Here is a 72,089-nt window from a genome sequence, read left to right as displayed (position 1 = left end):
AGGGTTCAAACGGGTGACTGGTTCGGTCTTTGCTGGACTCTTTCGGTTCGGATCGGATGAAAACATTGCACCCATCGGTGACCGAATCCGACCGAGTCTAATAATTACTTCATTATTATAATATTATTCATTAACAATATAAGGATTTGAAGAGACAACCCTAATTTTTCATCTTCATTTTTCTTCTGCGCCGCCCCCCTCTCCTCTCATCTCTTCATCTTCAACCTTTTCTCATGGAAAACTGAACTTTTGTTGCTTCCATCACCACCAACTTCATCTCTCCCGCTCAACCTCTCTCCTACTTTCACCTTACTCACAAATCAGATTTGAAACCCAAACCCTAACCCTTAAATAAAATAAAAAAACAAAAGATCGAAACTTGTTAGTATCGATTGGAAAAACACCCTTGCATGTCTTCCTGTTTGTTTATGGTCATGGATCTGGTTTGGATCAAGAGTAGATGATGGTTGTTGGAGATGCTTTCTTACAAAAGAGACTTCATGAGGAAAATATATGGATAATTTGTTTATTGATTTTACTTAAAAGATGTCTTTCAATATCCAAAACTTTCAGATCTGAAACTGAAAATGGAAACATATGAGGAATATTTGTCATAGAAAGGAGGATGAAGTTACTCTTTCTTCTAGAATATTCAATCTCTTTACTTTATTTATTATAATCAGAAAAATTGTCACAGCTTGAAATGGTCCAACAATATCAATAACAAAAAAAAAACCGATATTAAAAACCGAACCGTTTGAATCCGAATCCAAATAAACCAAAGGCCAAATTGGTCGAAAATAGGGTACATGTTTCTCACCCGAGGATTGGTTCGGTTTCTGGTTTTGGGCCCGAACCCGGACCGAACCGAACCGATGTCCCCCCTAAAAGAGAGTATTTTGTATCGGTCAAATAACTGATATCCCACTCATGATGACAATTTTATTTGTTATTCATACCACGTGTTCTAAGGAGCAGTTGTTAATTGTGACAAATGAAATGACAATGAATAACTAACTAACCAGCAATATTAAGCGCGTATATACCCGTCAATAATTAGAGCGTGAGATAATAGTGTTATTGTAGATTCCAGAACTCCTCGAATTTTCACGAATCTGTGTTATTACGTTGTTAATGGCGCATTCACAAGTCCCACTCTTGGTCCCATTGAGCACTGTCTTTTTCTTCTTCTCCTCGTAAACAAACATTGCACATATGCACTTGGCCACTCATGTCATTGCCACGCGCGAATATACCAAAAACAACATCTCAATCCTTCACCTCTTCACATCTTACACTTCATTTTCAATATCAATATAGACTAATTTACCCTTACTATACATGTACAATTTTTATTAATAATTTTTCCCTAAACTTCAATTATATTCATTCCGTAGTTGTTAAGATTAGTCCGACATCCTGCGGCATAATTTTTAAATTTTAAATATTAAAAAAAATATGTGTTACATCAAAACAAAAATCAACATCCATAGAAAATTGTATTAAATAATTCAACATGAGTGTGACTCCAAGAGAAAGAAAGAAAAAATAGTCATAACACAGAAACAAAAACCATGTCGACTACATAATTATGAATTTCAATATGATAATGGTATTGAAAAGAATAAAAACAAGTTAAAGCATGTGAGATTGATTGATGAGTGAAAAGTGTGAGGTGAGAGACGGGAGGAGCGAGAAATAATTGTAATTTTGTTTTATACTTTTTCAATTTTATTTAAAAGAATTTATACATTAATTTGTAAAATAGTAAATTTTATGTAATTTAATTTAATGCACATATAAAATTTTAGTTTTCGAAATGAATTTTTAATATTATAATAAATATAAAGTTTAAATAGTTTTGTCTTTTTCTTTTGAAATAAAGGAGATCTTTCGTCCAAAGGAAACAAACTACACCACTACTATTCTCAGAAAAGATATACCATTAATATTCTCTATAAACTCTTTTTGAATCCTTAAAAGTGTATTTGGATGAAATAATTTAACGAGGTAATGTAATGTTTTGAGAGAATTTAAAATGATTTGCACAAAATTTGTTATTTTGATATAAAAATGAAGAATTGTTAAAATGATATAAATTTATGGAGTATTTTATCTAAGTTAAATTTAATCATTTTGAAATTCCTCTCATACTCCATAGAATGTATTTGTTACTAGGAAATTTCTTTATCCACCCCCATGTCTTCTAGGTCACCTCTAGTGAAAAACCCAAAATACTCCTTACTTCTGAAATGCATTTCCGAAATGCAAAAAAATGCTGTTTTCGGAGATGCATCTCCAAAAACGCCTTTTTTTCTTCAAAATTTGTCTTATTTCGGAAATGCATTTCCGAAAACAGCATTTCGAAAGTGCATTTCCGAAATACTGCGCATTTTGCAAATTAAGCAAAACAGCCCCCCCATTCATTTTACCCTAAATCATCTTCAAACTCCTCTCTTCAAAATTTTTGCAAAAGCAAGTGTGAAGTCTACAGTTAAGAATTTCAAAAGCTACTCAATCTCAACCTAAAGCTACTCAATCTCTTCAATTGATAAGTTTTTCAATCTTTAGATCTATGATTCAAATCTGTTTTAGGGTGTTTAGAAATTGCAAAAATTATATTGGGGTAGGTTGGTAGTGGTATTTAGGTTGTTTATAATCATTAAAAGTAGTTTTGATGTTGGATTTTGGGGTCTCCCATGGAAGTTGCAGAAATTGCTTCGCATGGGTGTTTCGGAAGTTCATTTCCGAAAACACCTCCATTCCCAGTTTCGGAAATGAACTTCCGAAGTGGTCCATAATTGAATTTTTTTTGTTTTTTCAATTGTTTCGCATTCTTATTGATTTCAATTGTTTTCAGGAACATGGTAGGCAATCCAGCACGCATCAGATAGGGGAGAGAGACCCATACAGCGTCGGCTAGACACGAGCGGGCGGCGCAGCTGGCATCGACCTAGGGACGGGGTCGTCGTGTGTGAGTACCCTGCAGATGGACGAGGGTACATCCTCATCTGGATCCAGGAGTCGTCTGGCTCGGGTCTCTTCTTCTCGCCAGCAGGAGGTACAAGAGGAGGAGGAGGAGGCAGTTACATACCACGAGGCGGAGGAGGTACCGGAAGTCGACCCTTCACACGGGGAGGAGGAGGAGCAGGAGGAGGGCTACCCGGGAGGGCCCAGTGACACGACCTTGCTGATTACCTACCACGAGCACGTCGCTCGACGTATCTGGGGGGAGAGGTATTTTTTATAATTTGTCAGACTTTATTATTTAACCGTTTTTAATTTAGCTGTTTATTCAACATTTTCTTAACGGTCTAATTAACACAGTTTTTTGTTTTTGTTGTAACAGGAGAGACAAACTTTGAAACAGGTGAACCACGCCCGGAAGATTTTCAGTCTCTTTAAACCAGAGGCGCAGTGGTTTAACGACGCGGTGACAACTTCAGGGCTATGTGGGATGTGCATGACGGGGTATACCACCATCAGCCACGGCATGCAGGGGGCCTTTGTGGAGAGGTGGCATAGGGAGACGTCTTCTTTCCACTTACCGGTTGGGGAGATGACGATCACCTTGCACAATGTGCAGTGTCTTCTCCACTTGCCAATTAAGGGGATGTTGTTGGACCATTCCCGAATCCAGAGGATCGAAGCCAGTGAGTGGATGGCGCTTTATTTGGGTATAGAGGCAGATATGGCTGACAATGAGTGCAAGACGACAACCTCATATCCGGTTCACCACACTGAGTGCTTATTTCGAGAACCACCTGGTTGCGGCGGCCGAATCCAGGGAGGCGGATAACGCCCTATTTGGGGAGTATCACCGTGCCTGCGCTCTCCGGTGCTGGTTCATGTTTGTGGTAGGCGATGCACTCTTTGTGGACAAGAGTGCAAGATATGTCGACGTGACCTACCTCCGCTACTTCATGGACTTGACTACCGTTCACCAGTGGAACTGGGGGTCAGCTATTCTGGTATACCTATACCAGAAGCTGAATGAAGCCTCCAACTAGAGGATCAGGCAGTTGACCGGATCCTGCACACTACTGACGGTACGTTTCATTTTAATTGTTTCAAATTTATTTATGTTTCGTATTTATTTTTAATACATTATCGTGTTTGTGTTTCAGAGCTGGATCATCTCCTACTTCCCCCGCATCCACGGCTTCTGCGTTGATCCTGAGTACGAGGACGCCATGCCCAGGGCCGCCCGATACGTTCTCCAGAGGGGGAATAATGCAGTGGGACCATACCGTGGGTACCTCGCCCGCACGATGCACGATGACATCAGTTGGAGGCCATTCAGCGACTACACTGATGTTGTCGCCTTTGACAGCATCTCGTTATATTCTGGCTGGTTGGCATGCGGGACCAACACCATGGTGATGTATCTCTCTGAGCGGTGCATGCGGCAGTTTGGATTTGTGCAGATGATACCCAGGTCACCTTTTGAGGTTGCTCCCGACACAGTGACCCGAGTGCAGCTGTTAGCTGAAGATTTCGTTGAACAAATATATGTGCTTCGAAGGAGTGCATAATCGAAGGCAAGGTGGTTACTGATGACCATCTCTGAGAAGTATAAAATGGCTACTGATGGCCATGTTTCGATAGCAGGAAATGTCTAAGTTTTTTATGAAGGTGATGGCTACTGAAAGCTATTGGAAGGATATATCCTCGAAGACTTAGACAAAATTTATAAATTTACTTAAGTATTATTATTTAGCGTGTTTGTTAGTAAGTGTTTATTAGCATACTGCCACGCGTCGAAGATGGACTCAGGCGGGAAGATTTGAAATTCGAAGATAGTCACGTAACTGCTTATTCACAGATGTCATCGCTGGAAGTTCTTATGAGAAACGTGGCAGCAGATTAGCGTAGGGCCGTTATGGTCGAAACTAGTATAAATAGGAGTTTTCATGATAGAATTCCGGGTGTTCATTTTGTACAAATCACTCACATATTTACTCAAGTATCAAGCGTTAACGAGAACGAGTTCGCTGAGAAAATGTACGTATGACACCACCATCTTAATACATGAGTATTATCTTTTATTGCTTTTCGTCTTCGAATATCTTTAAATTCTCGCATTCTATTTACTTCTTATCATTTACATTACTGTATCTTTAACTTTCATGTTATTTACTTTCATGTTATTTACTTTCATGTTATTTATCTTCATGTTACTTACTTTCAAGATCTTTAACAGTTTTATGTTTTAAGATTCTTTTTAACAGAATTGCATGTTATGTTATATGCGTTGTCTACATTTTAAAGTCATAATCACATATAATCAAGTCATCACTAAAAAGTGTATGTTTTTAATCGAATAACATTTGTCGAAGACAACGAATCATGAACATGGTTCTAAAGAATATTGATAACAATCTAATTGACTATGTGTCCTAGGATCAATCTAGTCGATCCTGCGAGTAACCAAATCATATTTATTATAGTTTGGAGGACTAGCGGTTGTTTACCGGAAATCACCGTAAACAAATTGGCACACCCGGTGGGACCGTGTCAAGCGGATTGTTTTAATCAATTGCTTTGTTTTGTCTAGACAATATCAAGACCTTGTATGAACCTTAGGAACGGTAAATTAACAAACAGTGCACAACCGGTTCCCAAACGAAGGTACAACAAGAAAATGGCTGTTACAGCCAGTGCAGGGGGTAATCAAGATCCCTCACAAGGCACAGGATCAGGAGCGGCAAATTCGAATTCCACTCAAGGAACAAGGGATACAACGGGTCCAAATGGATCGAGACCTGCAGATAATTCCCAGTCGGTGCCTGAGAATAATACAGGACTTTCAGGGACTTTGCCAGTTTCAGTGTCAACAGCTGCACCTTCGACCACGAGTGCAGATGAAGTATTACCGTTTCCCTCAACAAATGCTGCGAATAACTTGTCTAGTCAAGGCACGAATTCAACTTTCGAATGGAGGCCAAATTCTTCATTCGGGATGCCATTTCCTTTTGGATCAGGCGTACGAGGGGCCGGACCTACTTATGCCCCAACTAATAATGCGACATTTTCACCAAATGTGGGATCTGCAAGTCGAAGTACATACAACGGTGGTTTTTCTACCCAGGTGCCTCTTTATACCACAAACAGCCAAGCAGCATTTCGACAAGAAATGGATGCAAGCAATCATGATATGCTAGGGGCCTTAGCCAAAGAATTGACTTCAATCTTTACCCCATTGTTGACAAACATTACTTGCACAAATAGGGAAAATGTAGAAACTTTCCGAAAGATGTCATCTCAAATGAATCGGATGTCGGAGTTCATGGGTGTGACACAACCAAAAAGGAAAGATAAACAGCCCGCATACCAAGAGGAAATGCCCGTTTTAGAACGCATACAAGATGAGGGCCCATCCTCGAGACCACCCATCCGAGATATAAGCTCCTTGCGGAGGACGAATTGGACGGAAGAAACTCCAGTAATTAATTTAGAGACTTCAAGTCAAAGAACCGTCCCCGTTCGACAAGAAACGGAGGAAGAACAACCCAGAGTAAGAATTGTAGGTAGAAATGAACATCCAGATGGGGTTGTTCAAAGAGTCAGAAGGGAAAATCTGGCCACGGAGAATAACTTGACTGCTATGATAGAAAGGGTGATGGCCAATAATGGCCTAAGTACTGGACTCAGACGTCCAAATTATACATCCCCTATATCAGACTATATTATGCAGACAGAATTACCTAGGGGCACTAAGGTACCCAAATTTACAAAATTTTCAGGCGAAACTAACGAATCGACAGTGGAACACATTGCTAGGTATCTAACAGAAGCAGGGGACTTGGCAGGAAACGAGGACTTAAGGATCAAGTATTTCCCTAGTTCGCTGACAAAGAATGCCTTTATCTGGTTTACTACTTTGCCACCCAATTCGATAGATGCGTGGGCATACCTAGAAAGATTGTTCCATGAGCAATTTTACATGGGTCAAACTAAGATAAGTTTGAAGGAATTGGCCAGTGTTAAGAGGAAATTCACGGAGACTATTGATGATTATTTGAATAGGTTCCGTCTGTTGAAATCTAGGTGTTTTACGACAGTTCCTGAACACGAACTTGTCGAAATGGCAGCAGGTGGTCTAGACTACTCAATAAGAAAGAAATTAGATACCCAATACCTTAGGGACATGGCCCAGTTAGCGGATAGAGTTTGACAGGTCGAACGCTTGAAAGCAGAAAAGGCTAGGGCTAACAAAAGTCATAAGAAGGAAAGGATAGCGTACGTCGAAGTCGAAGACGCTGATGATGAGTCTTGCGATGACTCATATAGCCTGGAGGAAGTCGAAATAGACTTAGCAGAATTAAAAGAGGCACCACCTTATGCCTGCAAACTATTAAATCCTGCAAATGGAAAGAACCCTGTAGAAAATGATAAGAATGATAGGTTTCCTAAGAAAACTTATACGTTTGATATTACTAAGTGTGATGAAATATTTGATCTATTAGTAAAAGATGGCCAAATGATACTACCTCCTAATTCCAAAATTCCTCCGTTGGAACAACGGAAGAAAAGAGGTTTCTGTAAATATCATGGGTTTTTAGGCCATAAAACTTCACAATGTTTTCTTTTCAGGGATCTAATTCAAAATGCTATCAATGATGGAAGGTTGAAATTTGCTGACAAGACCAAGAGTCACATGAGGGTCGATACCAATCCCCTAAACATTGCTGATGCTAGCCTCTGTGAGGTAGAAGATATCAACATGGTGGAGGTATCGGAGATCGAAGTGGCGGAAACTAAGGCAATGCTCAACGGAAAGCAGGCTACTGAAAGCCTGAATGATGAAATAATCTTCAATACTGAGATTGAAGAAGCTTCCCAAATAGAGATGACTGAAGCACCAAAAGAAGAGAGCAATGAGGCCACTGAAGACCTCAGGATGAAACTCCAGAAAATCCAAATCTCTGAAGTTGCTCCAGCGGTGGTCAACATGGTTAGCGCCAGACACCCAACATCTGAGTTTGGCGAACTAGAGACACGGCTGACAAGGCAGAATGGGGGTATTAAAGTTCCTCTAAGAGCTGAAAGCCTCAAAGACTACCTATGGAATTGCCATGAGAGAAATGGCGGAAAACAATGGATGTGCCCAAGGTGTTCGATCATGCTGAATCGAAGAATCGAAACCAATTTCGAAAGGGCTCGACGTGAAAGATGGGAACACCCAGGGAGAGAACCAAATCCTTTACTACAAGTGTACCCAAGGATGGATGAAAGCTTATTAGGATTTTTGATCAGATGCCACAAGGGGAACTCTGAAGTTGCACTCTGCCCCAGATGTGGGGCAGCCTATGATGAGATGCTAGCACGATCATTTGAACGTGTGCACTGCTCCATGAATCAAGAAACTCAGGGGCTACGTCCTGACCTGTATGGTTTCGATGTATGGACCCCAACGAAGAGACCAGATAGTCCACATCCTAGAGTTCGAAGGGTAACGTTCAAAATCCCTGCAGATCCACCTAGGGATAGATGGGTACAAGCTGATGCAAGAACCAAAAAATGGCGTAGTTGGGACCAAGGAGGAAGAACCGCAATGGCATATAGGAGACAATTTCAAAGGCCAAATCGAGAGACATATCGATTGGAGAACTATAAGGGAAAAAACCCTATGTCTCGGTCCCAATGGAGGAGGCACCAGAGGATGAAAAAGGCCCAGAAGGAATATAGACCAAGAGAAACTGGAGAAACTAGCAGCAACCAAGTCCCATACCAGGGAGCAAAGTCAAACAAACCTCCGGTGGGACGTGCATTGTTCGAAGCTGAAAAGCTCTTGGATGAAGAAGATAAGATGCGGTCAAATTCCTGGAACGAAGAGGACAGAATGACAAATGATTTTGATTCTGATGGAGTCTCATCTATAAATTTAAATTGCAATGTTGTGTCCGTACTCCCTCACGAGTTTAACCAAGAAACTGAAGTAGAAGACTGTGAGGAGGCTGATATCGAAGAAATGGCAAAACACAGACCTGTGTGTTACTATGTGCTAAATAATGGTGCAGTCGAAGAGCAGAATGCTTTCTTCGAGAGGCCTGATGAGGGTATGAGAAATCATTTGAAACCACTCTACATTAGGGCTAAGATTGAGAATGTTGGCATCAATAAAGTCCTAGTTGATGGGGGAGCAGCAGTAAATTTGATGCCCCAGTATATGATAAAGAGAATTGGCATGTTCGATACGGACATAAGACCACATAACATGGTCCTGTCTAACTATGAAGGTAAGATAGGACAAACACTGGGAGTTGTTCAAGTTAATTTGACAGTAGGCTCAGTTACCAGACCCACTATGTTCATGGTTATACCAGCAAAAGCAAACTATAACCTGTTGCTCGGAAGGGAATGGATTCATGGGGTAGCAGCTGTACCCTCCACAATGCATCAAAGGGTGACAATCTGGAGAGAAGATGGCATAGTAGAGAACATCGAAGGTGATCAGAGTTACTATATGGCTGAAGTTAACCAGGTAAATAAATCCAACTTCGATAGGAATCTGGCAAATATAGGACCTTGTCATACTGCAGAAGAGATGTACACCCCAAATAAGAATGCATTGTATTATCTTACTTTGCACCCAAACGGATTCCAATGGGATAGAGAGATCATGGATGGTCCAACGGATACAGCACCTTTAGAAGATCATGCAGCAATACGGCCAACAGGCTGGGACGATGACATTAATCATGTCTGAGTCTTCATTCTTCGAAAGGATTTCGGCCTATGTGGCCGAGAACAAACAAAAGGCGGCTCTCGAGGCCGAATTAGCAGATGTAAAGGTAGATACCATCCAAATCAAAGAAGAGATAGCAGAATTGGAGGTGCATACAGATTTCAAACACTCCAAAGATACGATCCTAGACGAAGAGATTATGGACGAAGGATCAAACCAAAGATTAGATGCAATATACGACGAAGAACCTTTAGGGTTCGAAAAAGACCCAATGGCTTCTAATATAAAGATGTTAGCCCAAGATCCACTCGAAGAAGTAAACCTCGGAGACAAGGATCAAAAGAGGATAACATATATCAGCGCGAAATTAGAGCCAGAATTAAAAGCAACGGTCATCAAAATGCTGAAAGAAAATAGAGATTGCTTTGCTTGGGATTATGATGAGATGCCTGGTCTAGGAAGGGATCTAGTCGAATTGAAGCTTCCGATAAAAGAGGGGAAGAAACCTGTGAAGCAAACTCCTAGAAGATTCGCGCCAGAGATCCATTCGAAGATTAAAGCAGAGGTCGAAAGGCTTTTACGTTGCAAGTTTATCCAAACTACAAGCCACTCCTAAAGACGAATATCCCATGCCTGTAGCAGAAATGCTGGTAGACTCAGCCGCAGGTTTTGAGTATCTAAGTATGTTGGATGGATACTCAGGATATAATCAGATCTTTATTGCAGAAGATGATGTATCCAAGACAGCGTTTCGTTGCCCAGGGGCAATAGGCACTTACGAATGGGTTGTAATGCCTTTTGGTTTAAAAAATGCTGGGGCAACTTACCAAAGAGCAATGAACTCTATATTCCATGACTTTATAGAAACATTCATGCAAGTATATATAGACGACATTGTGGTGAAATCTACTTCGGGAATGAGTCATCTCGATCATTTAAACCAATCATTCGAAAGAATGAGGAAACACGGATTGAAGATGAACCCCCTTAAATGTGCTTTCTTTGTACAAGCAGGAGATTTCTTGGGTTTCGTAGTCCATAAAAAGGGAATAGAGATCAACCAGAACAAGACAAAAGCCATCATGGAAACCAAATCTCCATCCACGAAGAAAGAGTTACAATCATTATTGGGAAAGATAAATTTTTTAAGAAGATTTATCTCTAATTTGAGTGGACGCACGCAAGCCTTCTCGCCTTTACTACGGCTTAAGCAAGGAAAGTTCGAATGGCGTGCTGAACATCAAGAAGCTTTCGATCAGATAAAGCAATACTTGACTTGTCCACCAATCTTATCTTCCCCAAATGGGAAGAAACACATGCGCCTGTACATTTCAGCATCAGACAAAACAATAGGCAGCATGCTGGCACAAGAAGATGAAAATGGCATCGAAAGAGCCATTTACTACTTAAGTAGAGTACTCAATGATGCAGAGACTAGATATACTGCTATAGAAAAACTCTGCCTTTGTTTGTATTTCTCTTGTATTAAGCTTAAGTATTATATAAAGCCAGTTGATGTTTACGTTTCGTCTCATTGTGATGTTATTAAGCATATGTTATCCAAGCCAATATTACATAGTCGAATTGGCAAGTGGGCTTTAGCCCTAACGGAATATTCGCTAATATTCCAACCTCTCAAGGCAATGAAAGGCCAAATTGTGTCAGACTTCATTGTCGATCACGCAGTGGTCGAGAATCATCAGCATTACGTGGACCTAAAACCTTGGAAGTTGTACTTCGATGGGTCGACACATAGAGAAGGTTCTGGAGTTGGAGTGTTGATAATTTCTCCTGATGGAATTCCAACAAAGCTCAAGTACAAACTCGAAGGACCATTATGCTCCAACAATGAAGCTGAGTACGAAGCGTTAATCGCCGGACTTGAGGCTTTGTTAGAATTGGGGGCAACCAGAGTCGAAATTAAAGGAGACTCCGAATTGGTCATCAAACAATTAACAAAAGAATACAAGTGCATCAAAGAGAATCTAATCATGTACTTTGTCATTGCAAATAGGCTACTCAAGAAATTCGAATACGTAGAATTGAAACATGTATCAAGGGTGAATAACCAAGAAGCGAACGACTTGGCACAGTTGGCTTCAGGATACAAAGTATCGAAAGAAAAATTGGAAGAATTGATCGAAGTAAAAGGAAGAGCAATGTCTACTAAACTTTCTCCGAGCGATCTAGAGAATTCACAATTGGGTTATGCCAACAAAGAAGAGTTCGAAGTCCTAAATATTGACTCTTTGGCAGACACGGATTGGAGGAGCCCAATAATCAACTATTTGAAGAATCCTTCGACGGAGACAGATAGAAAAATCAAATATAGAGCCCTGTCATATTTTCTAATGGGGAACGAATTGTTCAAGAAAACTCCTGAAGGGGTATTGCTGAAATGCTTGGGCGAAGCAGAAGCATACTTGGCTCTATCAAACGTACACAGTGGGGCATGTGGTGCACATCAAGCAGGACATAAGATGAAATGGCTTTTGTTTCGTTATGGGATGTATTGGCCTTCAATGTTGAAAGATTGCATAGAATTTGCCAAGGGGTGCCAAGAATGCCAAGAACACGCAGGTATACAACATGCTCCAGCAAATGAACTCAGTACAATAGTGAAACCTTGGCCTTTCAGAGGATGGGCTTTAGATTTAATTGGAGAAATTCACCCTAAATCATCCAGAGGTCAAAGGTACATTTTGGTAGGAATAGATTATTTCACAAAATGGGTCGAAGCAATACCATTGGCAAATGTGGACCAAGAAGCGGTGATTGAGTTTATTCAAAAATATATTATATATAGGTTCGGAATCCCAGAAAGCATAACAACTGATCAGGGATCAGTCTTCACTGGACGAAAAATGCAGGACTTTGCCAAGGAAATAGGATTCAAGTTGCTAACATCCACACCTTATTATGCTCAAGCAAATGGACAAGTCGAAGCAGCAAATAAAATTATAATTGGTCTTATTAAGAAGCATGTGGGGAAGAAACCCAAGAATTGGCATAAGACTTTAGATCAAGCACTTTGGGCTTGTCGAACCTCTCCAAAAGAAGCTACAAATACAACTCCTTTCCAGTTGACGTTTGGACATGATGCGGTACTACCAATCGAAATATTTTTGCAGTCAGTAAGAATACAAAGACAAGCAGACATTTCTCCCAACGTTTACTGGGAGTTAATGATGAATGAGTTGGTAGATCTAGACGAAGACAGGCTTCGAGCATTGTAAATGATTAAAAGACAGAAAGAAAGAGTATCCAGAGCATACAATAAAAAGGTGAAAGGTAAAACTTTTGTTAATAATGATTTAGTCTGGAAAGTTATTTTACCTATAGACCGAAAAAATCAGGCGTTTGGTAAATGGTCCCCACATTGGGAAGGACCTTTTCGAATCTTAAACACATTTTCGAACAATGCTTATGAAATTGAAGAATTAGCAGAAGATCGTAGGATCTTAAGAGTAAATGGGAAGTATTTGAAGAAATATAAGCCAAGCATGTTCGAAGTTAAGATTGCAAAAACGTAGACACTTGAGGTGTCACGAAAAGCCAAAATGGTTAGCCATGTGTCAAAACACATGAGCCATATTGATCAAAATGGCTTTACATGCAGAATAACAGACTTAAAAAAGGAAAAGTCTAAAGAAATTTCAAAATATTTGTCATTCATAACTTGGGTTTTGCATGCATTACAAAAGATCCAAACAGGATCTGAAAGTACAACAAAAAGGAAAGAAAGCATAAAAAACCCTAAGACAAAGGAAAAAGGAAAGTTGTTAGTTAATCCTTTGGTTTAAACCCTCCAAGGACAACACGGGTGAAGGTTCGGCTTCGAACATGTCGATGGCTCCGCCCTCACGCATGCGTCTCACTACACCCTTTCTTTGAAAGATGAAAGAAAGAAGTCTTCCGTAAGGGAGGCAAGTCACGTTCCTCTGCCGTTCAGTACCAATAGAGACAGCTTTCACAAGACCTTTGAATATCATCAAAGGAATGTTGATCTTCTTCCCTCGAAGACCACAGAAGATGAACTCCAAATCTTCAACCAAGATGTTGTTTTCGTTGACCCTCCGAGGCTGGAAGTTGCCTACGAGCATCTGATGCCAGATCCTAACAACTCTGGCGCTGAAAGGATCATTTTCCATGACGGACCTCAGCATGAGATGCGTGGTCATGTTAAAGACATCATCATCAAAGCGTTCCCCAGAGTTACTACACTTGATTAAGTGAGCAATGGTGGCAGGAGTAATACTGAAACGTGCATGCCGAATCTCAGAATCTATGGTGGTTCTACCTTCAGGATCTATGCGTACAGTAGCATTCATCCAAAATTCAGCCAACATGTTTGGATAAACAGCACCTTCCAAGACTTCCTCAAAGTAGAAGTCCAACTCCTGATTGGCAAACAAAGTTTCAAAAGGACACGTGGCGAATGATGATTTAATCCAATGGCGGTCGAGAGATTCAGCTTTACTCCTAGTATATAGGAGTAATAATCAGGAAGTAAGGTCAAGGACGTGGGAATGTAAGTTATGAGAAGACATTTTGAGAATGACAAGACGTTTCGGAAACAGAGATTATCAATGATTATGACGTTTAGTCAGTAGTCTTGGAACTATCAAAACTTAATAAGAGACGAAATCTTATGATGGCAAAAAACGCCTATTTCTGTTGATCTTCGAAACAGGCATTTATTGGGGGCAATTTGTTAGCTGAAGATTTCGTTGAACAAATATATGTGCTTCGAAGGAGTGCATAATCGAAGGCAAGGTGGTTACTGATGACCATCTCTGAGAAGTATAAAATGGCTACTGATGGCCATGTTTCGATAGCAGGAAATGTCTAAGTTTTTTATGAAGGTGATGGCTACTGAAAGCTATTGGAAGGATATATCCTCGAAGACTTAGACAAAATTTATAAATTTACTTAAGTATTATTATTTAGCGTGTTTGTTAGTAAGTGTTTATTAGCATACTGCCACGCGTCGAAGATGGACTCAGGCGGGAAGATTTGAAATTCGAAGATAGTCACGTAACTGCTTATTCACAGATGTCATCGCTGGAAGTTCTTATGAGAAACGTGGCAGCAGATTAGCGTAGGGCCGTTATGGTCGAAACTAGTATAAATAGGAGTTTTCATGATAGAATTCCGGGTGTTCATTTTGTACAAATCACTCACATATTTACTCAAGTATCAAGCGTTAACGAGAACGAGTTCGCTGAGAAAATGTACGTATGACACCACCATCTTAATACATGAGTATTATCTTTTATTGCTTTTCGTCTTCGAATATCTTTAAATTCTCGCATTCTATTTACTTCTTATCATTTACATTACTGTATCTTTAACTTTCATGTTATTTACTTTCATGTTATTTACTTTCATGTTATTTATCTTCATGTTACTTACTTTCAAGATCTTTAACAGTTTTATGTTTTAAGATTCTTTTTAACAGAATTGCATGTTATGTTATATGCGTTGTCTACATTTTAAAGTCATAATCACATATAATCAAGTCATCACTAAAAAGTGTATGTTTTTAATCGAATAACATTTGTCGAAGACAACGAATCATGAACATGGTTCTAAAGAATATTGATAACAATCTAATTGACTATGTGTCCTAGGATCAATCTAGTCGATCCTGCGAGTAACCAAATCATATTTATTATAGTTTGGAGGACTAGCGGTTGTTTACCGGAAATCACCGTAAACAGCAGCTCACTAGCATATTTGAGGATTGGGAGCGTCATGTGGTTCCGGAGGAGTATCATCGCATGCAGGTCACCCAAGACTGGCACAGTGTGGAGGGGTATGTCACATGGTTCTATCGGGTGTCACATCCTCTGATGACATCCGACGCTCCCGGCGCTCCTATGCCAACATACGAGGAGATCCTGGAGAACCAGCAGGCTGAGGATGACCATGCCATTGATCTCCTGCCGATCTGCCAGCGGATAGAGATGCATGGGCGGGACGCGTTGGATCGAGGTATCATTGATCAGGGCGGTCCAGAGGCAGTCGCTGTGGTGGAGAGGATCGTCGGTGATGCGGGCCGTGCGGCGACATACAGGCGGCATAGGAGGTCCCAGGGAGAGAGGGTTAGGCATACCCAGTAGGGGTCGGGTTTATTTTTTTTATATTCGGATTATATATTTCGCACACTATGACTCCGTCTGTATATATTATTTGAATTTTATTTATTATATTAGTATTTTACGTTGATATGTCGTTTGTTTTGTTCGACTTTTTTCGTTTTTTATATATTATACGTTTTGTATATATTTCGTACGGGACTATTAGAAAAAGAATTAAAAAAAAAAGAGACTTCTGCATAATTCGGAAATGCACTTCCCGAAACACCCTAAAATCTGAAAAAAGGTGTTTTCGGAAGTGCAACTCCGAAAACACCCCCAATTTGGTGTTTTCGGAGATGCACTTCCGAAGTCTGGGAAAATTTAGAAAAAAATACTTCGGAAATGCATTTCCGAAGCAGGGGTAAAGTGGGGTTTTCGCTGGAGGTGACCCCCATAGGGAGGTGGATAAAGAAAAAACCTTGTTACTATTATTTCTTTAAATTTTACAAATTGGTCCTCATATTTTCCAAAATTACAAAATTGATCCTAAAAATTTTCAAATAATTACAAATTATCCCTTAATAAATTTAAAAATTTACAATTTGATCTTTCACATTTTAAAAAATTGCAAATTAGTCCATACTTTTCAATTTTGTAATTTGATCAAAAAAAATTTAATTTTATAAAAAATGACCCCAAAAATCTAATAAAGAATTATCTTAATACTCCATCCAAATAAAATAATTTAAAAATAAATGAATTTCAATTGATTCATTTAAATTACTTTAAATTTTAAATTTCTTTAAAATTTCTAATGACCTCGTCCAAACACTATCTAAGAGTGTTTTTGGATGAGGCATTTTAATTAGAAAAAGTAATTCTTTGAGGGAATTGAAAATGACTTGACCAAAGTTCATTTTTGGATGAAAAATACGGAGAATTGTTAAAATGATGTAAATTTATGATGTATTTTATTCAAGTTAAATTTAAGAAATTTCAAATTACACCAAAAAAGAAAGAATTTTAAATTACTCCTTCACTCTATATAATGTAAATGTTAAATTGTTTTTATTAATTTTTTAAAAATTGCAAAATGATTCTCATATTTAAAAAAAATTCAAATTCACCCATAAAAATTTCCAAAAATTGCAAATTATTCCTTAATAATTTTCAAATTTTAGAATTAGTTCTTTCAAATTTTCAAAAATTGTAAATTAGTCCTTATTTTTCATTTTTTAAATTTGGCCAAATAATTTTAAAATTTATGAAAATGATCCTATATCAATGAATCATTTTAATATTTCATCCCAACAAATGAATTTTAAAATGAATTTCAATTGAATCATTTGATTTACTTGGAATTTTAAATTCTTTAAAATTTCTCAATTACCTCATCCAAAGACACTATAAAGGATACTCATCAAAGACGTTATTGCATTGGTACTTAGAATCATTTGAATCATTTCAGTATATGTCTAGAATAATATGTAGTGATGCTATAAATGGTACAAGAAATATACATAAGCAGTAAAGAAAAGAAATAAAAATCATATACAGTTCAAACTTCCAACTAAAATGTATACAATCAGCTTGTCTATAACATTGCACAGCGAAAAGATAATGTCTGATGAGGTCTTCCTGCCAATAACTTGTCCACAGTCTTCAATATGGGTCATCTAGCAATTCTTCTACTTCTAACCTGCTCCTGAAAAATAAGAGGATTGGGGTGGGATTACTAAATCTCAGTGAGTTCCCCTATCTTACGGGTTCACTCGGTTCTACAAGGTACATGCAAACAAACGGATCCGCCGTGGATCCGGAGTTTCTCCTCACGGCCAGGTACAAACACACATGAGGAATAGCTACCTCTAATCTTAGCAAAGAAAATGATTTAGCTCCTCATCACCATGGTTGCAAGCTCACAAGAATGGTGAAATTCGTTTTTGCTTTCTTCCCTATTTTCTCTCTATTCTGTCTTTTCAATAATGCAATATCTAAAAAAAATCTAAGTTATGGAGATATATCCAAATTACACAAAGTTTCTCCTTCCAATAAGACAAAAAGAAATGATTGTTATTCCTCTTGCCTCCTTAAGTGACCAATAGAAACCAATAACTCCAAAAAGTGCTTTTTTGCTGTCTTTCACGCCACCTTGCGCACATGCCTCTCAAAAGTCAGAATTGGAACTAAAACACGCTGGCAGGATTTTCTTCAGTTCGCGGCGCCAACATGAGGACGCGGCGCGAACAGAATGGGTTTCCACTTCTTGGCTTGATTTCTTGGTTCTCTTGCTCGGCTCATTCTTTGTCATTCAAATCCCCAACTTCTTGAAGCAAAAATTCTACAAAACTAGCAAACAGAGTGAAATACCTACTCAACTAGAATTAGAACAAGAATAATTGCATAATTGCCTATTGTGTGATTAAAAACATATGATTTGAATAGAAATTGGTTAAAAGGGACCAATAAAAAGATGCGAATTTTACTACTATTTGGTCCCTAACAGATGCCGATGTTTTCCTACTGAAGGTAACCCCTTCAGCTACCGCAATGGTAATATCTGTCATGTGCGCTTTACCACCTAGTAGCCCAGGTCTACTTCGATTCAAGCATACATCAATCACATCATCCAACCACACAGGCAAACAACTTCTGAATGTTCAACCGGAACAACGGGAAACACAATATGATCATCACATAGCATATCAATATAATGCATTAAACACTTATTCACATACTTGGAATTAACACATTCATGATCATATACAACATAGCATGTTCAAATACAATTTAAACAAGTCTCACGCGACTAAGGAAGCATTCGGTTCCTTATAGAGAAAAGAACTGCTCTCGAGGGAAATAGTAATATAAAACTTCACCCGACAAGGCTCACTAAGTGGGGTTCCAATATTATCAAATCTAACATTCTGGTTTGGGGACCAATTTTATTAGATAGTTCATCTAACTAGCTTTCCAACGATATAAACTTTGCGCAATTCCAATATCTGAGGCGAAAGTTATGAATTTCAAAAGTTTTATAATTTTCCCTTTTGACTCAGTGTATGCGTAACCGGTTACGAGCACGAAAAATAGTCCAGAAATACACTTCCAGCAGTGTAACCGGTTACGCAACAACCCGTAACCGATTATACTGTAGCATAAAATATGTTTATGCATTTTGAAGGTTCTAACCCTAATATAACTCCAATCCGAACACCTCTAACATCTCAATATCATTCCAGACTAAATTATAAAACATATCAATGATCCAATATATACAAACTCATTATAAAGCACAATTTCATCAATTAGATCAAGCATGCAAAGAATCTATCTCATAATAACTCCCAATTTCTAACAATTAGTCACACATGTAAGGATTCAATCACAATCTAATCCCAAGCATAAAATCATTCCCAATTTCCTACCTAAGTCCTATCTAATGGAACTCACCTTGCATCAATGGAAGTCTAATGATAGCCATGATGTACTTGAGCTCCCACATTGATCAATATTTCACCTCTAACATCAACAAATCCGTAGCCATTCATTTGTCAGCTTTCAGCATCAATCATCAAACTTGAAACACGTTTTTCTCCATCAAAACGAACTTATTGACACAAAGTAATATATCAAATCGAAGGGAATTTCGTGTAGAATTTGAAACTTCAAGAATTACTTGATTTGGAGTTGTGAGCAGAAAGTTATGACCGGTTTTGTGAGAGCTGCTCCATGAATACGAAAATGGAAAAGTTGAACTTAAGTTATTCTTCTTCTTCCATGCTTCTAAGCATCTCTCTCATAAATTCTGATTTGTATTACTATCAACCAAACATGCCCTTATGTCCATGCAAGTAATACTTAAAGTCCATTTTATCCTCCAACTAAGCTTTATTTACCATAATGCCATTCGGTTAGTTTCTAACCAATCTCATTTGGTCTTAACCAATCTCTTTTATTCCAACTACTCTAGTAACTCACTTATAATCATTCTTATATTAATATGGAATAGGACCAATGTGTCCTCTAATTACCATCTGACCGATTAATGATAATTACCGGTGTCGAAGAATTAGAGTATTACATCGAAAATAAAAAAATCGAGTTTTTTTCGAGAATTGTTAACAAATTAGATTTTTTAATTTATCCATTAATAATTCAATAATTTCATGCAATCCATCCATTTTGTAATATTTATTAACCATTAGTAATAAAACTAGTAACAAACCCGTGCATACGCACGAGTTCTGGTTTGGTACGCCTATTTGTTTACATAATATATTTATTTTAAATAAAATGTTTAAAAAAGAAAAATATATTTAAATCAATAATAAATTTTTTCGTTTGTAAAATATTTAAATAAATACTTTTTTTCCGTATATCATTTTTGGATCATAAATATTATCTTTCGTATATAAAAATATTTAAATTAATAATAGATTTTTCCCGTATACAAATATTCTTTATGTTTGTATCATTTAGAAAAATATCCGGATCAATAGTAAATTTTCGTATATTAAAATATTTAAATCAATAATAGATTTTTCCCGTATACCATTTTTGAAACAAAATTTATTGGATCACAAATACCATTTTATATATATAAAAATGTTTAGATCATTAATAGATTTTTCCCATTTAAAAATATTATTTATGTTTAGGTATCGTTTACAAAATTATTTTAATCAATTGTAAATTTTCGTATATAAAATATTTAGAATTTTTTTCCCGTATACCTTTTTTGAATATTTTTTTTGGATCATAAATATAATTTTTCATTTATTAAAATATTTAGACCATTAATATATTTTTCCCAATATACAAATATTATTTATGTTTAGGTATCATTTAGAAAAATATCTGTATCGATAGTAAATTTTTGCATATAAGAATATTCAAATCAATAATATATTTTTTCCCTTATACAAATATTATTTATGTTTAGATATCATTTACAAAAATATCTGAATCAATAGATTTTTTTTGTTAGTATGAATCAATAGAATTTATTACTAATAGAATTTGACTTTAAATAATAGTAGTATGTTTCATTTGAATAAGTAATACACGTGTGTGTCTATATATATTAGTAATACACGTGTGACTATTTACATTTATAACATATATTTGTGAAATGACATCAATAACAAATAATTTTTTAATATTTAATTGTGAAAACATTATTTTAATTGTATAAACTTTATCAATGAAATATATTAATATAATAATATTTTGAATCATATAAATTAAAGTTAATCATAAGTGACACACATTTTTTATATTTTATCCAATAACACACATTTTACAAGTATATTTTTAAATTCATTTTAATTTAAATAATTTTTTTAAAACTAAAATTATTATTATTTTCTTAAAAAATATTGTATCTTAAAATAAAAATTATTTCAAATTATATTTCTTCTTTATTAATATTCAATTACTAAAGTTAATTTTTAAAAATTAAATGCTATTTTAAATGTAAATTAACAATCATTTAAAATGATCATAATAATCTTTTTATTAAAAAATAATTTATTGAAATATTTTGATTAATAATTTATTAGAAATAATAATTATTATACTATAAAAAGTGAAAAGTAAAAAAGTGAAAAAATGAAAAGTGAAAAGTGAAAAAGTGAGTTAAAAAAAACTAAAAAAAAGACTTTTTTCAACCCCCAAATTATTAATTTAGAGTATGATAATCAAAGGGTATTTTTGTTATTTCCAGAACAACAAATTTTCTTATATTATAGATCATTCTTTATTAATATTCAATTACTAAAGTTAATTTTTAAAAATTAAATGCTATTTTAATTGTAAATTAACAATCATTTAAAATGATCATAATAGTTTTTTTATTAAAAAATAATTTATTGGAATATTTTGATTAATAATTTATTAAAAATAATAATAATAATAATAGTATAAAAAGTAAAAAGTGAAAAAGTGAAAAGTAAGTTGGAAAGTGAATAATGAGTTGGAAAATGAAAAATGAGTTAGAAAAAACTAAAAAAAGACTTTTTTACCCCCAAATTATTAATTTAGAGTAAGATAATCAAAGGGTATTTTTGTGATTTACAGAACAACAAATTTGCTTATATTATAGATCCTTCTTTATTAATATTCAATTACTAAAGTTAATTTTTAAAAATTAAATGCTATTTTAATTGTAAATCAACAATCATTTAAAATGATCATAATAATCTTTTTATTAAAAAAATAATTTATTGGAATATTTTGATTAATAATTTATTAATAATAATAATAATAGTATAAAAAGTAAAAAGTGAAAAAATGAAAAGTGAGTTGTAAAGTGAAAAATGAAAAGTGAGTTAGAAAAAACTAAAAAAAAGACTTTTTTACCCTCAAATTATTAATTTAGAGTAAGATAATCAAAGGGTATTTTTGTGATTTCCAGAACATAATTATTAATATAGATCCTTCTTTATTAATATTCAATTACTAATGTTAATTTTTAACAATTAAATGCTATTTTAAATGTAAATTAACAATCATTTAAAATGATCATAATAATTTTTTTTATTAAAAAATAATTTATTGGAATATTTTGATTAATAATTTATTAAAAAAAAATAATAATACTATAAAAGGTAAAAAGTTAAAAAGTGAAAAGTGAGTTGGAAAGTGAAAAATGAGTTGGAAAATGAAAAGTGAGTTATAAAAAACAAAAAAAAGACTTTTTTACCCTCAAATTATTAATTTAGACTAAGATAATCAAAGGGTATTTTTGTGATTTACAGAACAACAAATTTTCTTATATTATAGATCCTTCTTTATTAATATTCAATTACTAAAGTTAATTTTTAAAAATTAAATGCTATTTTAAATGTAAATTAACAATAATTTAAAATGATCATAATAATTTTTTATTTTAAAATAATTTTTTAAAATATTTTGATTAATAATTTATTAAAAATAATAATAATAGTAATAATAATAATAATAATAATAATAATAATAATAATATAAAAAGTGAAAAATTGAGTTGGAAAATGAAAAATGAGTTGGAAAATGAAAATTGAGTTAGAAAAAACTAAATAAAAGTTTTTTTACCCCTTAATTATTAATTTAGACTAAAATAATCAAAGGGTATTTTTGTGATTTACAGAACACAAATTTTTTATATTATAGATTCTTCTTTGTTAATATTTAATTATTAAAGTTAATTTTTAAAAATTAAATTTTAAATGTAAATTATTGCGAATGCCTGGATCTAGAATCTATTTATTAAAAATAATTTATTAGAATATTTTGATCAATAATTTATTAGAAATAATAATATTAATACTATAAAAAAAAGTAAAAAATGAAAAGTGAGTTGGAAAATAAAAAGTAAGTTGAAAAGTGAAAATGAGTTAGAAAAAATTAAAAAAAAATTTTATTATCTCTAAATTATTAATTTAAACTAAGATAATAAAAGAGTATTTTTGTGATTTAGACTAGAGTGTCCGAGTGACTATATGCCACGTGAATCGTGATGAGCACAGTTGCATATTTGTTTTCTATATATTGAAGCATCTTCACTCCCATTCATGAGCACCGATCAACCATAAACAAAATCTCTTACACTTTCTTACAGTTTCAGAGAGAAAAGGAAGAAGAATCTGCCTTTTCTTTCTTCTTCTCTAAATCACTTTCATCTTTCCTTCTTCATTTCATTTTTGTTAATTACGCTGTTTGAAAAATGTTTATCGAGAATTTCAAGGTTGAGAGTCCAAATGTGAAGTACACAGAAACTGAGATTCAATCTGTGTATAACTATGAAACCACTGAACTCGTTCATGAAAACAGAAATGGCACTTACCAGTGGATTGTGAAACCTAAAACTGTTAAATATGAATTTAAAACCGAAACTCATGTTCCTAAATTGGGGTTAGTTTCTTAATTATCTTTCATTTGATCTAATTTGATTCAATTTTTTCATTTTTCTGATTTTTTATTGGTTGATTTGTTAGGGTAATGCTTGTGGGATGGGGTGGAAACAACGGTTCTACCCTTACCGGTGGTGTGATTGCTAATCGAGAGTTAGTTTCTTAAATCTTGATTTGTGTTTCTTTTTGCGATTTATGGAAAATATGATTATGATTATGATTATGATTATGATTTTTTAGGGGTATTTCATGGGCAACGAAAGATAATATTCAACAAGCCAATTACTTTGGTTCTCTTACTCAAGCTTCAGCTATTCGTGTTGGATCTTTCCAAGGAGAGGAAATTCATGCTCCCTTCAAGAGCTTGCTTCCAATGGTAAAAACATTTATTTATTTTTTTTTTAATTTATTGGCTTAATTGGACGGTTTAATTTTCATATGGGATGATTGAAATGAAATGAAATTAAATAAAGCTGTTGTTTAATTATTTAAATAATAAATGTTATGATGTAATCTAGACACCCTGAAGACGATTGTGACACTGTCACGGGCGATATGTGTCGATGCAGGTGTCCGACATGAACACAACTTTTTGATGTGATACAATTAAAATATAATGAATGCTCTAATCTCACTTATTAATTTCCCATTTGTTATAGATTATTATTAAGAAAGTGAGTTTGAAATTCAATAATTTTGAGAGATTGTAAAGAAAAGCCGAATTGTTGGGTTTGTTTATTATAAGAAAATCACTTTTAAAAAAAAGTCAGTTTTTTTAAGAGAAATTGCTCAAACCAACTTTTCATTTGAAGTGATTTTTAGCTTATTTTCAGATTTCATTAAAATAAGCCGTAACAAAAAAGGCTGTAAATTAAATAACACTTATTGTATTTCTATTTGAAACAGTATTGTTTTGGTGATGTATCTAAATGATGAATTTAGTGTTATTTTTCATTTATTAGTTAGTTTAGTACTTTATTATCAGTCTAAGTGTACTATAGTTGAAGCTTTTGATATGTGACATTCTTGTTTAAAATACAAAATTAGAGTCCAAGATGATTTGAATTAAGTATGATATAAACTTGGACTTATTTTTGTTAAAAACTATATATGCAGGTCAACCCTGATGACATTGTTTTTGGTGGATGGGATATCAGTAACATGAACCTTGCTGATGCCATGGCCCGGGCCAGGGTTTTCGACATTGATTTGCAGAAGCAATTGAGGCCTTATATGGAATCCATGGTTCCACTCCCCGGTATCTATGACCCGGATTTCATTGCTGCCAATCAAGGTGAACGTGCAAATAATGTTATTAAGGGTACAAAGAGAGAACAAATTAACCAAATCATCAAAGACATTAGGTATGTCTTACTTCAATCTACATGTTTTTTGGTTTGTGTTTATGTACTTTACCTGAACCAGCTTAAAATTTACTGAATATGCTCCTATTTTGACATGAATTCAGGGAATTTAAGGAAGCAAACAAAGTGGACAGGGTTGTTGTTCTCTGGACTGCCAACACAGAGAGGTACAGTAATTTAGTTGTGGGACTCAATGACACCACAGAGAACCTTTTTGCTGCTGTGGACAGAAATGAGTCTGAGATTTCTCCTTCCACCCTGTTTGGCATTGCTTGTGTTTTGGAAAATGTTCCTTTCATTAATGGAAGCCCTCAGAATACTTTTGTTCCAGGTTTGTTGCTTGTTTATATTTTCCCCCCAATTCTCTCACTTATTTTTATGCGTAGTTGTTAACTTTGCTTGTATTTTCATAAGGGCTTATTGATCTTGCCATCAAGAACAACAGCTTGATCGGTGGTGACGACTTCAAGAGTGGTCAGACCAAAATGAAATCTGTGTTGGTTGATTTCCTTGTAGGAGCTGGTATCAAGGTACATTATTCTTTATATGATTTCGATATATCATGTGTTTATTTCAATATTTCCTTTTAGATTTAACTATGGCAACATGAAAATAAATTTGAAGTTTCTTGTTGATAATTGCAGCCAACATCAATAGTGAGTTACAATCATCTTGGAAACAATGATGGTATGAACCTCTCCGCACCCCAAACCTTCCGCTCCAAGGAAATCTCCAAGAGCAATGTTGTTGACGATATGGTCAACAGCAACGCCATCCTCTATGCCCCTGGTGAACATCCTGACCATGTTGTAGTCATTAAGGTAATTTTTGTTTCACAATTCTTTCTATGGTTCTATATATTGTTACTTTTTCAGGTCTTTTATTGTCTTTACTTTGGTGACTTTGCAGTATGTGCCTTACGTCGGAGACAGCAAGAGAGCCATGGATGAGTATACTTCAGAAATATTCATGGGCGGAAAGAACACTATTGTGTTGCACAACACATGTGAGGATTCCCTCTTGGCTGCCCCTATTATCTTGGACTTGGTTCTTCTTGCTGAGCTCAGTACTAGAATTCAGTTCAAATCTGAAGCTGAGGTCTGTATGCAATGCTAATTAATTTCATTCATTGATTGCACTAGTCTGTATATTATTTCTGAGATTAACTATTTTTGTGGTTCTTGCAGAACAAGTTTCACACATTCCACCCTGTTGCTACCATCCTCAGTTATCTGACCAAGGCTCCTCTGGTGAGTTCAATCTATCTGATTCAATTTTTGAGTACATACATATACACTGAAATCCAGTTTCAAGAGACAATTTCATTTGTTATAATGTTCCATTATTGTTCTTGCAGGTTCCACCAGGCACACCAGTGGTGAATGCGTTGTCCAAGCAGCGAGCGATGCTGGAAAATATCATGAGAGCTTGTGTTGGGTTGGCTCCAGAAAACAACATGATCCTCGAGTACAAGTGAAGCACTTGATCCTCAAGTACAAGTGAAGCAGGGGATATAATGATAGTTGGAATTTTCTAGCTGAATCATAAAACCTGCTCTTTTTCTTTGTCTTCTTTTGATGTTTGCTGATGTTTTCTCAAGTGTAGTATTTGATTTGATAGTCTATGCTCTCAAGTGCTTTAGAGCTTGACTTAGTTTGTGTTTTGAGTACATGAAAATATATAAATATTTGTGCTCAGTTGGTGTTTATCTCTCTACTATATATAGTCTTATAGTATTTCTAATTTAACAACCTGTTTACCTAATCAAAAAATGAATATTATTTGTAAAGGAGAACATAGGTACTCCAGCATAAAATACTGGGAAAAATCACATGAAAAGATAGAAACAGTTCATAGAACAAACACACCAATTGAATGTAATGATTCTTATCAAGAAGGGGACCATTTTAGGCTTTTCATTATTTATAAATTATAATCTTAAGTAATCACGTGTATTCATTCCTTTAACTCTTGATTAGAACAACTCTCATTAGCTCCATTCAATTGTTACAACTTTTGAAAACTGACCGTGTTAGCACATGCATGCCATTGCTAACACTATCCGAGCCCATTGCTAACACTATCAATGTATTCGATATAAAATGCATTTTCTATCAAATATATACAGAAGAGTTAAATTATTAGTGAAATTTAGTTGGCATTTCATAAAACACTTTTTGCTCAAAACAAAAGATTTTAGTTTTTTTTTAAAGAGTATAATTTAAAAATACTTTTTAGTTATTTTCAAAAAAATAATTTTTTAAAAGAGAGCATTTTTTCTTAAAATATATATATATTTTTTTAGAAATTGGAATAAAAAACTCTAATTGAAAAATATTTAGAGCCCTACTTTAATTTTGGGGGTTTTTAATTTAGAAGATCTTTATTTTGAACCTTATTTATTCTTAGGGATTGTTAGCTACACTCCAACGCATTACTCATCCATCATGACGAAATTGTGTAAATACTCCAAAAATTCAGATTTTAAAATTCATATGCTCGCAATACACCACAATAAATCCAACCTTAAAACCATTGTCAAAGTTAAAAATATGTACGAATTTCAAAATTTAGATTCAACTTATGAATTTTAAAATTCGGATGCATTCATTTAAGTAATATCACCTTGTTTTTCCCTCTTATTTCCCTTCCATTTAAAAACAAAAAAAAAAAAACTAATGTTGAACAAAGCTCTCACTAGTGTATACTCTTGTTTCAAGATTGTTTTAGTCTTTGTCTCAAGCTTTACTCATGTGTCTACTCTCTAAGGATTTAGCACATGTGTGTTCGATAAACCCACTTAAGGGTATTCTAGCAAGTGAGTAGGACAAAATTGCTCTTGAATGCATCTTACTAGATGATATCTATTTTACACTTTCTTGTGAGCATTGTCAAATGACGTGCCACCACCTCCATCTAGTATGACTGACCAACATCGATTGTAGAAGATATCATTTCTTTTAGATAATTTTATGGGTTTGACAAACCCATATGGTGAGATGTATGTCAATTTTTCTCAGATGGATGGTGGACGTGAGTAGATCTTATTAGTTTGTTTATTTTTTAATGTTGCTGAAAAATTATTTGCATATTATTGATATTTTATCTAAACATTTCATTATATGAAAATTAGCATTACATTACTTAACACGAACATTTCTTAACATAACTCAACAAGAAAATAACATGAACCCAACTTAAAAAGTACTAGATGATTCAGGACACTTCAACATTTGTATAGTATCGTCCACAAATATGGAAATTGTTGCATCCACCTCGATTAGACCCTTTGTTTCGTATTGGTGATATACTAATATGTGTATGTGTTCCACATGAATTTTAAATCGTCACACATCTTTAACTCAAAGTTACTGAACCTAATCTTCTCTTCGTTACTGGTTGATGGTGAACGATACTCGACCTTAACCAAATTTCTATTGTCGGTATGGTGAACAAGATTATCCACTTTAGATTTCAAAACATCAAGAGGGTCGCACACGGTTCAAAAACAAGTAATTAAAAATGTAGTAAAATGAAAGTGATACTCGAGTCCTATCGTAAGGACTCTTGGATTGATTTTTTACTTACTGAAAACGACAGGGGTTTAAGGTTTAGGTATCTATTAAGATTTCAGTAAAAATAGTTTGATTACGAATAAGCTAAAATAACTAATTCTGTTGATTCAGGTTTCAGCTCTATTGTAACTCTAATCCCCTAAGCGGCTTTAATTCTATTCGATTATGAAATCAATTAGACAAGCGCTATCAATATCATGTGACTTATATTCCTGTTTACAGCATTAAGCATGACGGTTTAAAGATTAGGCGAAGCTAACGAAGAAGCCAGGTTAACACGCGATTAAAATTAGGAGCATGCATACAATCAAATTTAATCAATTTTATCCTATGAGCAGCAATCGAATTAAGCAAACGAAAGAAATCGAATTAAGAAAACAAATTCATAGAAAGAATAGAACATAAATCGAAATTAAATTGGAATTAAAATTACCAATCAAGAATTTTTAGGGTTAGGGGAAAAATCAGATCATCGGAGATTTTGAAAAAAATCGATAATCTATGGAGATTTTTAAAAAAAATGGTAAATTAACAATATCAAAATTTTCAAGGTTATGGCCTATGGGCGAAATTCGATAATCTCTAGTTCTTTTAAAAAAGATTGGTAATTTTTTACACATACTAATTTTTAGAAAAAATGATAAAAATACATATCAGATTTTTTTATTAGGCTGCCAGATATTTTGAATGCATATCAAATTTGTTATTTGTCTACCAAATTTTTTATGCGAGATTTTTTAAAAGGGGCATTTTTAATATTAGAAAAAATTGTGGGGTGTCAGGTAAGAAGAATTTTAGGGTGCCAAAACAAAATCTTCTGTTTGGACGCTAAATTTTTTTCTATTGTTTAAAAGTCCACACTTAAAAGGGTCTCCTAGACAAAAAGTGTTTAAAATTTGGGAATTGTTAATCTCACTCTATTGAGGTGGAAAAGCATCCATTAAAAAATAAAAAATGTCCTTCAAATTCCAGAAATGGGATAAACAAAATTTCAAACATACTTATCTGATATATGTCATGCTTTGGTTCTCATGAGCAACCAACAGAAAAGCACAGACAAAATTTCAAACGATTTTTTTTGAGAATTTCTTTATCCACCTCCCTATCTTCTTGGTGACCTCCAACGAAATTCCGTAACTACCCCTTTACCTCGGAAATGCATTTCCGAAGTACAAAAAAAAGTATTTTCGGAGATGCAAGGCTGTAAGTCAAAAGGATGGCTCAATCCTATTTACAGGCAAGAGGAAGAACAACATTTATAAGATTGATCTTTCTGATCTTAAGAAGCAGAAGGTGACTTGTCTTATGTCTGTTTCTGAAGAGCAATGGGTCTGGCACAGAAGATTAGGACATGCTAGTTTGAGAAAGATTTCTCAGATTAACAAACTAAATCTAGTCAGAGGACTCCCAAATCTGAAATACAAATCAGATGCTTTTTGTGAAGCATGTCAGAAGGGCAAGTTCTCCAGACCTGCATTCAAGTCTAAGAATGTTGTTTCTACCTCAAGGCCGTTAGAACTCTTGCACATTGATCTGTTTGGCCCAGTCAAAACAGAATCTGTCAGAGGGAAGAAATATGGATTAGTCATCGTTGATGATTATAGCCGCTGGACATGGGTAAAGTTCTTGAAACACAAGGATGAGTCTCATTCAGTGTTCTTTGAATTCTGCACTCAGATTCAATCTGAGAAAGAGTGTAAAATCATAAAGGTCAGAAGTGATCATGGTGGCGAATTTGAGAACAGATTCTTTGAGGAGTTCTTCAAAGAAAATGGTATTGCCCATGATTTCTCTTGTCCTAGAACTCCACAGCAAAATGGAGTTGTAGAGCGAAAGAATAGGACTCTACAAGAAATGTCCAGAACCATGATCAATGAAACCAATATGGCTAAGCATTTCTGGGCAGAAGCAATAAACACTGCATGTTATATTCAGAATAGAATCTCTATCAGACCTATTCTAAATAAGACTCCTTATGAATTGTGGAAGAACAGAAAGCCCAACATTTCATATTTCCATCCTTTTGGATGTGTATGTTTTATTCTGAATACTAAAGATCATCTTGGTAAGTTTGATTCTAAAGCACAAAAGTGTTTCCTTCTTGGATATTCTGAACGCTCTAAAGGCTACAGAGTATACAATACTGAAACATTGACTGTAGAAGAATCAATCAATATCAGGTTTGATGATAAGCTTGGTCTTGAAAAACCAAAGCAGTTTGAGAATTTTGCAGATTTTGATATTGATATATCAGAAGCAGTAGAACCAAGAAGCAAAGCTGCAGAAGCTGGCAGTCTCAGAAGCAATGGATCAGAAGATCAAGTTGCTGCATCTTTAGAGAATCTGAGAATTTTTGAAGAACCTACAGTCAGAAGATCACCTAGACTTGCTTCAGCTCATTCAGAAGATGTGATCCTTGGAAAGAAAGATGATCCCATCAGAACAAGGGCATTCCTTAAGAACAATGCAGAATGTCAATTAGGTCTTGTTTCTTTGATCGAGCCAACTTCTGTTGATCAAGCTCTAGAAGATCCAGACTGGATAATTGCCATGCAAGAAGAACTAAATCAGTTTACAAGGAATGATGTATGGGACTTGGTTCCTAGACCAAAAGGATTTAACATCATCGGTACTAAGTTGGTTTTCAGAAACAAGCTAAGTGAGAAAGGTGAAGTGGTAAGAAACAAAGCCAGACTGGTTGCTCAGGGTTATAGTCAGCAAGAAGGGATTGATTATACAGAAACCTTTGCACCAGTGGCCAGGTTAGAATCTATTCGTCTATTAATTTCTTTTGCCACTCAACACAACATCACTCTTTATCAGATGGATGTCAAGAGTGCCTTCTTAAATGGTTATATAGATGAAGAAGTTTATGTTCACCAACCTCCTGGTTTTGAAGACTCCGTGTCTCCAAATCATGTTTTTAAATTAAAGAAATCATTATACAGATTGAAACAAGCTCCCAGAGCTTGGTATGAACGTTTGAGTTCTTTCCTTCTGGAAAATGATTTCACTAGAGGAAAAGTGGACACTACTCTCTTTTGTAAAACATTTAAAAAGGATATTTTAATTTGTCAAATATATGTTGATGAAATTATCTTTGGAACATCTAATGCTACACTTGGAAAGGAGTTTGCTGAGTCTATGCAGGCTGAATTTGAAATGAGCATGATGGGAGAACTCAAGTATTTCCTTGGGATTCAAATCAACCAAACTTCCGATGGAACCTATGTTCATCAAACGAAGTATGTGAAAGAACTTCTGAAGAAGTTTAATCTTTCTGAAAGCAAAGAAGCCAAAACTCCTATGCATCCAACATGTGTACTGGGTAAGGATGAGGTAAGTAAGAAGGTAAATCAGAAGTTGTACAGAGGTATGATTGGATCTCTTCTATATCTAACTGCTTCTAGACCTGACATTCTCTTTAGTGTTTGTTTGTGTGCTCGATTCCAATCAGATCCAAGAGAATCTCATTTAACTGCGGTTAAGAGAATTCTAAGGTATCTGAAAGGTACTACTAATGTTGGTTTAGTTTACAGAAGATCTAAAGACTACAACTTAGTAGGATTCTGTGATGCTGACTATGCTGGAGATAGAATAGAAAGAAAGAGCACTTCTGGAAGTTGTCAATTTCTTGGAAGTCATTTGATCTCATGGTACAGCAAGAAGCAAGCTACTATTGCCCTCTCAACAACAGAAGCAGAATATGTTGCTGCTGCTGGTTGTAGCACACAAATGCTCTGGATGAGAAGTCAGCTAGAAGATTATCAGATATATGAGAGTAACATTCCTATTTTCTGTGATAATACTTCTGCTATATGTTTATCTAAGAATCCTATTTTACATTCAAAAGCTAAACATATTGAGATTAAACATCATTTCATAAGGGACTATGTTCAGAAGGGTGTTATATCTTTAAACTTTGTGGATACAGACCATCAATGGGCTGATATCTTTACAAAACCCCTTGCTGAAGATAGGTTTAAGTTCATTCTGAAGAATATCAATATGGATTTATGCCCAGAATAAGAAGATGAGAAGATCTTATGTATGAGCATCTTCTGAAATGAAATTGATTTTTTATATAAGAAGTTCTGATTGAAATCAATTAGAAATTGTGATTCAGTTATTACTAACGTTTCATTGTCTAAGTTGATTCAGAATCTCTTTAAAAGCAAAACAGCTGTAACTGGCTATCCAGATGGTAAACACGTGTTCACTATTCCTGGACAAGCGTGCGTGCAGTTGAGGGGACGTCTACTTAGGTAACTGTGCAAATCTCGTCTTTTGTCATTATTATCTCTCCTCACGTCAAATAACATTAAATGTCATTCATCATTTCTTTTATTGTCCTTCTTCTCTTTTTTATATTCCTCGAACGTTTCCCTCTTCTTTTTCCCTCTATTTATTCCTTCATTTCGTTGCATTTTTTCAATAAGTCTTGGCTCTCTTTCTCTTTCTTTTTCTCTCTTGTCCAACAATGTTTTTCTTTGGCATAAACCCTAGTTCATTCATCTTCAACCTAGCGTTCATCATGAATCCTTTCAACTCAATGAGAACGGATGGAAGGGTTAATCAGTTACAGGATGTGAAGCATATCTTGGGATGGCTCTCCAAGTCTCTTTCAAGACAGATCTCTTCTTCAATGCTGGAGCCCGTTTGCAACATTAGCTCCCTGTCTATGAACTGTCCCTCACTTCCTCTTTGGTCTCTTGGATCTCTCCTACAGTGGAGGTTCTAGTCTGGACAGGCATGAAGAGTTTTCAAGCTTCCATGGCTGAACAAACTGAAGACCAGAGGGTTCTTGAGTTGTTTGCGCAGTCTTTGCGTAGGATAGAGTTTTAGGCTTTGTGTCTTTGTAGTTTTCTTTCCTTGTTGCATCTGTTTTCCTGCATTCCTATTTTGTAATCCTTCTTGTTGAAATCAATGAAAAGTTATTTATGTTTCTTTCCTTTTGTCTCTTGCTTTACATCTGAATCTTTTTATGCTTTTTGATGTTATGACAAAAAGGGGGAGAAAATATATGATAAATGATCTGATTAATATTATCAGTTACCGAGTAAAAAGGCTCCACATTTACTAACAGAACTTGCAAAGTTCTATGTTTCTAAGTTGTGTTGTTGCAGGAATCAAAGATTCAAGATCAACATGAGAAGCAACAAGATGATGAATCAAGCTCTTGGATTCTTGAAGCAAGATGAGTGCTAGGAAGCTTCAGAATCAGAAGTAAGAAGGAAGAATGATCAGAAATATCTCTTGGATTCTTGAAGCAAGCTGAGTGCTAGGAAGCTTCAGAATCAGAAGCAAGAAGGAAGAATGATCAGAAATATCTCTTGGATTCTTGAAGCAAGCTGAGTGCTAGGAAGCTTCAGAATCAGAAGCAAGAAGGAAGAATGATCAAAAATTCTGATAATAGAATATGATCCAAATCTTTGTCTATTTGCTCTGATACTTTGTCTATTGGATCTGATATATTCTATGTGGCTTATATGGCTCTGATACATATTTTGTGTTCTGATACACATTTTATGTTCTAACTCATTCATGCTGACTTTTGTCGTTTAGTTTTGTTCTGTAACATTTCAGGATGTAGAGATGCTCTGATGATGCTCTGGTACATTCAACAATGTTCTGATACAATCTAGCATGAAGTGATGTAAGAAGAAATTCAAAGCTCTGAAGCTATCCGAGGGAAGCAGAAATCAGAAGCTGTGAATGTTCTAAAGATCCAGAAAACTCAAGTTCTGAAGCTGTCCTAAATGGAAGCATGAATCAGAAGCTGTGAATGTTCTGAAGATCAAAGAAATTCAAGTTCTGAAGCTGTCCTAAATGGAAGCAGGAATCAGAAGCTGTGAATGTTCTGAAGATCAAAGAAATTCAAGTTCTGAAGCTGTCCTAAATGGAAGCAGGAATCAGAAGCTGTGAGTGTTCTAGGGATCTAAAGAAATTCAAGTTCTGAAGCTGTCCAATGGAAGCAGAAGACAGAAGCTATGAATTATCAGAAGACAGAAGCTTATGTGATCGTCTCTACCGAAATAATCAGGGAAGTCTTTTATTATTAAAGTTCTTCGAGTATTTATTTCAGGGGGAGATTATTCATCTCAGGGGGAGATTGTTAATCTCAGGGGAAGACATATTCACATGCTTATGCTATAGCTGTGTAATTTGTCTTCAGCCGTCTGCTCTTTCTGATCGCAAATTCATATCATTTATATATGTTTTTGTCATCATCAAAAAGGGGGAGATTGTTAGAACAAGATTTGTTCTGATCAATATTCTTAGTTTTGATGATAACAAGGATATGAATTTTGTGTGAGATAATGTGGTACTCTAATACATTGCAATTTCCATTTCAGGAAATATATAAAGAGTATGCACAAATCAGCGCTCAGAAGCTTTGTCTCAGAAGGTTCAGCATGCAACATCAGAAGATGGTCAAGGCAGAATCAGAACATGGGTCTATGGAAGCATCAGAAGAACTTGAGGTCAGAAGCAGAAGCACTGAAGTTCTCATGGTATCACGCTCAGAAGCACTTCAAGGTCAGAAGACAAGAAGATGCTATGCACCAAGCTGTTTGACTCTGATGATATTCAAATATTATATTCACAAACATCAGATCAGAAGAAAGTACAGGTGGCAGGCTACGCTGACTGACAAAAGGAACGTTGGAAGCTATTAAAGGCAACGTCAGTAGACACAGCGTGAACAAGGCTCGAGGTAGTTGACAAAAGCGTGAAACATTAAATGCAATGCTGTACGGAACACGCAAAGCATTAAATGCGCTCAACGGTCATCTTCTCAAGTGCCTATAAATATGAAGTTCTAATGAGAAGCAAGGTTGACGATTTGCGAACAACTCTGAACCAAATTCTGTGAATATTAACTTGCTGAAACGCTGTTCAATTCAAAGCTCAGAAACTTCATCTTCATCAAAGCTCACTACATTGCTGTTGTAATATATTAGTGAGATTAAGCTTAAACGTTAAGAGAAATATCACTGTTGTGATTATAGCTTTTAAGAAGCATTGTAAAACTCTTATTTGATTACATTAATTTGTAAGTAACTAGAGTGATCAAGTGTTGATCAGGATACTCTAGGAAGTCTTAGCTTGTGTCTAAGCAGTTGTAATTAGAGTGATCACGTGGTGGTCAGGATACTCTAAGAAAGTCTTAGCTTGTGTCTAAGCATTTGTTCCTGGAGTGATCAGGTTGTGATCAGGATACTCTAGAAGACTTAGTCGCGGACTAAGTGGAAAACCATTGTAATCTGTTGCGATTAGTGGATTAAATCCTCAGGTGAGGTAAATCACTCCGTGGGGGTGGACTGGAGTAGTTTAGTTAACAACGAACCCGGATAAAAATAACTGTGCATATTGTTTTTATCGTTCAAGTTTTTAGACTACACTTATTCAAACCCCCCCTTTCTAAGTGTTTTTCTATCCTTCAACCAAGGTCACCGTTTGAGGTTGCTCCCGACACAGTTACCCGAGTGGAGCTCACTGCCATATTTGTGGACTGGGAGCGTCATGTGGTCCCGGAGGAGTATCGTCGCATGCAGGCCACCCAGGACTGGCATTGTGTAGAGGGGTACGTCACATGGTTCTATCGTGTGTCACATCCTCTGATAACTGCCGACGCTTCCGGCGCTCCTAGGCCAGTATACGAGGAGATACTAGAGAACCAGCAGGCCGAGGATGACCATGCCATTGATCTTCTCCCGATTTGCCAGCAGATAGAGATGCTTGGGCGGGACGCGTTGGAGCGAGGTATCATTAATCAGGGTGGTCCAGAGGCAGTCACCGTGGTAGAGAGGATGGTCGGTGATGCGGGCCATGCGGCGGCATATAGGAGGCAGATGAGGTCCCAGGGAGATAGGGTTAGGCATACACAGTAGGGGGTTCCGGATTAGTTTTTTGGATTTTATTGTATTCGGGTTGTATTTCGCACACTATTACTATTTTATTCGGCTTGTATATATTATTCGGATTGTATTTATTATATTAGTATTTTATGTTGATATGTCGTTTATTTTATTCGGCGTTTTCGTTTAATTAAAAATACGAGACTGTTAAGAAAAACATAAAAAAAACACAATTTCTGCATAATTCGGAAGTGCACTTCCGAAAACCCCCAAAAATGTGAAAAAGGTATTTTCGGAAGTGCATCTCCGAAAACACCCCCCATTTGCCATTTTCGGAAATGTAGTTCCGAAGTCTGGAAAAATTTTAAAAAAAAAATACTTCGGAGATACATCTCCGAAGCAGGGGCAACTTGGGAATTTCGCTGGGGGTCACCCAGTTTTGAGAATTTTTAGGTCCACTCTAATGATGACACTTCAGATTCAAAGACACTAATAAGACTTACTACACTTAATGACAATAAATATAAAAACTGGGTTATAGAACTAAGGCAAGGCATTAATATACACCTCCAATAGTCCTAATAAAAGACTAATCATGAGATATACAATTAACTAGTAGAAGATTCGTCTGTCCGCACCGATAAACTAATTCGTAAGTTAAAACATTCTATTTGATACGTTATGGAGGAGAGAGAAAAAAAGATTGACAATTAATCTCCACCATTTATTTTAAAATCTAATGTTTCATATTCATTCTCATATTCTCACATAAAAATGTCATTCTCATATGATACGTCTTCTCTCTCTCTCTCTCTCTCTCTCTCTCTCTCTCTCTCTCTCTCTCTCTCTCTCTCTCTCTTTATATATATATATATATATATATATATATATATATATATATAAAATAAAAGAGGGCATAAATGTCCAAACAAGTGAAAAAACATAGCGACATCCTCTAACACGTCTAAGGAATGATGTATCATAATTATCATCAGTTAAAATTTGATTCAACTTATTTACCACGAGATTCAGAAGAATGAGAAGCTCATTGTTATTAAAAGTAAGACTATGATTGTTTATCCTATGTGCACATTGATTTCCTTTCTGCCAAATATGATTGAATTTGATGTGCCAATTCTTCTGAGTGATCCTTCTGATTCTACGAACTAAGGTTGAGAAGTTGTAATTGTCCCCTATCTCTTGGTTAACCATATCTATTAGAACTTTAGATTCATTTTCGACCACCAGACTTGTAATTCTGTCATGCCAAACTAGCTAAATCCCGTGCAACACTGCCCATATCTCTTCCGTGAGAGCATGACCCAAATCAATCTTCCGCACATAGCCTTTCACCCAATTTTCAGAGGAGTCTCTAAGCAAGCCTCCACATCCTACAGTGGAATTTGATTTTTTGTATACACCGTCACAATTGAGTTTGATCTAATTTTCTCCATGGTGATACCATTGAACATGCTTGATTTATGACACTGTGAATATAACATTGTTCTAAACCTAAATTCTAGTCTCGACCCCCTTAACTAGATGCATGATCGTTTCAGTTGGCTTGAGTGGTCTCTGAAAGCCTTCTTCAAACAAATCTTTGTTCCTCCATTTTCATACATGAGATCATAAAAATTGACCTCCAATGGTCTATGTGCAACTCCATAGCATTTCCTTTAATATACTAAAAGATCCATTCCCTGCAAGTCAAAGAGCAAAAATGAATCATCTTATTAGAAATGACAAGTCTAAACCATATATGTGCTGCATAAAAGCAATTTCGAAGCACGTGAATTAATTTTTTGTCATTGTTCATAAACCAATTGCAATTTCCTGAGATAGTCGGCTTCCACCTGCGGCGCCGAACGTTAGTCAAATTTCTCTCGTGATACATAGACTAAGTGAAAGTTTAGATCTGGTGGAGTCCTTTCCACTTCAATATGCTACTTCAGACCTTATTTTCGTTGAATTCAGATGAGGAGAAAGATAATTATAAGACATTATCCTCCATAAAATCTTTGTCATTATAATCCCCATCCCAACTTATCAATACCATCATTTGGAAGAGCCGGAGGGATAGCCATAATACAATTAGCTAGCTCGCCAATGAACCAGCTCTTAAGCAACTCTAAGTTCCACCTCCCTTCCATATTAACCATATCTTTAACTTTGAGGGGTATTTGAGGGATAAGTACAAATCATATCCGCTTGAGCCAAATTGAAGAAAAATGTTTGTTCTGTTAAAATTCATCTATCTATTCAAACATTAACTCTTATGTCATTCTCATTCTTTCACAAAATATTCTTTTGAAACTTATCTCACACTTTAGTCAATAAAAGGGAATCATTCGGCTTGCTTAACTCTTATGTCATTATCATATTATCCAATAAGTTTTTCTTCCTGCGATAATAAGTATACGGTTATCCGAATAATATTTTCATTGTATAATTATCACCACAAAACAAGAATCAAGAATCAGCTTGCTTATATACATTGATGCCACCATAATACTTTGATGTAAATAATTACATTTCATAAAATTAAATAAAAGAACATTCTCTTTATTCTCACTCTGACAAAGCATATCATACTAAATTATAATCCTACAACTTCTTCCCACCAATTTTTCCCGCCAAACTTATAATAAATAATAAATTTTCAATTATTTAATTTAATAAAAATTAATTAATTAATTAATTAATTATTAGCATTATAAAATGATAATTAAATAATTATTAGCATCATCATACTAAATTATAATCCTACAACTTCTTCACACCAATTTTTCCCGCCAAAACTTATAATAAATAATAAAATTTCAATTATTTAATCATATCATCATATCATATCATACTAAATTATAATCCTACAACTTCTTCACACCAAATTTTCCCGCCAAAACTTATAATAAATAATAAAATTTCAATTATTTAATCATATCATCATATCATACTAAATTATAATCCTACAACTTCTTCCCACCAATTTTTCCCGCCAAACTTATAATAAATAATAAATTTTCAATTATTTAATTTAATAAAAATTAATTAATTATTAGCATTATAAAATGATAATTAAATAATTATTAGCATTAAAAAATGATAACTCCCATTTTCAATTATTTTTTATTAAATAAGCAATTAAAAAGTAGCCCACCCCACGTTTTCAATGAGTATTTGCACATTCATTTTTAATTATTTAATTAAATTAAATAAAAAATAAAAAAGAACTCATATTATTTTAATTAAATAAATAGTTATTATACTAAATATAAAAAAAATGACACGCATATCTAAAAAATTAACTAGATAAAAATGTTATAACTTCTCCATTTTCTTAGAAACCACTCCCCACTATCTCAAACCAATGTCCACTATCCACTATCTCTGGCCAATCTTCACTTTCTATATAATTTGCATTAAATTATTCATTATATATGCCCACCTATCTTATTTTCTTTTTGCCCTTATCTTTCTTTACCATTTTTTCTATATTTTATTATACTTTTCTTTTTTCCTTTTAAAGGTTACTTCCACTTCCTATTAAGGTAACCCTTCCTCTTTCACATTCAAAAGATTACATGTTAAAACTAACATTGTGCAACATAGAATTTCAATATTATTATTCTTACCTTTTTTTTTCGCATTCTACTATATTTTTTTATTTATTTTTACAGATTACAAGGTTGTAATTTTTTATATCGCGCCGAATCAATCTGTTAATTGAAAGTTGAGAGATTTGTTGATTTAATTGCAATTGCATCTTAGATTTTCTTAATCTAATAACATTCAAGTTTTTTTGACCATTTATAATGTTTAGTTTGAAAAGAATGAGTGCAAATCAAATATACTTTCTAATACATTAACTTAAAATATATTTTTATTTTTGTTTTATCTATGAATTAACTTAAAATAATATAGATTTTTGTCGGATCATAAATCAAATATTAATTCAAATAATTTAAAATTACTAAAATGAAAAGTAAAAATAAAAATTAATAGTTATTATTTTTACAAATTCATAATTTACTATGATATACAACCCATAACATCTACATTTGTTTTTAAAATTATTGGTTGTTAATTAGATATGAATTTCTTCCTATACCAATAATAACAATGACAACGTTTTTCATATTTTTTACTCTACTAATTTTACTATTTTTACTCAATTAATTTTTATTATTTTAACTTTATGATTTATTTTTCATTTTTGTTAATATACATTGTTATTTTTTATGACATACAAACTATTAAATTATTGTTAATTCCTAATTTATATCATTATATTTTAAATTATTAATTAAACTACACTATTTATTATTAATAATTTAATAAAACTTATCCACACATCGTGCGGGTGTAACTATTCTATAATTCTATAACTTCTCTCACAAAGTTTCCCTCCAAAATCTACCATAATTAATAAATTACTAATTAAAAATAATAATAATAAAAATAATCTCCAATAATTAATAAATTAATAAATAATAATAATAATAATCTCCAATAATTAATAAATTCATAAACAATAATAATAATAATAATGATAATAATAATAATAATAATAATAATAATAATAAAAATAATAATAATAATAATAATAATAATAATAATAATAATCATATAACTTCTCCCATAAAGTTTTTCTACAAAATCTACAATAATTAGTAAATTAATAAATAATAATAATAAGACGGAGAATAATCTCCAATAATTAATAAATTAATAAACAATAATAATAATAATAATAATAATAATAATAATAATCTATCTATCTATACTATTCTATAATCCTATAACTTCTCCCACAAAGTTATCCTCCAAAAATCTACAATAATTAGTAAATTACTAATTAATAATAATAATAATAAGAATAATCTCCAATAATTAATAAATTAATAAATAATAATAATAATAATAATAATAATCCTATAACTTCTCCCATAAAGTTTTTCTACACAATCTACAATAATTAGTAAATTAATAAAAATAAGAAGAAGAAGAATAATCTCCAATAATTAATAAATTAATAAACAATAATAATAATAATAATAATAATAATAATAATAATAATAATAATAATAATCCTATAACTTCTCTCACAAAGTTTTTCTACAAAATCTCTAATAATTAATAAATTAATAATACAATGTTCATCATGAACCTAATCCGTCGAGGAGTTGCAAAATCTTTATCACAAAGCACCCATCATAAAACTCAAACGATTATTCTTTACTTCAAAGTATCAAGAAACATTATTTTACTATTCTCTTTATTCTTATTTTTTAATATTATATCTTTTTATTTTTTATTTTTTTATTAATGTTTATTAATTTCTATTTTTTTAAGTACACACTTTAAATTATCAGAAACTTTTTTATTTATATTTTACCAAAAAATGTTAATTTATATTATAAATCAGAAACACAATTATTATAAAAAATACATATATTATATATTTAAATTTATTTTTTAAATAATTATTATTAATAACCAATAATTTTATAATATTAATAATCAATAATTTTATAAAATATACCCGTGCATAGCACGGGTGAACGTCTAGTTAATTGTTAATGTCAATAAGTGACACGACTTAGGTAACACTATTTATTTCCATTTGAATCACATACAAATCTTAATTGAATTCTCATAAAATCCTCTTTTATCTTACAATCGCAAGATAATTAGATTCTTGTAAACTAAAAGGCAAGATAATTAGATTAGATCAGAGACAAAAAAATCAATAAAATGGTCCCGAAAGAATCTGAACAAAACAACATACGTTGAACAAGTTGGTATCAGATTCAGACAGTGTTTTTGAACTTATAAAGTCAATTCAAAATAGATCAACTAAATTTAAGTATGAGCTAGTGCATTTCAATGTCACTCTTTTTTTCTTACTTTTTTTTTTCTCTTTCTCTTTAGCTTGCTCTTTCTTTTTTTACCTTCAAGTGCACTAATATTTTATCATTGAATCTTCACGGTTATTGAACAAAAGTGCTAATTGTGATGGAGGGACCTCTTGAAATGGTCCCAACGTGACAAAAAGAGGTTCTACTTTTTGTGTGTTACAAATTCCTAGACCCTCAAGTTTCTACATCAATGTCTTTCAAAATAAAACAATTCAATCTATCAATTTAAGGTTGAATACAACTCCATCCGTCGTATAGCACTTTAGACGTGTCGGTTTTAGAATAGTGTTGCATTATTAGGGATGAGTTAGTTTGTTAATTTCTTTTAGTCATTTTTGTTTAGAGTGTTAGAATGACTCTGACTAGTCAAACATGTTCCTCTCTTAGACGACGAATATTTAGTATGAATTTGACCGTGAAAAAATAAAATAAAAATTTTATTTTTTGAATCGGTTCAGAATAGTTGTCTCCTAACCTTGTGTATATGCTTAGCATGTATGTGTTTGTTACTTCATCGTTGGTTGCCGCCTACTCTAGCCTTTAAGTTTGGAAGAGCCAAAGAAAACGTTCCAGTCCCTTGAGGATTCGTGCATTTAATGCTCTATACTTCAAACGTCTTTTCAGAAGTGTCATCATTACAACTCTTGGGAACCGTAACACTCGAGTGTTGCGTGCGAGTGATTTGACACGTTTGATAGAGTACATTTCCTTTCGCATGCATGAATATAGTCCATAGAGAGTTGGCGTTGTTTTTCTTTGAGTCGCTTTCTTAGTTTAGCGGTTATCTTCTTTTTGGACACTTTGATTTCTTGTACTTGAAAAGTTAGTGCATAATGGGTAAAAAATCCCAGAAGAGTGCTAACCAATCCCAAAAGAATACTATAACTTCTTGGGTGGACTCTGTTTACTCTTTTATTGTTTCTGTTTTTGCTAGGAATGATAGTCTTGACGGAGCCTTCCTTGAAGTTGGATCATCACCTCACTAGGTTGTCTTAACTCCCACCAAAGACGAAAGAATATGCAGTAAGTATGAAGATTGCACCATTCCCTTTTACGAGTGAACTTTTCAGTTATGGATTTTTTCCTACCCTTCACTTCCTTTTAGATGGAAGTCTTGAAGCACCTAGTAATTCCTTATTCGCAACTTCGTCCCGCAAGTTGGGTGTACGTGAAGGTCTACCAGTACTGTTACAAATAACTGAAAGGAAAGCCTTCTGTGATTCTTTTCTTTCACATCTTTAAATTCCACCGGGTTCTAGCGACTCGGACGCATGGCATAAGGCTAATCTATTTGGAGTCGACTGTGCGTGGCTTTGGGCCTCTTCTTGAGTTACTACCTTTTGAAGATCAGTTCTTTCTGGTCACCCCTATCTGCCCAGAAGCTCATGTTATGGTTTATGTCGTTGGGGACGAAGTTGAGGGAACATGTGCCGAACTATTTTCCAGGTACTGGACTAAAAATCACTTTCTTATGGGGAACACGGTATATGTATACAAGGAAGAGGATCTCATTTTAAAATATTTGTAGCACCTCATAGACGTTAAATTGCCGATGAAGGCCCGTTCCAGGAAAAATCCTCTTTGGCAATCTAGAAACTCATGGCTTTTCCGTCTTGAATCCCCCAATTCATGAGGTATTTGCTTTGATTATGATGAAGTACAACCCTGACTCATAAAGCGAGGAATATGGCTGAAAGAGAGTGAAGCTGCTTTGATACACACTTCTGATGCTTCAAAATATGTTAGATCTTCCTACTTGTCTGTTGCTGATGGGGTCGAGCTGACGTTTTTCTAGAGACCAGTGAACCCCTTCTTTAGAATAGGAATGGACATATTTGGCCAATGTGTGAATCTTCCTTGGAGGAGGAACTAGTTACTATGGCTCAGTATACCTGACGTGCCTCTACCGCTTTGGACCTTATGGAACTGGCTGCTAGAATGCTCTTTGGTCAGACCAACACCGTGCTGAGAAGCAATGGGTGGAGGAGAGTGTTGGCAATGTGAAGCTTCAGCGGGATAGGTATCTGTATGAAATATAGATAACTTCTACCTCTCTAACCAGGGTAATGGATGATTTGCTTCCACTTAATCTCCTAGGTTCTCTTACCGACCAGGTGACTCATCTGGAGAGAATGGTGGCGAGGAAGAACCAGGATCTAGTTTCTGTTTGGGGTAATCTATCATCTTCTCAAGCGTCTTTTTTGACGGCCCATAAGGACTTAAAGTATTTTTGCCTTGAAAATTCTTATTTGACCCAGCAGCTAGCCCAATATACGAGAACCACCCTTAAGGTAGTTTCGTAGTTGTTTGAGAATGCTTTGCATCAAGAGAAGTATTTTCATCATCCTTTGATTTTTTCATCATCCTTTGATTATCTCGAGGATACAAATTCTACTAGATTAAATGATCAAAGATGGAGTGATTGTTTTTCTAGGAAATTAACCTTCTCAACCAACTTTTTTTAGGTACTTCACGTGTAACATTATTGTAATGGAAGAATATATGTGCATATAATATCATTTTGGAATGAAATGTTTTTTTTTACTTATTTAAGGTGTATTTGTAGGATCCTGAGTGCAGAGCTTTGGATCATTGTACAAATTTACAAGGTTTTCTATCGAAGTTTATTGGACATCAATGGGGTTGTTCCTAGCCAAGGGTCAGTTTCCCTTCTCGCACCATATGAAAACTCGATTCGGGTTAAACATATGGTCAACCCTCTGCATCCTATGGAGTAGCTAGCTGCTAGAGGTGGTGGACCATTATTGCCTGTAGGGGATTGATTGTTATAATTGAACGTGAATGTAGGTTTCGACAACTCCCCAACTTTAGGTGTGGAAGTGGTTGTTGTATTCGAACGTCCAAAGTGTGTCTGACATCACCCTGACTTTAGGAGGGGAAGTGATTGTTGTAGTCGAATGTGCAATGCATCTCCGACAACACTCTTGGTTTTCTTTGTGTGTGCTTTGTGTTATGGGGGTTGATTATTGTAGTCCGACGTGCAAAGAGTCTTCGATAACACCCTAGTTTTCTTTCTACCAAGCCTCGATCTCGTTGGACGTACACGGGCTCATTGTTAATATGCACAATCACAAAGAAAACTATGTTCAGAAAAAGTCATATTTTATTTATAATGGTAAGTTGCCTATATACATAATTAGAATGATTATACAATCATAACATTTAATATAAATTGAATGTAAACATAACCAGGAGGGCTGCTGCTTCTTCGTCATGTTCGCCCTTCGTCAACCTAGCCACTTCGTGGGGGTTGATGCCCATCGTGTGAGCTGGCTGGTGAGGGAAGATACATTAATCTCCATGGCCACACCTTTTCTCTGGTCTCTTTAGAGCACTTGATATATTATTTTTTCTCCCTTGAGGTAGGTATTAATGGTGACCAACTCTCCCTAGAGATTGTAATACATAAGTTTGAGATGCACATGTGAGACTACGGTGTTCAACATAGTGGCAAAAGACCTTCATAGGAGAAAATTGTATAAACTAATATAAGGGATGGCGAGGAATTGCAAATTGACTACTCAAATGTCTTTTCCATCGCCTACTAATATCACCATCTTGACGTATCCCCATGAATGGGTGGTCGTTCCATTGAAATCCTGCAAGTCAGAGCCTTCATATGGAAATAAGCTTCCTCTCTCAAGGTTCATCTTTTCTAACAATTCTGAATACATTATATCGTTGGAGTTTCCCCCGTTAATCACAATCTGGGATACGTCAAACTTCTTGGTGATGGTTATGATCACTAGGGGGAAGATTTCAGTAGTGATGCATCTTATCTTCTCTGATTCTCGGAATCCCAACATAGGCTCAGGAATCTTCGCTGACGTACTTGCATCCTTTTTGTGGAATACAATCATCCCGGAAACTTTCCTCTTCGTGTTTGTTGAGCATGTGTAACACCTGTTTTGGAGAAATAACTATGTATCTTTTATAAAAAAAATCAGGGTTTTAGGGTATTACAACATGCACCCTTAATAATTTGTCGTGAAGGCATCAACATTAATCACTTCATTGTTAACCATGCTATGAATGAAAAATAGATCTCGTTGGATAACAATGCTTGTACTATCGTCCCGACCAAATGGGGTATATGCCAAGGCTTTTTAAGCATACCTAAAATAAGGATTTTGGATTATAGAGGCTTTTGCTCTAACAGTGGTATAAACCCGCTCGCTTGAGATTGCTGCCCAGAACTCTGCGGCAGGAAAACCATTGGGGACATCTCTGGGCCCATCAGTAGGAAATCTGAGAATATGTCCAAATTCCTCAATAACCAATTCACAGTTCTCGTTAAACATACAAAATCAAAGAGTACCATAGAAGTACCTCGCACCTTCTACCCACTTTTTCATTAACTTAAACTTTAGAGTGCTTAGAAACTCTAGAGTTATATGCTCATATGTATGGAAGTCTCTCTGCAAAAATTCAAGCAGCTCAATTATATTAAACAACCCATTCACCTTAGTTTTTAAACCAAGCCTAGCTAGAGTATCAACACATACATACCTTGTTGGAGTTAACCTCCACTAAGGCAGCATCGTGTACCTCACTATTGGTCCTCATTTTCGAAAATAGTGTCGTAAGTGTTAGGTATTCTTTAGCTACCTCTCTTTCTTGGTCTAGATGATTCAACTGGCTTTCCATTGTCACTTCTCTTTCTTAGGATGGATTTTAATGAACCTTTTATGATGGAAGTTTTTATTTTGGAGTTTGAATGAGGGTAAAGGTTGAATTTAAGTTATGTAACAATGGAGATTTTTGTGGTTTGGTTGAGAGAAGAAACATGGAAGATGATGGTAGAGAGAATGTTTGGTAGAAAATGAAAAATATATAATTATTAGAGGTGTTGAAAGGGTAGTAAAATGGCTTGATTAGACATTAAAAAGTTGGGTGGGCCCACTAAAAGTGAGGATTTAAAAAAAAAATTAAAGAATGGAGGTAATGGAGCCTACTACGACCACCCATAGCAAGTGTATGGTTTTTGTATGGGTGCTTAAGATTTGGGTAATGGGGGGCATTACGACCTGTAGCAGCTGTTACAGGCACTTGTAGTAGCCCCCTTGAATTTGTATGGAGATTTTGCATTTTGCGGGGCTTTTACACGACTTTCGATATTCGGTCTTTTCCAACATTTCCAATCTATTTTCAGTTAAATTCAGTCCTTGTGAGTTCTTTATTCACCTAAAGCAAAAACCAACTACATAAAAACAACTATATTAGTAAAACAAATCGTGGGTTGCCTCCTACGTAGTACTTTGTTTAAAGTCCTTTAACTCAACTATTTTGACCCTCATAATCAAGAGGGTGCTTCCTTCAAGCTCGAATCATTAACCTTGTTCTTAACGGACTTAGGGATCCATTTCAACACATATAACCATTTATCATACTTTTTACCATTATATTTATTTTTTTGCTAGGGGGTTCATATTTGAGGTATGATGTTAGGGGTTTTTTCCACTTTTGGGACCCCCCCTCGGCGTGGGTTAGCACTTCAGATGGGAGGGTAGGATTTTCAACTAGCAATTTGCCAAGGGTCTTATCCTCTTTGACATATTTATAAGTTGTGTCAAGACTAAAACAAGAGTATTTAACAGAGGTATTTTTCATTGAATTGGCCAAAATAAACTCGATCTTATCATCCCATATTTCAAAGGTGAGCTTTCCTTGTTTTACATTTATAATATCATTAGATGTGGCTAGGAAAGGTCTACCTAAGATGATATAGATATAAGAATCCTCCTTTATCTCTATGATCACAAAATTAGTGGGTATAAATAACTGCCCAGTCCTTATGGGCACATCTTCCAATATCCATACTGGGTATCTAACTGACATATCTTATAGTTGCACAAAAATATTGGTAGACTTGATCTCACCAAGGTCAAGCTTTTTTATACAAAGATAAGGTAATCAGGATAACTCTGACCCCTAGATGATACAATGCCTTCTCGAAACTCACTGTTATGATAATACAAGGTATTGGAAAAAGTCCATGGGTCCTTAAGCTTGGGTGGCAAGTTGTTTTGAATTATGACGCTACATGTAGTAATTATCAGAATGGTGTCATGGCCGAGTTTCCTTTTATTACAGGGGATTTTTTCAGAAATTTTGCATAAGGAGACATTTGAGATAAAGCCTTTGTGAAAGGGATATTGATGTGGAGCTTTTTGAGCATCTCCACAAAATTTTTAAATTGGGCCTGTACTTTTGCCTTTACCAAAATCTACGAAAATGGGATAGGTGACTAATAGGAAGGAGGATCAACATAATGTTCCTCCTTATCTTTCTCTTCAACAACCACTTTCTTAGGTAGTGTTGGTTCATTTTCCTTCACTTCCTTACTTTTCTCACTAGGCCCCTCCACTTGCTTACCACTCCTAGTTGTTACAACATTTATATGTTCCTTAGGATTTTATTCAGGTTGTCCTTTAAATAATCTAGGAGGGATAAACAATAAAGCTTGTTGTCCTACAACTTGCGAGATTCGAGTCTCTATTATTTTGTTATGAGCATCAATGAACTCTATCTTAGTGGATAACTACCTAAGGACTTTATTAGTATGGAGATTTTGGTTCCTAAGTTCTTCATTTTGGAGAGTTTGAGTCGCTAAAAAATTCTCCATCATCAGTTCTAGATTGGATTTCTTAGGCGAAGCAACTATACCATTTTGGAAACCTGTTGGTCCTATGGCGTGTTAGGTGTTATTATTCTTGTAATTTGTGAGGTTTTACTTGACGGAAAATATCGTGTGAGAAACGCAACTTTTAGCTTACCCTATGTTGTGATGGAGTTTGCATGAAGGAATTGTTGTCAAGCATAAGCTCTATCTTGTAAGGAGAAGAGAAATAATCTAAGTCGGATAGCGGCGAGATTGACATTGTAAAATTTTAGCGTGCCTCAAATTTCGACAAAGATAGGTAGGTATAGGGATTTTCAAGGGGTAATCCCAAGAACTACTTCTGCATAACCATGCCCAAAAGAGATGGCTTAATCTCAAAATTGTTTGGCCCAATAGGCAGATGGACTATATTGCATTGCGGTTCCTCATTAGTGGGAATCACGTAGTCTTTAAAGGGATTATTATATACTTCTTCAGCCATTTGTTGTTGTTATCTTAAAAGTCAACGTCTCTCATGAAAGAACGCTCGATCTCATTTATAGACTTAACAAGGTTTTTTGCATTACGAGATCTCCGCATAAACTCGCGGCAAGAAAAGTGCTTCATTCTATACGGTGAACCCATAATTTCAATATCGTATCAATTTGGTCCCCGATAACGGCGCAAAAAATTTGACACGCCGCAAGCGTACAACAATATCGAGTAGTATAAAAAGCATTGTACCTCAGAGACCAAGTGAATGACTACTAAATTATATTTTATCTTTGTGTAGCTATAACAATCGAAAATAGAGTTTGGGAATGATTTTTACATTTATAAATTAAATAAATAAAATAGGCAGAGTTTAGGACATTGATTCATGCCTCTAATCCTCTTGTAGACCCAAGTTCGTTATGAGAATAAAGCTAGTTTCATAGAAAAATGGATAAGGTAAACAACATCCACTTTTGTCGGTGCAGTGTCTTACTCTAATCAAATACGCTACCTACTTTCGTCAGGGTAGTATATTTGTTTAGAGTTAATTTCAAAGCATCCATTAGCAAAAATATATTCTCTATCGCAAACTTAAGACACTTTCATTGTCCCAATTCTCCTGTTTGGCGTTTCTAATTCCGATATCGTGTTACACCCTTTTAGTGTATATGTGATATCTAAGCCAGTCTTAATTTCATAGCGAATATAAATTTTCCCTATGTTCTCGTAACAAATTGTTTGGGAATCTACATGAGGATTATTACGATACAATTCTCATTGCCCTAAACCCCTAATAGACTACTCAGACATGGTAATCGCAATAATAATCAAAACATACATTGCATACATGATAAAGAGTAATAATAATAGCGAGAAAAGCAATAAAATTAAGAACCTAGAATAAAAGAAATGATTCGAATGAACAACAATGAAATGAAATGTAAATTAGAAAGCTAGGGGATAAGGTCCCTTTTGCTCTTCATATCTCTAAGATTATATAGGCTAAGATATTTTTACAAACATCAAATTTGTGTCCCTTTAGTGAGAGGAACAATCAATACATTCAGAAACAGTTGGGATTCCAAAAGACAAGAGAAAGGAGCGAGAAAAATCTGCTCTCCTGCTACGGACACCCGTATATGACCTCTTCCTTTTATATGGGGGAGTGGATGATTGGCTACTACGACCCGTAGCAGCTGCTGTAACTACTTGTAGTAGCTCCCTGGATTTTGTATAGAGAAAATTTCCGTTTTTCGCATTTTTATGCATTTGATTCCTTTTAATTTTTTTTCGGAGACACTCTTTTGATCCTAAAAACATGGAAAGACACACAATCCCACATAAAAAGGGATTTAAATGAAGAATAAACAGACACAAACGAAGAAAAACAACTAATAAAAGTGGTGCAAAAACCACTTATCAAATGATATTATTCACATGTAGTAATTATTATTCATGCCACTTGATCTCAGACTCAACGCTAGCCGATAATACAATGCATGTGACATTTGATTACATTTAAAAAAAAAAAAAAAAAAAGTAACTTGTTAGTCAAAACTGACAAAAAAAATCAAATTTAGGATCGATCAAGTCTGCCCTCATTCAAAGGAAAGTTACGTAAGTATAAAAATGCTCAAATGGCAATTTGTCAAATTTTTCTCACTACTAGGTCCACGAAGGCCAGAAGATGTTAGACTTAGTTAAGGCTTTGTGAAATTGGATACATTTTATTTGTGTTTGTTGTTACTAGTGACATTAACAAAAATATTTATTAGATCAAAGATATGTTCTTAGAAGATGGCACATGCACGTATTAGAGAAACAAGAAATTTCGCAAAAGAGAAAAGAGCAAGGGGGGACGTTTGGTGCTACATACTCCTACACACTTCACACATAACTAGTTGAGCAAGGTTGAATTGTGTAGGTTACGTTAATTTGACCAGCAAAATTTGTGTTACTTATCAATAATATATTTATAAAAATATTCATGACATAATCAATCAAACAATAATTTTATTTATTTTATCAATTCATCGTTTGGTTTCATTTTTATGTATTTTTTTTTAGTTTATTTACTCGAAACATATTTTAGGAAATAAGAATTCAACTAAAAACGTAATTTCTTCTTAGATATAATTGTTTGAAGAAAAAAAATCAGAGTTAAAAACTATTATCAGTTATATAAGAAAAGTATATTTAAAAAAGTTGAGTATTTAGTGGAAAAACATGAAATTTTTTATAAAGACTAATATGTATATAGTTGTCCTAATTGTTTAACTCAAAGCCATAAATTATTCATCAGTATAATTTTTCACATCTCTTTATAAACCAACATCAGCTATCCTGTGTCCACATACATTACATTATTTCTTCTCTTTTTGTTACATTTACATTGTCTTGTCTTGTGTCCTTTAATTTTATTCTTTATTTTTCATCTATACAATTTTAAATGTTTGTTATAATTAATTTTTTAGATTTAAACAAAGAAATAAAATGAAGTAAAATATAAAAAAATTATCTTTGATTTTTTGAACCGTCTGGTTAACCAAAACTGGTCCCAATTTTACGGTTATTTTGCGCTTGAAGCAATTTTATTTCAATTTTATAGACCTAACCGTTTGTTGGTCCAAATCGAACCGGATTAAACAACGGTTCAAAATTAAACCGGTTCAACCGACCGGATCAATCCAAATTTTAAAACATTGATATAAAGAAATCCAGTTCAATTCTTTACAACTATGATCAGAAAAGATCTAAAAATATTTGATTATGAATTAATTCCAAATTAAATTACACGGTTCAGTGACCCAAATATTAAAGAAGAAAAAAAAAAGAGAATGATGGATTATGACATCCGAAAGTAGTGTCGGCCTTGTGCGTGACACTGAGTTTTGTGACTATTATACTCCTTTTTGTAGTGGTAAGTGACCATATTTTAAGGCTCTAAATAAAAACTTATAGAAAATGGAAAAAGAAAGAAAGAGTGCTACTTGGCGTCACCATACCAAGTTCCCCACTTGATGAGTAGATGTGCCATCAATCTCCATCCTTAATTAATCACATTTATTTTTTATCAAAATTTTCAGTTGTGTTAAGGAGGAAAAGTACAAAAGGAAAAGAATGTGCATGCTTTCGTGCCCCTAAGATCTACCACTCAAGGAAAGGACGAAAAAGCAATGGGATACAAAAAAAATAAAAGCTGAAGATTCTTGTTTTTGGTTGATTGTTACATACATGGCTTTTATGATTTGGAAGTGGGTCCAACATTTGTTTAGTTTTGTTGCATTTGATTTTGTCAACTGCATTCCTTCCTATTATGTTTATCAGCATTAAAAGCGATGTTGAAGGTTAAAAAAGACATGGTGGAATGTAGGGATGGCAATGGGCAGGGTTTGGGCAGGGTACTATAGTACCCGTCCCCATACCCGCAGTTTAAAGAAATCTCCGTACCCGAGCCCAAACTCGTGTGGGTATCAATATTTATGCCCGTACCCGTACCCTGTGAGTACCTCAATGTCCATACCCGTACCCGTTTACCTAGGGGTGATCAAAACCAAACCAACCCAATAGAAAACCGCAAACCAAACCAAACCAAACCGAAACCGCAAAAAACCGCATTTGATTCGGATTAGTTTGGGTCAGTTTTTACAAAACCGCACGGTTCGGTTCGGTTTGCGGTTTGTATTTTGTAAACTGAACCAAACCGAATCAAACCGCACTATGTTACAACCTAAATTTTACTAACTCACATCCAACCCAAACTTAAATTTATTATACATTAGCATTATGATTACGAACAATTTTATCATCCTTACACATATAATTTCAGTCCCGATGTTCTAAAATCTCTAATAACATTATCGCACCTTCTTTGCCACATACATCTTCCCTCTTCTTCTATAATCTCTACTCTCTTATATTCATTCTTTTTCACCTTCTCATTTTTATGTAAATGTTCCGTATTTCAGTTTCGTTTTTATCGCATATCTTCTTCTCTAATCTCTCAACACTTTTCTTCTTTTTCACTTTCACTAATCTTTCGTCTCTTCTATTTTTTTGTTTCGTTATAATAATTTTTATATTGTTTTATGCTATTATTTTATGTTTAATATTCCACTTTTGTCTAATTTAATTTTTACATATTAAATGGAAAATTTTTGTCAAAATATGACGAGTTTTGTTATTATTTGATAGTGTATGAATGTATAAATACAAAATTATGTTATCATCTATATGTGTATGTATGGCTCAATAAAATATTTGTAAAAAACCGAACCAACCGCACCGAACCAAACCGCATTAGTTTGGTTTGGTTTGGTTCGGATTTTTTTTAAAAGCCAACCGAACCAAACCAAACCGCACTATTTTTTCTCTTGCGGTTCGGATGATTTTTTTCGTCAAAACCGCCCAAACCGCACCGCGAGCACCCCTACGTTTACCCGAATTTATAGTAAAATTAAATCGTTTAATTACAAAATATCATAAAATTTAAGTCTTTTTAACAATATTAAAAAAATTATGTATGTTATTGTTGAGTTAAGAAACAAATAAACACTTTTATTAAAATGTGTAATGATTTAATAGCGATATATTTTTAAAAAAATTTAGAATCATGCATTTTTATATAATAATATAAATGACATTATAGAAATATGTAGTGTGGGTATGGGGCGGGTTGGGTAGTAAGATACTCGTACCCGCACCCATACCCGCATATTTTAATGGGTAATTACCCGTGGCCGTGCCCATACCCATTTTTATGGGTATTTATCCTACCCGATATGGGGTTTTTTGTGGATACCCACTGGGGATGGGCCAATTGTCATCCCTAGTGGAATGAATTTTATAAAATTGATTTTTCTTATTAATTTACCTAGAAAGATAAAATCATTTGTTATTTATTTTAAATAGAGTATAACATGTTTGAATAGTGAGTTAAATAATAAAAATTATTTTAAAATCAAAATGTGTAATTTCTACAATTAAATTTGTTCGGATGGTTCAAAGTTTTAATAAGAGAAAGTCTCACGTCTCATAATATAAGGTATCTCACTTAAAAAAAAAGTATGATTCAAATTCATTCTAATTCATAAATACTCTTTCTATTCTCTTTGACTTGTGCATTAGAATATTAACTTTATAGGTCAGGTTCTCTCTTCACCGTAAACAATTATATCACAACAACACATTACCTCATCTTTTTCGATTATTTGTAATTCAAAACCATACAAAATTAAAATTATTTCAAAAAATGAACTTAATTTAAACCAACATCCAAAAATATCTAAAATTAATTTTACACATTAATAATGAACTTTAAGTGAAGTCAAACCAAACATTATAAAAGTAATGTATCGCAACATATTATGTTTAGTTAGAAATTAATTAAAAATATATATAACAAGTTCTTTGTTGATGAAGAAGCCTGGGATTTTCGGTAATACTAAGAAAGATTTGTTTACTAAGTTTGCATATACTAATAAATTAGTCCTTTTTAATTTGCATATACTGAGTTTGCATAAAATAATTCATTTCTATTTTTAGCATAAATATATTTTACTCATACACTTAATTATATAATGTGTTTATATGATAATCATATGTTTCTAAACTCATAAAATAATATGACAACATAGATATATGAGAAATTTTAGATTTCAGATTAGTAAAGTAGAAATAGATAATAATAATACAGCAACAACTCTACAAAGTTTGTAGCAGAATTATGTTAATAACAATCACTAGCATAGACCAGTATGAAAACGCCATGAGGAGTATGATGATTGTGAAAAGACAAATTTAGGATGGTCCTTCTTTGTCGCAAGTAGACATGGTAAGCGTGACACTCTTTCATTCTTAATTAATACTAATATTCTACCGAAATAATAATTCCTTATTGTAATTATTCAATTGTGCAAGCAAAACAACCTTCAAGAACAAGCCGCAGTGGAAGCTTTGGCCGTGCGCGGCGGTGGTACACGGTGGTCTTCTTTGTTGGAAACAGAAACTTTCCACTTTTCTTTTCTCCGGTCTTGTTTTATTTGCTCCTCCCTGCACTCCAAACTGCAAAATGCTGTATCTCCCCTGAAATCATTAGTAATTTTGTTTCAATTAATTCATCAACTCCAAACAAAATTAATTATATACTATAATTAATAATTCACTCTTCAATGAGATGATAAGAGATCTCTTTCAGATGAACCAGGGAAATCTGGGTCGTGGACATTGTTAAAGTTTTATAAGAAAAGAAATATACTATTAAAAAAAAAGTACCTGTACATGTAGATGTCTCGAGTGGGTGCCAAAGGACAGTTACAGAGGCCACAAATTCGGAGAAAGTGAGGTGTACTGTATATGACATGTGCACTCGCACTCACAGGATCATTATTATGATTAATATTATTTTTAGTGTTTGTGGTGGTTAGGGTTGTGGTTGTGTGTGAAGGGGACATCACTGTACTCTCCACTAATTCACCGTGAGTTTCCGTTCCTTTAATCACAACCGCATGGTGCGGTTGCAGAGACGTGACTGATGCTTCTTCATGATGTGATTCCACGGTGTTGGTAGTGATCTGGTTATCATGTGACTGCATGTCCACGGACAAACCACCGCTCATGCTTCTGGTTCTTCTCATAGTCGGTGGCCGAGGACGTTTTCCAAGTAGCATCTTCTAGATTCTACCTTACTCTTCTTCTGTATTCTATGTGTTTTTTGATGTTAGAAAGTGTTGGTTATAGCTATAACATGTTGTTCTGTGAGAGATGGTGAGAGAGAGGAGAGGATGGGTGGAGTTGAATTGAGTTGAGTTCACACAAAAAAAAAACAGAGAGGGAGGGAGTGTGTGTGACTGAGAAGGAATGGTGGAAACTGGAGTGGAAGATAAACGAAGCGTGTTAAGGCTTACAACCAATCTCAGCCGTTGCTTGCGGGAATCTTCCTCATTTTGCCAACGTCATACCTTTTTTATATTATTCTTTTTTGATACTTTATTGTGTATAATTGTTCTATTTTATAAGTGATAACTTGTTTGGTGTTTGATTTTTTTATTTTTTTTTACAATTGTTTGGTGTTTGATATTTAATTTTGTTAATGAAAATTTGTTTCATGTATGATAATTCATTAGTATTAGAAGAAACAAAAAATAAAACCCCACAAAATAAAATCTACTATTTCATGTTAAAGCCAAAATATACGGGTGTCTTTGTTTTACCTTTTAAAAATATTTTTTTGTATTTTTTTTAAAAAAAATTTATAAGGAAATGTTTTTTAAAAGAGTTTAATGATAAAGCACTCTTAATATAAAGAATTATTACACATTTATTCAATTAGAATATTTCAAAGTGTCAAATCATATAAGACTATGTTTGGGAATTTGGGGGGAAGAGAGGGGAGGGTTTTGGAAAATAGGAAGAATTGAGTGAAAAAAATCTAGATTTTGGGTATGAGGGTTTTGGAGGGTTTGATTTTCTTCATAACACCAAAAATCCAATAAAATGGAAGAACTCAAAAATTATATTGAAGGAGGGTTTTGGAGGGATTTAGATGACTTACATAAATTTTCCAAATATCTTTTAGGTTGTTATACTATTTTGAAAATTAAAAATTTTGTAATGATAATGACTTTTTTATCATTCTAAACAAAATTATTTTTTCAAAAAATGTCAAATATTTTTTTAAAAATTAGTTTTCGAAAGTCTTCCCCTCCCCCTCCAAACTCCCAAACATAGCCTAAGGGTCTGTTTAATAAAAACAGCGGTTGACTGATAAGTTAGCTGATAGCTTATAGCTTATGACTGATGGCGATGACTGATGGCTTATAGCTTATAGCAGATGGTTGAGACTGAGAGCTTATAAGCTAATTGAAGTATTTGATAAAATTAACGGTTCAATTAACTTATAAATGTAAAATGACATAAAGAATATTTAATATATAATTATTTTATTTTAAATTAAAATAAATTATAAGGATTAAAAATGAATTTTAATTAAAATAATAAGGATAAAAAAGGAAGAAAAAATAATAAGCTATAAGACATAAGCTAAAACGCTATTTGAAATAGCGTCTGAAAAATAAGCTATAAGTTAGTAAAATAAACTATAAGCTCATGATGAAAAGAACGTTACCAAACGGGTCTAAATTATCATATGAGCTTATAAGACATAAGACATAAGCTATAAGTTCGAAAACATGTCTTACCAAACAGAGCTATAAGTGTTTTAAAATTTACAGTCTGACATGACGGGATACATGATTGTCATTTATTGACGGTGCAGCGCACTGTCCCTTTTCTCTTTTTAAAATATCAAAAGTTTTTTATATTTGTTTTTTTTTATAAATTTAAAGATTAATTTTAAAATTGTGTAACATAAATATACATTATTGAAGATTAAATCATAGTTAAAATCATTTTTAAAAAAAAAATTGTATCTCAAAAATAATAAAGTGATAATTTTAAAGTTCTGATATAAAAAAATTATAATAAAGTGATGAACTATCCAAAATAACATGTTTAGAGTAACTAGTAGGTTTCCTCGTGCGTACGCACGAAGAGCAGCATTGCTGCTCTTTTATAGTACCAAAATGATATTAGTTCAATGTAGATATATTCAGTTATATACTGTGAGTAGGGGTGATAAAATGGACCGTCCGCCCCACCCCTCCTTAGGGGTGACAAAATGGATCATCCGCCCCACCCCTCCTTAAGCCTGCCAAAAAAGAACGGGTCCGTCAAGTGAAAATGGACATAAAAATCTAACTTGCCCTACCAATGTGGCAGGTTGGCGGGCGGCGGGCTTGCCCGTCTATTTATTTAATAGATTAATAGACTTTTATTATCTTTCAATTAGATTTCTCACTTATTTTTAGAATAAATTTTTATAAATCATCTTTTTAACAAATTTTACTTAAAATGATATTGCATATATTCACAAATAAATGTATAAAATAAAATTATTAAGAATTAAAATTATTATAATTAACTAAAAAATGGCGGGCTTAAGGCGGGGCAAGCTTTAACGGACGGTGGGCCTAAAATCCCAGTCTAACCTGCTATTTTTAGGCGGTTACGCACGGTGGTACATGGCATGTTTCTTCACCCCTAATTGTGAGCATCGTTGCCACTCCTAATTTTCAGAAAAAATTTATATTAATTAAGAGATGAAACAAATTGTTAGTTCCATAGTTTTGGGTTTGCAACAATTTTCTAAAACATAGTTCTCGACTGATGTTGTACAAGATGTCGCATTATGTTGATTATATTGAAACAACAAAATGTGTGCTTACATTGAAGATATATATTCTAACAGATGTCATGACATTCTGAACCAGAACATCAGTACAGGCTGTTTTAAATCTGACATATTTGATTTGATTTTGAGATATCTCTTTCAAATATGTCTCAATAATATTCGTAGGTCAAGAAGATTCAATCTGGAACTAGAGAATCAAATCAAGTCAGCATTAAATTTTTTAAAACTGGCTTATTGGACAATTTAGGAAAGTTGAATATTTGTTCCAAGATTGGAAGAGATTTCTCTACAGACTTGTTGCAATTCTTAACGTCTGCATCAAGTAATATATGGGCAGAAGTTTTGAAGCCCATATACTGCTAAGGAATATTTAAAGAGAACCCTAACCTAATAGAAAAACAAAACTTACACAATTGTAAAATTAGGGGAAATGTTAGGTCTACAGTTTTGAGAGTCTCTTGTGTTTCAACTCTCTCATGTGTCTTTTGATACTATGTGACAGATTTTATGTTGCTTGATTGTTTGTAAAGATGTTTGTTCTCACTCAGAAGCCTTTAGGTAATAAGTTGAGTGTTGTCCTCACTCCTAAGCTTTTAATTATAGAGTATAGTGTTGTTCTTGATCTAAGCTTTTAAGCAAGATCAAGTTTTGTTCTTAGTTCAAGTTGTGACGCAAGATTGTGTTTATTTTACTGGAATTGTAGTTTTCCCTTGTCACTAGGTTGTGACTTGTTTATGCGAAAGTGTGATCTTTCTATTTAGTACCTTTGGTCGCAGGGTGTGTGACTGCTTTATCACTGCGGTGAATGGAAATGGGAAGGAGATTTCTCATGTCTAGATGTTAACTTATAGGTAGAAGTAACATTGGGTAATGAATAGGCGATAAGTTGTGAACGGGGTGTTTAGCTTTGAGCTAATACTGCTAACAGTGGACTTCCTTCCTGGCTTGGTAGCCTCCATACAGGTATCGATAGGGAGCGATGTTGCTATACACACACACACACATACATACAGTCCTGTTACATACAGGTGTCGATAGGGAGCAATGTTGCTGCTCCTTTTTAGTATTATATCGATATTAATTTAGTATGGAACTATCGCGTTTCATAACAGTCGATATTATATTTTGTATGCACTGGGAGCGGCGTTGCCGCTCTTTTTTAGTAACATATCGATAATATGTCGATATAAATTTAGTAAAAAACTATCACGTTAGATAAACATGTTGGCAAGGAGCGATGTTGCCACATTTTTTTAGTGATATATCGATATTAGTTTAGTATGGAACTATGCAAAAGTTTCATAAATGATGATGTTACATTTAGTATGCACTGGGAGCAGCATTGCCGCTCGCTTTTAGTAACATGTTGATAATGTGTCGATATTAGCACTACAACGAAAAAATGCCTTTTATTTCGGTTGAAAAAAATGTCTAACCTCGTTTTCTCAGACGAGGCAATGAAGCGCGTCACGAAAAGCCTTGGGGTCTTACCTTAGTTTTAAAATAACCGACGAGTAATGTGTAAAAGTCATGGGCTTGATCCCTAGGGGGGTCCTTTTTGGAATTCTGAAAATGTCGAAAACACCTTTCCTTTCAATTTTGACTTTCCACTGATGGATATAAAACTTTTTCACCTTAATTTTCACATAAAACTGAAAGATAAAACACGATTGAGTTTGTTAAATCTAATGTGGATTTCTTATTTCACTAAACCCTAATTGAACATATAACTTCTGAAAGTTAGTTAAAATAATTATATGAACAATTTGTTGGACTTGAGACTTCACATATAAGAATTGAGGTCAAGATTACTAATCTGTTTGAATAAGAGATTACTTGATCTCTGATAAGTTCCATGATAATGTGAAATATGTAGGAACTTATTAACTTATAAAACCTCTAATTAATCAATGAAACAACATTTGATTAATCAATGAAAAGTGATAAAAACACTTGTTTAGACAATTTAAATGCACATTGACTAAAAACAAGTATAAGGGATAAGAAATCACCAAAGCAACACAAATACCTTGCCAAATCACTTTTGTGATAAGCAAGGCTCTCTAAGCCAAGAACATAGACGCGCTTCACGAGAAAAGGTAGCAAAGAAGACTTCATGGCCAAGCAACTTCAAGTTTAAGCAACTAACCTGCTAAGCCAAGAATAAAAGCACACTTAGAGAGCAAAGGTGGTTCATGACTTTAGGGCTAAGTTACTTACAGTTAAAGGAAAAGTTTGTGCTATATGTGAGGATGGGCAGAGGGATTAGAGATCTAAGGTAAGAAGAAAGTTATAAGTGAGTTGACATCGCTTAGCAAGAAAGAAAATACACGCGCTAAACGCGGATGCGAGGTGTACTTAGCGAGCATACCAGCCCAAGTCTTATAAATAAGGGTGCTATTTAGTTTAGAAAAACATATCGGTGGATTTGAGGTATCTCTCATAGAGAGTTAGGTTAACACCACAAATCTCAATAAGAGAGAATAAAAGATAAAGATTAAGGGCGGAAGCGCTGCTCGAATAATTGTCACTGATGTTGTTCAACTTCTTTCTTCTAGGACTTAATCATAAAGCTATGATAAGTAGCGGTAGTTAATTTTTCGCTTTTGCTGGGATTATATGTAGTTGTCCTAGTACTCATGTTTTGATCCAGACAGTGGCATTTATATAATTCTTCTTAAGCTTTAGTATTGATGGATTCTTCGTTCTTAATGTTTGTTTAGGATTAGCTGACTAAAACATATTTTTATAGTATGATTTGATATTCAATAGGTGCTGATAATTATTAAATCCAAGTCTTACATGATTTTGATATGTTAAAGTCTAGACATAGATTTAGGTTCAATATCCCTATTAACTACTAAAACTTAATGTTAATGTATTTGTTAATAGGCTGAGAGACCGTCTATTATGTAATACGACTGATCTCACGTCATTGACTTGGCATGACCTGCGACGTGAGCTTCAAGCTGTAATATTAATAACTGGTTAGAATGGCATATTACATGTCAAAGATGCTACATGAGAATATGCCAATGAAATCTAACCCCAACAAGATTACTCAAATATATATATATATATATATATATATATATATATATATATATATATATATATATATATATATATATATATATATATATATATATATATATATATATATATATATATATATATATATATATATATATATATATATATAAACACCTCAAGTTCAATTTTATTTTATGTTATTTTATATTTCATTATTCATAAACACTTAACCATCTAATGAACCATTCTTGAAGTAATAGAAACTATTGAACGATCTTTAAATCAAACTAATCCTTGTGAAAATGATAAAACTGCATTTGCTATATGTACTTGCAACACTATTCAAAACACCAGGGAAAGAGAAAAATTAAAAAAGAATTGAGAGGGATCAAAGTGAGGATTGTATCCAATTATTCCTAAGTATTCATACAAATATGAGTTACATCACTTATAGTCATACTACTAATTAACTAACTTCTAGCTAATAATCACATACAAAGTTTAGTAGTAATTACACACAAAACTAGTGGTGACCACATACAATCAGTAGTAATTAAGGTTGTCAAAATCAAGTTTTTATCTTGACTCATTTTGCCTAAGTAAAAATGAAACGTAAAATTATGGAGTTTACCTCATATTAAAATAATATTAAATTTATATACACGGCCTATATATACTTATATAATATTGTAAATGCATTAATAATTTAAAATTTTAACTTAATTGTAAAGTAAAAATGTACTATATCACCATAATAAGGTGTAATATTCACAAACTTGTATCAAACTACACAGTTTACTCACCAAATCATAAAAAGTAATATCCAAAAGATTATCCAAAAAAATCAATAGTTTCACAAGTTTCTCTAGTTCAAAAATACAAGTGTTTCATCGTCATTTTCAACTTAATCAAAAGTTCAATCCTACTACAACATCATCTTTATTAAGATATTCATATTCGACTTGATTAAATTCATCTTCAAATTATAAAGAGTCTTCAATATTATAACCAAGATATGCATGAGAATAAAATTAAAAATTCCGAGAGAAGTTTTCATAGGCCAAAATATAAAATGTGATTTTTAAGACAGAAAAAGATAAAATCAGGCAAAGAGTAAAATCCAACGATTTTACACGATTTCACTGATTTCAGAGCAATTTAAATCACTTATAATCGTTCTAGAATACAATTTTATTTTAAAAAGTTTATACTTGCGATTTAACACTAAATGTTCACCTATAAACATGAAATCTATAGAGTTTAGGTTTTAAATTAGAATTTTAACAACCTTCGTAGTAATCACTTATTGTATCACATACAATCAGTTTAATTGTAACTGCTTAACCAACCTATCCTAAGATTGATTAACTAAAAACAGTTGATTGTGCTACACACTTTCTATTGCTATGTATACCTAGTTTTTGTATCTCTTCGTAATTCAATGTATCACTAGTAAAATGTTTCATAATAACAAAATGTTTCCATAATAACGCTTATCTTTATTATATATAGTCAAAAAACAATACAAACAATTTTGGTTGGGTAACTAAGAATTTACCCTTTATATCATAATGATTTTATCTATCCAATAGAAATTCTTAGACGAGTGCCAACGGTGAGATTATTTTGCCTCTAACAATTTAAAAAGATTACAAATATTATAAATGTGACAAGGAAAAGGGATATTGACATGATTTAATTTGAAGAATATATGACCTTAAATGAAGAGTTTAAGTTCATATAACACCAACTTGTGGATTAAACAAATTAAGACTGTTAAACTTACCTTGTCCAACATCTTCAATGATCATTAAACCCTTGTATTATTTATTATAAGTATACTTATAATGTCCTAAACAACCATTGAAGAATGAGTCCATCAACACCATCTCTTCCACCTCTGGAAGTGTTGATGGACCTTGAGAATGAGAACAATGGTAGAGAAACCAGAAAACTATGGGTGTTGAATCCTCCAGAGCCACCATGCATGCTGCATTGGGTCGCGGACAATATCAAGGACAGCGTATTACATTGTCCGAATCTGAACAGATTCTTTTCTCTCAAACATCAACCTTTGGATAAAACAGTGTTACCTTTGTTGCATGGTTTGTTTCCCATTCTTAAGTCATTAAAAAGCTATGATGTTGATAAGTTCAAGTGTGACGTATTGGCGGGTTTAATCCTCGCAATCTTCGCTATTCCTCAGGCTATGGGAAATGCGAGTTTGGCGAAGATGAGTCCTGAATATGGCCTATGTAAGTTGCACATTGATTTTGAAATCTCTAAGTTTTCTTAAGATGAAAAACTAAGCATTATTTGTATATTTATTCAGATACAAGTGTTGTTCCGCCTATTATTTATGCTTTGTTGGCGAGTTCGAGGGAGATAGTAATAGGACCTGTAACTGTGGATTCATTGCTACTTTCTTCAATGATTCAAACATTGAAAGATCCTGTAAATGATCCCATTGCTTATACTCATCTTGTTTTGACTGCAACTTTTTTTACTGGTGTCTTCCAAGTTGCTTTCGGATTCCTCAGGTACGCGCTATCTTCTATCAAACAACTTAATTTAGCGTATATGAAATAAGCATTTATCATATAAGTGTTTATGAAAATGTCGATTTATTTTTCTATACAGATTTGGATTTCTGGTAGATTATCTTTCTCATGCCACGATAATCGGGTTCTTGGCAGCAGTTGCCATAGGCATTGTATTACAACAATTGAAAGCGCTATTCGGAATCACCAACTTTACAAACAAAGCCGATTTAATCTCTGTGATTAAATCTCTTTGGACATCTTACATAAACCAAGTACGAAAAACAAGAACATTCACCATTGAATTTGATCTCAAATGCATTTCATTGACATTTTTCTTCATTGACTTTTTTTCAGTCAGAATGGCATCCTTACAATTTTATCATTGGATTCTCATTTTTGTCCTTCATCATATTTACTAGATTACTGGTGAGTAAATTCTCTAGAAAATTAATTATTTGATTCTCGTTTTTCTAGTCGAATTTCATCTATACTAAAGTTAAACTGTTATTGAATATTTCTAACTAGGGGAAAAGGAAAAAGAAATTCTTGTGGCTATCACACATGGCTCCTCTTCTTTCATTCATTATATCAACTGTTATAGCATATAGAGTAAATGTTCATCAACTCAAATTTGAAGACTATAAAATCGAAGTTTTAGGACCGATCAAAGGAGGTAGTTTGAATCCAAGTTCACTCAATCAATTACAGCTTGATGGTAATGGTAAATATTTAGGTGCTTTGATGAAAATAGCATTTACAGTTGCGATTATTTCAACCACGGTAAGGTGGATCGTTATTCAAATAAGCTGTTTATGCAAAAGGATTCTTGATTTCTAATTATAATGGCTTTTTTTTCTTCTGATGTTGAACTATATAATAGGAATCTATAGCTGTTGCAAGAATATATGCATCACTAAGAGGTTACAATATTGATCCAAATAGAGAAGTTCTATCCTTAGGGATAATGAACATTTTCGGATCCTTCACTTCTTGCTATGTTGCATCAGGTCAATTCTTATTGTTATTTTCTATAATCAATTTTCGGAAAAAGTGATTGATGTTGATTACTTAAGACTAGTTTATATTGCAGGTTCTATTGCTCGCACGGCTGTAAACTATAACGCTGGTTCGCAAACAACGGTGTCAAGCATAGTGATGGCGCTCACGGTGTTGACGTCGCTTAAATTTTTGACAAAACTGTTATATTTCACTCCAAAAGCAATGCTAGCAGCAATAATTCTTTCAGCTGTACCAGGACTTATTGATTATAAAAAAGCATATGAAATTTGGAAAGTTGATAAATTAGATTTTCTTGCATGTGCTGGAGCATTCTTTGGTGTGTTGTTTTCATCTGTCGAAATAGGCCTTGCAATTGGGGTCATGATATCATTTGCGAAGATAATTTTGATATCGATTCAACCTGGTGTAACGGTTATTGGAAGGTTTCCGGGAACTGATGCATTTGGCGACGTAGAACAATATCCGATGGTGATTAACATGCCCGGAGTTATGGTTGTTAGTATAAAATCTGCATGGCTTTGTTTTGCAAATGCAAGTCCTATAAGGGAAAGGATTGAGAGATGGGTGACTGAAGAAAAAGGTGAAAATGGTAAAGGAGAAAGTACCATCAAATTTGTCATTATTGATGCATCAAGTGAGTGTTCTTGGGCTAAAACTAACAAACTAATTAATTAAAAATTTCATAAATGATAATGAGTGTGTCTCTAAATATGTGTATATGGCCTAAATTTTTTATATATTATGTTGAAGGCTTGTCTTTATAATTTGATAGGTCTTGTGAGTATTGACACAGCAGGAATAGCTTCGCTGGTGGAGCTGAATAATAATCTTATGTTACATGGAGTCACGGTGAGATTCCACCACGCTTCTTTTCATTCTGCTCCGTTGCTGGTGAATTTTTTTTCTTATATAATTAGCCTAGAAGATTGGTATTAACTCTTGCTATCATTTTGTTTCAGTTATCCATTGCTAACCCGAGATGGCAAGTGATTCACAAATTAAGATTGGCTAACTTTGTAACTGAAATTGGAGGAAGGGTTTTTCTGTCTGTGGGAGAAGCTATTGATGCAATACTTAGTGCAAAAATGGCTTCCGTATAACGAACTTACTGCCCAAAACCCGTGTTTGAATCTTGAAAATACTAAAGCTCTTTCTCCTGGATACGAAAGGTTAACAAACAAACAAAAAAGTTTATGTAATTACTATCTCAAACAACACTAAAGATTAAGAGAGTCGTCTTAAATATAACGAGACATAAAATGTACTTCCTTTAGGTTAAATAATCATCCATTATCCGATTTAATTTTTGATACATTTTTTCTTTATTGTACAATCTACTTCCTTTGTTCACTATTATAAACACACAAAAAAGTGACTGGAGATAATTTGTCATAAAGGGAGAAGATTGAGAAAAAAGAGAAATTTTCAGAGAATCTGATGAGCTGAAACTTTTTTCATGACACTGATATATCTCAAGGTTCTTTTTGCAGCAAGGAAATGTTGTCTAATCCTACTGAAAAGCTTATGTTTTACCTTCTTTGACATAAGTATTTTAGAGACCATGCCAATTTTCTAAACATGGTAGCATGCCAGGGCCGGCCCAAGGACCAAGCTACCAAAGCTAGGGCTTTAGACCTCAAAAGTTTGGGCTTAAAAAAGGCCTCAAATCTTTTTCATTTAGTTAAAAATATATATAATGACACTTAAGTCACATATATTATTGTTGATGAGTTGATAAAAGATAGACCTCTTTTTCTTTTGGTATTGAGTTCAACTCTGAGTAGCATGCACTTTATCCCCATAACTCGCACCTAGCTCTTTACTTCTCATGTTTTGTACCAGCTGATGTGATTCCAGAATTGTACTTTTAACATTTCAAATTTTGACAAAATTTCATTAGCATACTTTGCTTGATACAATATCATTCCTATTGAGGTGTCTAGGAATTCCATGCCATGGAAATAAGCTAACTTTCCAAGGTCATTCATTTTAAATTCAAGCTTCATCTTAGCCTTGAATCAATCAATTTGTTTCACACAACTCCCTATTATTAATAAACGTACCCCTTCTTAGACTTTAATATAGACTCCATGCTCAACATTTCACTTTCTAAACCATTTCTCCATAAAGAACTTGTCTACTCTTTTGTTTCAGGCCCATATACTTGTTATCGGTCATACAAGGCCTTGTGTAGTTCGTACACTCTTTTTTTTTTTTTTTTTCTCTTTTACTTAAAAACTAAAGGAAAATTTTTATTCCACTTCATGGTCCTAAGAAATACCTTTTGCAATTTCAATTTTGCCTCTCCAAAACCGGAATTATATTTCTGGTACACAATTTTTTAAGTTGCATTTATGTAAAATCAGAAATATACTTCCAGTATAAATCGAAAATATATTTCTGATTTCTATGTATTTAAATGTGAAAGTTTGGTTTTTTCCAAGGCAAACTCATTATGTGCATTATTAAATTGATTGTAATGCTAATGATGCGGTGAAAATTGATTAGTTAGTAGAAATTAAGATAATTTATGTGTTGACATAATAGTCAATGTTTTTTAGATGTAATTCAATATTTATGTGATTGATTAGTCAATGATCTCGGTTGTGTGGTTGAAATATGACACGAATTTGATGGGGTGCATGGGTCAGCATGGAAACAGCCAAACTTTTTCACAGAAACCGGAAGTTTATTTTCGGTTTTGTACCAGAAGTGTATTTTCGGAATAATTTTTAACATAAAATGGGGGTGAAACTCAAAAACGAATGAATTATGTGTGGGGGCGTGCGAACCCGAAATATATTTCCAATTTCCAGAGACATTTTTGAAATTTCGCGTGGTGCGCTGAAAAAATATGGATTAGAGGCAATCCACTATTGTAGGCCAATAGAATCACTATTCTAATAGTCCCATGCATTTCTACAGGTGAGAAAATTTCATCATAAAAATCTCTTGTTTTTGCAAGAAACCCTTTACAACCGACCTTTTATTGTTCTTAACTAGCTTTCCCTCAAGATTCACCTTGAGTTTGAATTCCCATCTCACATCAATAGTCTTCTTACCAACAGGTAACTTGGTTATTTTTCAAGACTTATTATTCTCTATATATGTTACACTACTACGGAAAACACATACAATAATGGTTGTGAAACACATATAATAACGATAGTGCATCCATTGTTAGGTAGAGTGTGATTGTATGTATACTAGTTACCATAACGGGCGTGTGACAGTTGTTATATATTAGATAATGTGCTACTTATAACTATGGTTGATAGAAACAATCGTTGTAAAATAATGGAAAAGCTTTGGGTTCGAAAGCCAGCAACGCCATTAGTAGGTTTTATTATTCTGGATAACATTCTTCTTATAATAATGGATGGATTAACAACCGTTGTACTTTGTTTTTTTTATTAAAAAAATACATTTTATAGAATTCCCAATTTTGCGACCTGGATATTTTTAAATTGTATCTACCTGAAACAACAAGACACTCAAAATTACATTAGGAACCAAAATTGAAAATAGACTAAAAATTATATTACATCAATGACACAATTCCATTATGAACGAGTCCTTGTATATTACATAAAAACCATAATTGAGATAAAACAACCTAAAATCTACACATTATTACATCAAATTATAATATCTTGTTGTCTTGGGGTCTTGTCTCTTGGTGTCTTCATTTTAATCACCTATTATTTTCAAATAATAATAGTTGTTAGAAATTAAATAACATCATTGGAAATCATAACAAAAAATATAGTATAAATGAAGAATGTAAAACACTTGTTAATTTTCCCATATTCTTTCTCGATGATTGTTACGAATAGCATGCACGTCATCTCTATCAACTTCTTCATATGAATTAGACACTTGTGTTGCGTAAGAAGGAGTAGCAGTAATATCAAAGTTTTCATCATCACTATGAGTAATGTGTTTTTCTTTAAGAACAATTGACCACTTCCCCAATAAGCTCGCTGGGTCTTTCACATAAAAAACTTGTTTTGCTTGAGTAGCCATGATGAATGGTTCGGTCTTATAAATTGCCTTGTCAAAGTCAACCTGTGTGAATCCCAACTCATCAGTCTGTACACCATTGTTATTGAGGACCCACTTGCATTTTAATAAAGGCACTTTGAAAGTAACATAATCAATCTCAAAAATATCCTCAATAATACCGTAGAACACGATGGTTGTCAAAATAGGATTCTTATCTTTCAGAATAGAGAAATACATCGATTTGACCTCAACCATAAACCCACTATTTTGCATTGTGCCACGATCATCTTTTGCTTTTGTATAAAAGGAATAATTCGAAATGTCGTATGTTGTCCAAGTTATCACAGTAAATTTTGGCATGTACAACAACCATTTAAGTGTCTCGGATGCACCACCATCATTAGAAATCCTCTCTTTAAACCAGCTTATGAATTTCTTGTTATGATGTGTCAACAACCACTTGTCATGCATTCGGGGATATTTTTTTCTTTATAATTGTTTAGTTTAATTGCAATTTTGGTCCCCCTATTATCATTTTCTTTTAGTTTTGATCCCCCTATTTTAAAATCCTAAATTTTAGTCCCTTTTATTTTAGTTTTTTGAGGATTTTAGTCCCCTTGCAAATCCGAAGTCAATTTTTAATGAAATGAATCTCACATTGATGACATGTTCAACATAAATCTTAAATAAAATTAGTTTTTTTAAACATTTCACTGCTGAACTGGCACCGACACATCATTGATATGAGCGTCATTTCATTTAAAATCATCTTCGAATTTGTAGGGGGACCAAAATCCTAAAAAAACTAAAACACAGGGACTAAAATTGCGAATTTTAAAATAGGGGACCAAAACTCAAAAAAAAAAATAACAGAGGGACCAAAATTACAATTAAGCCTAATTGTTTTGTGTTCTTCTATGTATGGTTCAACTACATTAAGATTATTCAATATACATAAATGTGCTTCAAGAACTACATCTTGACTCATTGTTTAACATTTTAACCTTGAGTACATGTACCATCAAATATGTTAGCATGACGAGACTTTGGAATTCCAACACCTTCTGTTTCTGACAAATAGTTTGAACAAAACTCAACAGCTTCTTCTGTGAAATACCTTTCAACGACCAAAGCTTCCGGTCGGTGATGATTCTTCATATATCCTTAAAATATCTTCTTGTATCTCTCTATATGATACATCCACCTTAAATAAATTGGACCATAAAACCTGATTTCTATGACAAGATGATAGTGAACCATAATATCGAAAAAATGATGGAGGAAAATACATCTCCAATTGACACAATATTATTGCAGCCTCTTCTTCTAACTCATATAATTTTTTGAAATTAAGAACTTTATTACATATAGCATTGAAGAATAAGCACAATCTGGTTATAGTTACTCTTACATTTTTTGGAAGGATGCCACGGATAACCATTGGTAGACATTTTTGCATTAAGACATGACAATCATGAGATTTTAAGATAATTAACTTGAGATCTATCATTGATAAAAATTTCTTGACGCTCGAAGAGTAATCTTGGGGAACTTTGATACCTTTCAAACACTCGTAAAAACTTTTATTTTCCTTTTTAGATAGAGTGTGACATTTTGGAGGAAAATATGATCTTTTTTCTCTATCTTCTAGAGCCAATTGTTGTCTAATACCCATCACCACCATATCTAAATGGGAACTCCTACTATCTTTAGTTTTTCCAGAAATGTTTAGAAGTGATCCTATCAAACTATCACACACATTTTTCTCATGCATCACATCAAGGCAATGTCTTAAATCAAACTAGACCATTATGGAAGCTCAAAGAATATTGATCTCTCTTTCCAAATTTTTCTCTCAATGGGACCGTCTTCATTATTTCCAAAGATAACATTAAGGTGTTCTTGTCATTGATAAACTTCATCGCCAGTTAAAGTTTTAGGAGCACATATGTACTCTTGCCTTCCGTAAAAGCCTTCCGTGATTTAGGATGATTGGGTTTGAGAAATTTCTGATGCCCAATGTAAATAGTCATTTTTCAAAACTCAAGTTGGTGAAAACATGTATCAGATTCACATATAGGACACACTTTATATCCTTTGACACTGTATCTAGCCAAATTTCCATATAGAGGAAGGTCGTTGATTGTGCAAAATAACATTACACGCATCTTAAACTTTTCATCGGAATATGCATCATCAATGTCAACACCTTTATTCCACAAAAGTTATAAATCATCAAGTAATGGACTTAGATAAACATATATGTCGTTTTCAGGTTGTCTTGGTCCAGAAATCATCATACTTAACATCATACACTTACGCTTCATGCTCAAACAAGGAGATAGGTTGTAAATCGTGAGAAGAACATGCCACAAAGAATGGTTAGTACTCATATTACCAAAGGGGTTCCTTCCATAAGTGGAAAACCCAAGCCTAAAGTTTCTTGGCTCAAGGCCAAAATCTGTAAACAATGAATCAATTTTATTCCATTGGAAAGAATCAGCTACATGGTGAATGTTTCCATCACATTTTCTTCCGTCTGCATGCCATCTTATATTTGTATCAATTGCATTAGAAAAAAATCTCTTAAACCTTGAAATTATTGGCAAGCACCATAACACTTTAGTAGGAGGGCGCTTCTTACTGATATTGTCATTGTCATTACTATTGTTGTTCTTCAACTTGTAGCGTGAATCACCACATTCTGGACATTGATCCAAGTTTTCATACTATTTC

At 33.9% G+C, this 72,089-nt stretch overlaps 3 protein-coding genes across 3 annotated transcripts; 2 read left to right on the top strand and 1 right to left on the bottom strand.

Moving 5' to 3' along the window:
- Positions 1-23,315: 23,315 nt before the first annotated feature.
- LOC131640735 (inositol-3-phosphate synthase) lies at positions 23,316-26,738 on the top strand. Its single transcript, XM_058911126.1, has 10 exons — positions 23,316-23,667; positions 23,751-23,819; positions 23,907-24,042; positions 24,783-25,030; positions 25,135-25,361; positions 25,445-25,560; positions 25,675-25,851; positions 25,940-26,128; positions 26,218-26,280; positions 26,388-26,738. Exons 1-10 carry the CDS (start codon positions 23,480-23,482, stop codon positions 26,505-26,507), a joined length of 1,533 nt encoding a protein of 510 aa, XP_058767109.1. The 5' UTR covers positions 23,316-23,479; the 3' UTR covers positions 26,508-26,738.
- Positions 26,739-55,141: 28,403 nt separating this feature from the next.
- Positions 55,142-56,366, bottom strand: LOC131640736 (protein INCREASED RESISTANCE TO MYZUS PERSICAE 1-like). Its single transcript, XM_058911127.1, has 2 exons — positions 55,776-56,366; positions 55,142-55,586 (listed from the first exon to the last, which is right to left on the bottom strand). Exons 1-2 carry the CDS (start codon positions 56,168-56,170, stop codon positions 55,433-55,435), a joined length of 549 nt encoding a protein of 182 aa, XP_058767110.1. The 5' UTR covers positions 56,171-56,366; the 3' UTR covers positions 55,142-55,432.
- A 7,171-nt stretch (positions 56,367-63,537) lies between these two features.
- On the top strand, positions 63,538-67,039 carry LOC131640741 (early nodulin-70-like). The gene is made up of 9 exons (XM_058911132.1): positions 63,538-64,040; positions 64,118-64,325; positions 64,426-64,600; positions 64,683-64,754; positions 64,854-65,108; positions 65,209-65,335; positions 65,419-65,982; positions 66,121-66,197; positions 66,308-67,039. The coding sequence occupies exons 1-9, from the start codon at positions 63,656-63,658 to the stop codon at positions 66,446-66,448; spliced, it is 2,004 nt and encodes a 667-aa protein (XP_058767115.1). The 5' UTR covers positions 63,538-63,655; the 3' UTR covers positions 66,449-67,039.
- Positions 67,040-72,089: the final 5,050 nt, after the last annotated feature.

The sequence above is a fragment of the Vicia villosa genome, unplaced genomic scaffold, assembly GCF_029867415.1.
Source record: "Vicia villosa cultivar HV-30 ecotype Madison, WI unplaced genomic scaffold, Vvil1.0 ctg.003290F_1_1, whole genome shotgun sequence".
NCBI classification, from domain to species: domain Eukaryota; kingdom Viridiplantae; phylum Streptophyta; class Magnoliopsida; order Fabales; family Fabaceae; genus Vicia; species Vicia villosa.
The sequence above is the reverse complement of the archived record's forward strand: the minus strand, read 5'-3'. Positions and strand labels throughout refer to the sequence as shown.

What these genes read in the sequence shown, in the direction of transcription:
- LOC131640736 (XM_058911127.1), bottom strand. Translation starts at nt 56,170, where the DNA reads ATGCTACTTGGAAAACGTCCTCGGCCACCGACTATGAGAAGAACCAGA. An exon ending in CGAGACATCTACATGTACAG is followed by an intron (nt 55,587 to 55,775) that starts GTACTTTTTTTT and finishes TAATGATTTCAG; the next exon opens with GGGAGATACAGCATTTTGCA.
- LOC131640735 (XM_058911126.1), top strand. Translation starts at nt 23,480, where the DNA reads ATGTTTATCGAGAATTTCAAGGTTGAGAGTCCAAATGTGAAGTACACA. An exon ending in TTGTAGGAGCTGGTATCAAG is followed by an intron (nt 25,561 to 25,674) that starts GTACATTATTCT and finishes TGATAATTGCAG; the next exon opens with CCAACATCAATAGTGAGTTA. An exon ending in ACCATGTTGTAGTCATTAAG is followed by an intron (nt 25,852 to 25,939) that starts GTAATTTTTGTT and finishes GTGACTTTGCAG; the next exon opens with TATGTGCCTTACGTCGGAGA.
- LOC131640741 (XM_058911132.1), top strand. Translation starts at nt 63,656, where the DNA reads ATGAGTCCATCAACACCATCTCTTCCACCTCTGGAAGTGTTGATGGAC. An exon ending in GAGTCCTGAATATGGCCTAT is followed by an intron (nt 64,041 to 64,117) that starts GTAAGTTGCACA and finishes ATATTTATTCAG; the next exon opens with ATACAAGTGTTGTTCCGCCT. An exon ending in TTGCGATTATTTCAACCACG is followed by an intron (nt 65,109 to 65,208) that starts GTAAGGTGGATC and finishes ACTATATAATAG; the next exon opens with GAATCTATAGCTGTTGCAAG.